The sequence below is a fragment of the Caloenas nicobarica genome, chromosome Z, assembly GCF_036013445.1.
Source record: "Caloenas nicobarica isolate bCalNic1 chromosome Z, bCalNic1.hap1, whole genome shotgun sequence".
In the NCBI taxonomy this organism is placed as follows: domain Eukaryota; kingdom Metazoa; phylum Chordata; class Aves; order Columbiformes; family Columbidae; genus Caloenas; species Caloenas nicobarica.
Window position 1 is genome coordinate 48,408,487 of NC_088284.1, and position 72,089 is coordinate 48,480,575.

The following is a 72,089-nucleotide window of genomic DNA, read 5'->3' on the forward strand; positions in this document are numbered from 1 at the left end:
TGCCTCTGGTGTTAGTTTTATCTGCCATGTATTTGAAGAAGCTCGTTCTGTTGTCCTTGACCCCTCTCGCCAGGTTTAACTCTAAGGAGGCCTTAGCTTTCCTAGTTGCCTCCCAACATCCTCTGACAACAGCCTTATATTCTTCCCAAGTGGCCAGCCCCTCCTTCCATGATTCGTAAACTCTCCTCTTCCACTTGAGCTTACCCAGCAGTTCCCTGTTTAACCACACAGGTCTCCTGGCTCCCTTCCTTGACTTCTTACGTGTCGGGATGCACTGATCTTGAGCTTGGTAGAAGCAGTCCTTGAAAGCTAACCAACTATCTTGGGCCCCTTTACCTTCAGGCAGCCAGGGTAATTGTCTCGGACTTTCGGACTTTCTGACTTTCTGACTTTCCAGTTCAGAAAAGAAAAGGTTGTGATGTTATTTATTTTTTATCATACTTCTACATTTTTGCATTCTGTATCCATAGACAACTTCCTCCCTCATTGCAGTTCTCCCTCACGAACCCCAAAGCAGGAAATAAGGCACCAAGCGGTGTGTATCACTGGGAAGCCTTGACGAAGGCATCACAGAATCACAGAATGGTTGGGATTAGAAGGGACCTCTGGAGATTGTCTATTCCAACCCACCTGCTAAAGCAGGTTCACCTAGAGTAGATTGCACAGGAATGTGTCCGGGTGGGTCTTGAATGTCCCCAGAGAAGGAGCTGGGAAAGTGGCAGCACAGCAACCTGCTCCAGACAGGAGACAAGCTCTTTTTTCCTCAATGTCACTTACGTCCATCACACTCAGATGTCTCACAATTGTCCTGCCAAATCTGAATTTTTTGAAGAGCAGTCACTACAGAGACACTGTCAGCCATGTAGGTACTACAGACTAGACTAGACTAGTCCCCAGCACAAGGCTGAAGGCCGGTTTTTGGACAAGACAGCTAAAATAAAAGACCTCTCACTGGGAGAGTTTTCGTTTTGGTTTGGTTTGGTTTTGGGTTTTTGTTGTTGTTGTTTGTTCTTTGTTTTTTGTTTGTTTTGTTTTGTTTCAAGGAAAAAATGTACATTCTTTTCCCAGTTTCGCTGTGTCTCCTCTTTTGGAGTGTATTTTATCCAAAAAAACAGCCATTGGGTATAAATTGGCATGACCCCACAGGCTATGCTCATTGCCATCAGGCAGAGTTCTGGCACTGGAAGAGAATTGCCATTTGGCTGAACAATTCACTCAGATTGTAGATGGTATATTGACAATGAGGGTCAATAAACAGCAAAGGAGTTTACTAGGAATCAAATGCTATATCCATGAAAGATATCAAGTAATCTCACCTCCCTGTAATGTACATTGGGTCAGACGTAAGTATACCCTGCACTAAGTCAGCAAGGGTTTGTTGTGTTAAAGGTTTTGCAGGCTTCTGCCCTACTAAAATTAAAATGGGCACTGCTATTAATGTTAAAGGACATAGTGTTAAATTGTTGATACAAAAAAGGTAAACATGTTTGGAAGAAAGCCTCTGAAGTGACTCATGAAAACTGTGTAACCTTTACTGGAAAACTATCAAATTAGACCACTGATTTGTTTGCAATATAATTGGTAGATATTTATCAAGGAGAGGATTAGCCAAGCAGAAATCTGATCCTGGACACAACAAAGGACAGAGTCTGATGACCCCTGCTATTCACTGTAAGGCTAGTTTTGTTAATCTTGCTCTAATTTGGAAAATGACACTGTCCAAATAGTCCTACATCTATGATCAGTGCTTTGACTTTTCTAAAGTCAACAGACAAGTTATTAAAGAAATCTAAAATGTCAAAAAAATAATCCCTTTTCTTATTATTCTGAACTAGAAGTCTAAAGTTTAGTGTTCAAAGTGATCTGAAGCAACATACTCCAAAGCAAATAAAAGCGATATGCAAAAGGAAATAAAAGGCTCCATATCTATGGAGATAAGAACTTTCTTGACAAAACAATCGTTCATCATAATCCATTGACAGCACTTTATGTACTGAGGAAATATAGCAAATTTTTGCATTTCCTTGCAACATATTTTAGTGCTGCAAGCATTAGCTCTGGGAATGAATCTGCCTTTCAGAAGCACAGATTAATATGCAGCATTCCTTACACCATCTCAAGGTGCACGACACCGTGCCAAAGTGCATTTATATGAGGTCATTACCACTTCTTGTCTGCAGTTTAACTGCCGAGCTGTGACAAAATGAAAGAAAATATTGAACTCTCGTAATATCAGGGATACAAATTCAAGTCACAATAGTTAAGTTACTCCAGAAGCCCTAGTCACAACAGTACAGACATACTGAACATAATGAGACTGCATGGATTTCACTTTGGAGAATGCTTCATCTCACCACATAACCTCTGCTAGTTACATAAAGTGAATGGATTGCCCAGAATTACTTCAGAGCAAGAACAATTACATGTATCAATAGGCCTCTTCCTATATAATAATTCTGCCATCCATGAATCAAAGGCCTTACGGCCTTAAATGAAAACCCATTAAAATTAATAAGGAAAAAAGAAAAAAACAAAGAGACATGAAAAATTCTTCATGAATTCGAATGAGCTTTGAATTACTACATCACTTCATCGATTTGGGTTTGGTCTGTAACACCTGGACATACATTTTGCAGAGACAAAGGCAAAGGGAATACAGTATGAAGCACCCTAAAGCCCAGCTCATGCTTCAGGGCTGGGCAAAGAGATGGCAGCCCGTCACCAACCGCCTGCAGCGCCCAGCCACAGGCAGAAGCAGACACCCAGCTCTGGTGTCCTTGCTTTTCTTACAAAGCTGAAGTGAAAGGAGGTGGTGGGGAAATTTGTAAGGAAATAACATGTTCTGTCTAAGCAGCGCCTCGAGGAGCGAAGGCAGCTTGGAGGCAGAACCAATTGCCACTGTACTCATGGTTCTTTTATATCTGAATTCCACTTTTCTCCAGGCTCTATGCTGCAGCTCAGTCACTGTGCTGCTTATCATGCTCTGCCTTGTTGTTCTTGGACAGAGCTAGTGAGATCAGCCTGCAGCTTTGTATTGAAACAAACAGGAAATCTAACGCCTAAATTCAGTCCTCTTTTCTCCTTTGTTTCTCCAGTGCGGGTAAGCTGATTTTGCATACATGTCAGTTGTTTAAGTTAAAGATACACTCAATGAGCAAATGCCCATAAGCAGAAAGTAGTGTTTATTTCTTAAAAGTACACTAGGAAGAATAAATTACTATAGACTGGGAGAGGTCAGACCAATGTATATGAATTATAGAAAAACTCTAAGGAAGTACAAAGTTTACTCCTGCAAAGTCTTGGTGACAGTAGAAACCACAGGTCTGACAGTGAACTCAGAAAATGTGTTAATTTCCTGTTTCTAATTCATATAACCCCTTCCTACCCTCAGGAAATCTGGAGATAACTTGGCTTAGAAGTACTGACTGGTAATGCACTTAGACTGCTTATCTGCCCAAACCCCTGCACTTAACATGAAGGATCATCTCAGCTGAAACGTCTCTCCATGACATCATGGAGACAAACAAAATTCATTTGCAACCTTAAAATAAACCATATGAATAACTAATCTTTTTCAGTTTTCTGTTGATTAAAAAATTGTGGAAAATGTAGAAAGTTAAATAAAGCACTTTATACATTCCAAAATGTAAATTTGTTTCATCTTTTATCTGGAATATATTAAATTATTTTTAATGCAGTCAAGGGATTTTTTTTAGAGAAACTCCATTGTTTTGACTTAAACACTTAATCTAGTTGGCAAAAACAATTCAGAAAGAATTCTTGGAAACCTTTCGTATTGTCACATCCATCTCTTGTCAGCATAGTCACAACTGAGACACTTGCATCAATTATATATACAATACCACAATGCATCCATACACCTTCTTGCTTTTACTCACGTGCCTGCCTGCACAGATGCTGAAGTCCCCCATCAGTAAATATATGGCAAAAAAAACCTTCATTGACAGACAAGACTTCAAAATGAAAATTATAAGACATTATTACTACCACCACCCCTCCCTCAAATTTGAAGATAAAACTGATTTTGAGAAGTGCATAAGCCTCCTGTGGTAGCCATGTAGTTCAAGTGGGAAAATAGTTGTTTGTGGGATGTAGTAGTATATCTATTTCTTTGTGGAGAACAGCTAACAAAGTGCTTCATCAGAAGTGGTTCAGGATGCTATTGAAATCTCCAGCAGAGTAGCCAGAAACTGTGTTTCAGGTGGCTTGTCTCATGGAAGTTATCTTCCTTATCACTCTTGGTATTATCACAAAATGCAATATTTAATGACACAAAGCAGATTATCAATTTATGCCAATGGCATCTACCTTAGGATACGACTGCTCAGTTGGAAGAGAGAGGAGGAACTGGTTTGCTGCAGTGTAAGATCTGTCAGCAAAACCTAGCTGTCACACAAGAAACATCAGTGCAGCCACAGCAGATCCTTACCCAGTCAAGAGAAAATAAAATCACCAAAACAGACTAGAAAATTTGACAGTGTTAAGTAACGGGCAGGAAAAGGCTCTTAGAGAAAGATACGTCTTTGGTTTTGAGTAGATGAGGTAAAGGAGATGGTACCTGAATTAATTAAAAAAAAAAAATTCTCCTCCACAGTTACTTCACAGAATCACAGAATCACAGAATGTCAGGGATTGGAAGGGACCTCAAAAGATCATCTAGTCCAATCCCCCCGCCAGAGCAGGAACACGTAGATGAGGCTACACAGGAATGTGTCCAGGCGGGTTTTGAATGTCTTCAGAGAAGGAGACCCCACAACCTCCCTGGGCAGCCTGTTCCAGTGCTCTGTCACCCTCACTGAGAAGTTTCTTCTCATATTTAAGTGGAACCTCTTGTGTTCCAGTTTGTACCCATTGCCCCTTGTCCTATCATTGGTTGTCACCAAGAAGAGCCTGGCTCCATCCTCCTGACACTCACCCTTTACATATTTATAAACATTAATGAGGTCACCCATCAGTCCCCTTTTTCCAAGCTAAAGAGACCCAGCTCCCTCAGCCTTTCCTCATAAGGGAGATGCTCCACTCCCTTAATCATCGTTGTGGCTCTTAACTCCTTTTGAGTTATATCTGATGGTTAGTTACAGATGGCAAGTAAGTCCTCTAGAAATAATACATAGACTTGTACATAAAGTCAGAAAATAGCTTTGCTATATGAACTCTTTCTTCATCATGTGTTTAATCTCCATTTCAAATTTCAACATACTCCATTTTTTTCCAGCAGTCTGTCCACTGTCCAGCAGCAATGGTCTGAAAATATGAACAAGATATGGCTCGCAGAGGGAAGTAGTTCCATCTCTTTGTAAAACATAGAATTAGTTTGTTGGGGTTTTTTTCTGAATTTTCTTTTTCATTTACTTTGCATGCAAACATCAAGTGGCATAGCAGAACATCTGGCAACACAAACTGAAATCAATAAATAAATGTATCAAATTGGCAAATTATTCTCTTTGAGAACATGAAAGCTGTAGAGATAATTAAATTATAATCCATTTTAATGCACATAAAATTTGTTGATTAAATTCAAGAACAGGAACAGACAATTAGAAGATATCGACCCAAAGTTTAACCTCTAATACAAAATAACAGCCCACACTATAATCTCTACACTGTATATAACGATATAGCAATAATGGTTTTGAAGTCTGGAGTCAAATAGCTTTATTTATGTAGAAACATGTAAGCACAATGAAGCAGCATTTACCTATACAGAGTAAAACCAGTTTGGAGATGCAGAGGTACAACAGCAACATCAAATTGTACAGCCCTCCAGGAAAAGTCAAGCACATTTTTTGAAGACTGCTGAACCAGTGAAGAACTGGGATGACTTTTAGCACTCTGTATGAAATTCCACTTTGTGCAATTTATTTTGAGACATAAAATAAAAAATAATGCTTTTTAAGGTGCTAAATATAAAAGGCTTATTCCAGATGGAATATCAGAAGCAACAGAGTAATAGGTTGCATAAGTGTTCAAGACGTAACATAAGAACAAAAAACATTCACCCTGGCAGCTTGCTATTGACTTTCAGTAAATTGATTTTATATACTTTGACCAGAAAGCAAATGGGTCCACACACAGACTCACACCAAAGTAATTTTGTCTGCCATAATTCATAGTTTTTCTCATTTCAGCCTATTTTTGTTGCTCAGGCCATCATTAGCTTCAGGCAGTCTGTTAAGCTAAAATGAAAACAATTGGCAGCTCTTAAAATAGAATGAGGGTATCTTTACACAGACTTGCTAGTTTTTCTACTATAGTTAAAGATCATACAGCTAATGAAATTGGATTAAGTGTGTGCATCCTACACTGACTTCTCTCTTGCTCTTTTGCTTTCTTTCTAGTGAAGGAGCACATCATCTCCTGCTTGGTTTGGATATGTGTCTGGAAGTAAGAAAACTGATTTCCATGGTGAAAAATAATTATATTTACAGTGTTATTTCCATAATTCTGTTGGCCTGAACACAGGGTGGATTTTTCAAATAACTAAATTCAGGGAGAAAAATCCAGCTTTGCCCACATCCTGGATGCTGGCAGATAGACCACACAGACCCATGAACTGCAGCAATACCTTCAAGTAAGCCCTTCCAGCTGCTGGATTTTAACTTCACAACAAAGCTGTTGTCCATTATGTATCATATTTAAGACTACAGGGCTGAAACCATAAGTGCAGTGACACTCAATTATGGTATCTGGTGGTGAAGAAGGAAATGTGTGGAAGTGTCACTCAGTGCTGCTCTTTTTTCCACCACAGTAACTCAAGGCAGCAAAGATCCCCTGTCAACATTTTGGGAAGCAATGGGAAGCTCACTGATATTAGCCGCAGCCGAGGCCTAATTCAGAAAAACTATAGGCAACTACCGCATGAGGCAAGAGTGAGAACACCCCAATACACTCCTTTGGGGTGTGTCAGGTGAACTCAGAAAACACTTCATCCAGGTGCTTGCCTCGAGGCTTGTGCCAGCCCCAGGACTATGCTGAGAAGGACTCAATACGGCAGCAAGTTGGCCAGCAGAGCCAGCTCATAAGAACAAGTGTTCAGAAAAAACACTTTTAAATAAAATCTTTAGTAGCTATTTTCTTGTGAAAAACTTGTCTAATTTAAAGGGAAAGCTTTGGGTGATAATCATAGAAGGGTGTGAAACTGGGAAAATCTGAGCAGAACAAAAGAGAGAGCTGTAGAAACACGGTGGTGCTTGCCAGAGAGCCCAGCCCAGGGAGGTGTTGAGCACAGTAGCTCCTACCGACTTCAATATTTTATTCTGGAATGTAAAAATTACATTAGGATTTGTATTGGATAGAAGAATTTAAACCCTCACTAACTATTGCTGTAATTTGATAACTCCTTTCCATCAATATTTCATTTCTGTAGGATTCTAAATACTAGAGGGAAAAGTCTGCCATATATCATAACAAAGAAATAAAAGAAATGAGAGTGTGCTAGCTGAACACCACATGTTTAACACATTTATTTTTCCAATACTATATATAATTTCAAGCTACACAACAAAAGCCACTGAATAATAAAACAAATTATAATAGACTGTTGGGTAGCAGAGGGACCAGAGCATAAAATAACTGGATCAGCAAAGTAGGGTATGAAATTCCAAAACACATTTACCTTCCTTCTTGAGTGGGTAGACATAAAATCTGCTTGTGATATTTAACATTGCTATTACCAAAGAGGATTCAACCATTTGAGCGTTCCTTTCCTGTTCCTCTACAATAAAAGAATAAAGCTCTGGGAAAAAAAATAAAAAGGAAAATAAAAACCTACTTTTCAGTCTGCTCTTGGGATTTGTCTTACCCTTTTAACTGTTCCCTTCACCTCTGCAGATCTCATCTTGGTCCTCAGGATATACAGTCCGCACAAAGTACTGCCAGTAAAGACCTGTTCTTGCCTGCAGTCACATTTACGTTCACTGAGGTCATGTCACCCACTCAGCAAAGAACTGAATCACCTGCCTAAATTTACCCCTGTGAGTAAAAGAGTATCTCTGTTTTGGGATACTAACATACTTTGGCATACAACATCTGAATTAGAGTACTACCTAAACACAGCCTAAAGGATTTGTGCAGAACAAACTCCAAGAGCCACTTAAAAACCAATATTCATTCAAAAAATGAAAACTAGGTGCAATTTCCATATTGGTGGACCTCTTAAGTCAGGAATAAACAAAGGGCAGTGGAAGGAGACACTCCATTCAGCTGTTTCTGTGTGTGCTGGCAGGAAAAATTGTTTGAATATTTTACAATGAAAGATTGGATACAAAATTCAATTGTATCAGTGACTCTTCAGGCAAAATAGCAAATGAAGCACATCTTGCTTCATGCTAGATATGCAATAAAATGAAGAATATAGTACCCTATCTCTCAAAATACAGCATTTTAAGGAACTCATTTATCAGTGTTTTGGGGAAAGGTTTTAAAGCTCATTCTGTTCAGCATTCTGCTTACCCATCATGTTTTTTGCATTACTGTTCTCTCCATCTCTACTGAGATACGTTTTCATGGGGGAAAAGAAAAAACCAACAAGTACTATTAACAGCTCATCATCTCCTCAGGACTATGTCAACAACCTCTGAGAAAGAATGACAAGAGGAGGCCCATTAGTCAGGCTAAGAAATGTTTTCTAAATCATTTTTTCTGTTTCTTCACTCAAGTCTGTTGTAACATCCCAACTCTGCTCCACTTACCTACGCTTTGCTCAACAGTCATTTTATGCACATCCAGCTAAAGAAATTTCTCAGAAAACTGAGAGCAAACATGCTTACTGCACCTTACATACATAGTTTAAATGGTAAAAATTTCAAAATCACAGACTGTACTCTAGGATGAAGGGATAAGGTGGTATTAAAAGGTCAGTATTGACTTTCTTTCTTGTGCTATTCACAGGCACATAGAAATGTTTTAAAAACCGGGCTTTGCCAGAGCGTGTAGTATAATTGGAAAAGTGGGATTTTGCCAAAACTCTGCTGAACACAAGGCAGTGTATTCTGGGAGAGAATTCTCAAAATAAAAAAAAATAGGAACACCAAGAACTTTGATTCCTCTCATGCCCTGGTTTCCCCATCATACCCTGAACATTATCCACTTCAGAAGTATAGTGAACAGTAAATATATAAATACATACAAATACATAAATAAAAAATAGAAGCTTAGGACAATTGTGATTTGGGGTCAAATTCAGCAAAATCTTTCACTAAGGAAAGAAAAAGTATCTGGAACCTTTCCAGTATTTGACTACATTTAAAAAAATTCAAAACAATATCTCAGAAATTAAACTACATTTTGTTATTCTTACAGACTACAAGAAAATGAACCTTTGCTTTAGTTCAGTTGATACATTAAATAAATGAATCCTCTTCACCTTAATTTATTTTCTTGGTATTTTAGATATTCAGTTTGAGAGTACCTAAAAGGTCTTCCTTTTTCCAGTGTTCCTATGTGGAACCTGAATCCCCCACCACGTATACTGCTGGCACAGCACTATGTGACATCTGTTTCAGCAGGGAGCACAAACATCCTGCCAAAGTCAAGGAGATGTGCTACCTTGCAGGATCCTCTGACGGATTACACGGCCTTACCTGGCACCAGGGCAGCACTGTGGCATATCACAGAATCATAGAACAGTTTGGATTGGAAGGGACCTTCAAAGGTCATCTAGTCCAACCACCCTCTAATGAGCAGGGACATCTTCAACTAGATGTGGTTGCTCAGAGCCCCTTTCAGCCTGGCCTTGAATGTCTCCAAGGATGGGGCATCTACCACCTCTCTGGGTTGTGTGACTCAAAGTACACACACATACAGCACATATATACCAGTGAAGTGCCTGGGTATACTCATCATGTAACTCCATAGGTTAATGTCCCCTGTATTAAGAAAAATCTTGTACAAAAAGCTGGCAGTGGGTTTTATGGAAGCCTCAGAGTCAGTGGAATTCTCTTTAACTCATACAAGCCACTCGAAAATCCCATGAAATGCCTCTCTGTTTTTAAACCTGGTCACTATTGCCCTTTGGTAGCAAATACCCCAACGTGTTAATGGTGTATTGCTCAGAAGCACCTGGAGCAATAAAACCAGCTGGTTAAACACAAGAGCTGTAGTAAAATGTCATTGTGGAAAGCCTCATACAGAGATAAATAGTGACATTAAGGCTCTCAGAGGCAAGAATGTCAAGTTAAGAGATGAAAGGGAGGTGGGGGGAAAGAAAAGAAGTTGGGCGAAGGTGTAGCCATATCTCCAATACGTTCTTCTATAAAACTCAGAATCAACAAGAATTTTACTCTCATTTAAACTTGATAGAAAGGAAACATCCTCAGTATATTATTTTGGATGGGGTACCAGACTTCAGTTACTATTTTATCTTATCAGACAAGAAACATGACAACTCCTTAATTGGCTCCCATAGAAAAGTTTGATGTCAGAAAGCAGAGAAGGTATCTTGCATAAGAGGAACAAAAGAGCTGGAAAAAAGTCCAGAGGAACAATATTTGCTCTGCGCAAATAATCTTTGACTTCACTAACAAAAATGAAACGTGTAGGAAAAAAGTATGGCAAAGCCACAAAATTATTTCCCAACAGTGTTTTTGAACACTTACTTATGTTTTCAAAGATTCTTTACCATACTGATACAAATTGGACACAGTGATGGATTGACAGACAAGGAGTAAGTGTAGTTTTGTGGTCAGAACAGGTGACTTGAGCCTCTTTTCTGTCTGGCTCTGACAGTGACTTTTCATGTGCTACTGGTTAGATACATCATTTAGCCCCCTCAGTGGTTCATGATCTTTATCAATGAACAGATGTTTTTCGATGAAAAGTATCAGAGCTCAGTATCACTATTATCAGCTTTCAGCTTTAGCAGCTTTGAAAGCCAGAGATGCTGGACAGTAAGCTCAATGTATGACTCAAACAGCAGGTCCTCAATATGCTGTGCAAGAGGCTTAGATATTTGTCAGAAGCACTTTAATGGTAAGACACTGATAGAGATGCACAGCACACTCCCTTGGTACAGCCAAATGCTCCTTCAGGCATTTGCCAAGTCAGGATAAAATTAATTACGATATTTTAAAATTAAAACAACATGCAATGCAGAGTTTTATCTTAGTCTGTTAAGCCACATAACAGCAGAATGGCACATTTTCTCTTCATTGAGACTTTTGAGGTATTAGTCATAGATTAATACTTAAAACTAATTAGTCTCATTTTCACAACTGATTTAAATATGAAATATTCTCATATCCATAGCTATCAGTTGCAGCAGCACTAATGGCAGATATTTACTGTTTTTTAAACAAAACAAATTATCTGCTAGCCCTGTGTTCCTAAGTCCAGCAAAATACTCAATGAGAGAAGACAAAGAAAACCTAAGAACTTTGGATAAGTCTCTGCTTCCCTGGGAAACAAACGATTGGGCCCACTTGAAGTACAATCAGATGTGTGTTAGCTACAGCTGCAACAGAGCAAAGTAAAAAGGATTGCAGTCAATGTCAATTAAATCACAAGTCAACTGATTAAAGGCTAAACAAATTATTAGAAATACAGTGCAGCACACTTGAAAGGAAAAGCCCCTGCTCTACCAGTGTAACCCTCAGCTCCTGAAATTCCTCACACATGCAGATTGCCTGCTGTTTATAACTGGTGCTTTACATGTGTAGGGTTAAATGAATGGTAGAGTCAGCTTTCCTTTGTGTGGCTGTAAGACTCCTTCACTGAAGTATCCCAAATTTTGCTTTTATATGTAAAAGAATAGAATAAAGCAAAGGTTGTCAAGGAATTTTCTTTTCCCTAGGTTTCCCAATGCAGAGACTCAGACATGGATTTACAAGGCAGAAAAAAGAGCTGGGTAGGAAAGAGAAAAAATTGAAAGGTCTGGAAACATCTGAGGGTTGATCTTGCTCCCAGTGCAGCCACTGAAAAGCTCCTCCTTGTCTCTCTTCAAAATTGGGTCAAACCCAAATACTGACCATAAAAGCACCTTATTATTTGAGGTGTTTTCACAGTAGATGGCATCTGCTTCAGCACCCAAACCACCTCTCAATCACGGCTAGGACCTCTGATTTCCAGTCCCCGAGGATGTCCACCACATCAGAGCATGAGTAGCTTTGAGTTTTCCCCCTGTGATGGCAAAGCATGTGGTCAGCCATGATGTTTCCTACAGGAGCAAAGGAAGCACATCACCCAAGTCCTGCTTGTTGTCAATCCCAGAGGTTCAGAGTGCCCTCTGATAGGGACTAAATCTGCCCTGATAAAATGGGAAGGTACTCAAGAGAATAACTTTCATCTAAGATAATGCAGACCCCAGAACATTTGTGCCTTACTGACACATTCTGGATATTGTTTAAAAGTGTCTTCTTCTTCTTCTGTTATAAATGTGATAGTCCCTAAATACATCCTTAAATTTGAAGGTTATCAGGCCCTGGGCACACATTTACTACAAAGTGCTTGCTAATGCACTTTACTTTGAGTCCCTGAATAGCAACTAACACATCTCTGCCTCAGATTTCCCTGTGCTCATTATTCCTATTGTTCCTTTGAGCAGATTCTTCAAAGTTTCTAAACAGCAGCCCTATCATACCAGAGAGGCTGAAAATAATGGTTACACAGCCCCAAGCAGCATGAAAACAGCTCCCATGCCACCTCAGTCCCTCAACTGAGCAAAAAGGACTTCCAGGCCTGTAAATACAGAGAGGCTGTGACACAGCACAAATATTACGACTACTAGCACTGTAAACAATGAAATTAGGATTATCTGAGCAAAATGGTATGCAACAGAATAAATACAGAGCCAGCCACAAGCAATAATTCCACCATCCTTTTCTAATGTGGCATTGCTACATATTTTCCCTGTATATTCTCATGGAGTCTCACTGTACGTTATTTTTTGTGCCCTATCTCAATGCATTGGCAATGATGTCTATGCTAAGTATAGGTATGCTATTGTCTTTAAAGAAAAGAAGAGGTGATGTGGCTTTTTATTTAAAAGGATCTGACTGGTATATTAACCAAACAGTTTGAAAACCTACAGATATTCTCATCTTTTCAGTGAAAACTCATTACGGCATGACTAGTTATACATTTGGAATTTCAGCTTAGCATTGCAGATCTTAAAGCAGTGTTTAAATAGCAATTCTCAGAAAGCAATGTGGTTCCAAGTAAAAATAGCTCAAGTGGTACTTTTTTCTCTACATCCATACTTCAATATTTCTAGTTCTAAACTGTAATCTCCTTAAAATTCAAATTATGTTCTCCTTGATTTTGCAAAATTCCATCTAATAAGAAATGTTTAACATTTATGCTGCATTTCATCAGTTGAATTCTCTTCTTAGATGCTGAACAATACTATAAGACCAAAAAATCCACTGGACCACAAATCACTTATTTTACTTTGTCAGTTCGCGTATGTTTAGGGTTATGTTTAATATTCCATTAGATACAGTATGTCTATATTCTGCCTTATATTTCTTTTACTGTTCGCTCTCCCACTTGCTACAGTTTATTACCTTGTTTACTTGCAAGAATACCTTAAAAAAAGTAATATATATATTTTTTAATCTTGTTTTCCAGTGCATCAGAAGGGCATGAAAAAAACGGGAAGAAGCCTGAGGCAGAAGCTCAGTGTCAAAAAGTAATCCAGAAGACTCTGGTGTATATGAAATATGAGTCCCATACAATTAAACAGCTGACTTCTCCCAAAAGCAAGGAAATGTCCAGCTTACAAGAGAGTCTTAATTCTATATGTTCCTTCTGAAATGAAAGAGATACTCGGTGGTAGAGGTCTTTCTTGAAGGACAGAGATTTGCCACACATTTATTCATAAAGGATTTCACTCATATGAAGGACCTTCTTACCCAGGTTTCCTATATATGTATCTAAATATGGACGTTGCTGAAGGCATCAAAGGACCCGGCTTTATTGTGTTGGCTCAGACAGCCAGGAAACATCAGAACCAACGTGGAAACTGCTTCTGTCCCACCCACCCCCTCACACTCCCCACTTTGAACAATACAGGAGAAACAGAGAAAATATGAAGTCAGAAAAGAGTGAGAAGAGGATCTTTACATTTCTGACTGGTGGCATCAATTATTTTCCTCGAAATGTCAAGACTACAAGGGATGAACAAGCCCAAAGGAAAACTGTGAAGCAGAGCTGTGGAAGGAGGCAAAGAAAATAAGACACCTCTTCATTTCCAGGCCTTCCTTATGCTTGGAAGGCCAAAACAGACCAGCTACTGAGTTAGCAAACCTGAGTGAGGAAGCAACAGAGAAAGCCCCGGGGCTCTGAACACTACACACTCAGGTGTGATCTCTGGCAGAGGAAAAGAGGCAGAACAAGGAAATGCAAAATGAGAATCCAGTTTTGTGTATTTTCCCCTACTGGCAACCACCCCAAGAAGTTAACGGTAGACATTGAGAAGCTGTACCACAGTTGTATGCTACATGGAAAACAGGAGATCCCACAGCACATGGCAGACCTGTTGTGGTGCCACATCTCATGGTCCTCTTCTGCTTTCTTTGTGTCTGCCTGGCATGCAGGTCCAGCTGTTAAAACAGACACCATCTCATCTTAAAAACCTTTCATTTCACTTTGAAGGTAGCTCGTAGAAAGGCCATATTTCTAGTTATTTTCCCAGGTTGGAGTGACTATCTGCCTTATCAGGCAATGAACTGAGACTTTGGTTCACGAGATCCCTCAGTGGTATTTGAGATAAATTCCAACAGACTCTGCATCATCTCCTGCACTCCTACTGCTGCAGAGCAAGGTGCTGAATGGCAACAAGATCAGAAACATCATGGACGGACATGAAGCAACGCTAAGAGGAAGGAACTATATATGTAATCCATATCATACAGATCCTATAAGGCTCCTGCTCTTAAATACTGAGGAGGTTAAAAACACCCATGTTCTCATCTCAGTTTATTTTAATCGTTCTGGAGTTAATGTTTCAGTTCTACAGCTTACTATGCCTGTCATTTCAAACTGCTCATGAAAACACCTGCATGGGTTTCCCAAGCTCAGTGAACTGTCCAAAGGAGTCCCTCCAGCTGCCTCAGCCCCCTCCTGCCACACATGCTGCTGCAAAGGCAGTGTTTAAATAGACATGCCACAGTCTTGCTGCAGCCAAGAAAAGGGCATGTAAAACTACTGCAATCACATGGGAGGAAGCCTCTCTTGCTAACAACATGGTGTCATGGAGCTCTTAGGTGACATCTCTTGACAACGAAGCACTTGGCAGAACACAGGCATGCACAGCTTGCCCTTGGCAAGATTAGGACCAATTGCTTTTTTCATTTTTAAATGCATACCCAAAGCTAGGCATCATTTGAGGATGCCATTCTGAGACTTCCCTTCATAAGACCAAATATCCTGTTTCCGCATTACCGCTTTTCTAAAATAGGAGCTCTGTCCCAAACTTTTGGCAGGTATTTCCTAGAATTCAGTCCCAGGTGAGTTACTCAGAGATATACATTAAAGTAACAGAGCACTGCAGTTCTCTTAACCCCTAGATTAGGCCTATTCTCCTTTGACATCATTGTCCTAAGAACAAAAGGGTGTGCAGAAAAACACGTCTAAGGGAAACTAAATTTTTTACTAATGTGAAGAATTTGCCATTTTAAATATGAATAAAACTTATTCTGACTTTATTCTCAGATCTGCAACAGTCTACCAATGAATATTTATTATGCTACTATTCTGTTATATGATAATGGCTCTGCTGGCAACACACCTCATTTGACGACTGCTGTACATCGCTTTGAGGCAAGAAATTCCGTGTGAAGACCTTTCAAAGCTTCTTCTAAAAAGAATTTAAAATCAGGTATGCTGTTGAAATTTCACAGGAATTAGGAGCCAAAAATTAAATTTAGTAAACAAATAAAATAAATTATTCCAAGAAAGAAGATAGATCAAAATTACCATGGTTTTTATCTACTGTTTTACATATGCGCGGCAGCCTACCGGGACCCATTTTGTGAGACACTCACTTTCTCTCCATCTCTCATCTAATTTTCTTCTGATGTGAATTTTTTCTCTGCCTGGGGAGTGTGCAGAACTCTGCTAAAGGCTCTGTAGCATCTGCCTAGGCTCTTAATAATGTCCTTGTGCTGAAATTTTGAGACTGATTCTGTAAGTTTAGACCAAAAGCTGGAGGTCAGTTCTTGCCATTTTTAATTTTTTCCTTCCCTGAAAGATAAAGACACATGCCTCTGATTTTATCACCACTGATAAATCATTCCCTAGCCCTTTCTTTACCTTTATTATTTTACCCATTCTTAAATGAGCCAAAATGTCTTTTTTTTCTTTTTTTCTTTTTTTTTGTAGCAGGCATGTACAAACACACAAACACCCACACATCCCCTACAACTAAGACATCTCTTTTTGAATCTTAGTTTCAGATATTTTAAGCTACACTTCTCAGACTTTCCTTTTAATATTTAATTTGCCTGGAAATCATTAATGTACTAAACCAAGACATTTTACTAATTAAAGTCATAAGTGATTTAAATTTCTGCTGTAAAAATGTCTAGACAAAAGTCATGGATGATAAATCAGGCAGAAAAAACTGTTTCTTCTCTTTTAAAATGACATTGTAAACGTCCCTCATGCTTCATCTAGTACTACTTTCCACTTACCATGAAATAGCCACCCAAAAGTACACATTTAGAATTATTTAGCTATGATTATTCAATACACCTGAAGTCACCAGGAAGTGCTCATCTGGGAAATATTCTTACACAGGACATCCATCAGAGACCCTTACTGAACAGAAAAAACTATTCTGTGGTAATTCTGCTCGTGGACATGGTCAGACGACCTAACCATGCTGAAATTACCAAACTCACCTTCTGCACCACCAAACACCTGCCTGCGGGCTGCTATGGGTTGGGATGTTCCAGGGAGGGCTGACAGGGGCTAAAGAAAGGAGGGTAAGAATAGCTGGAGAGGGAAAAGAAACAGCACAAACACCTGGAATGAGAGGATTTGGGAATGCCATAACACCTATGAGAACTGGCAGAAACCTAAAGGTATGGAAAGAGGCATATGGAAGCAGGCAGGATGCTACACACAAGCACTTGAACATACGGTCAAAGAGAAATGGCAGCCTCTGCTTACATGTTCTTTGTGTGATCGAATTGTAATCGGGACGCGATTCTGGTCAGGATTCAAGTCCTTGCTACTATTTATATATTTGGTACAAATTTACATGTAATATAGCTATATATTAAATATACATTTCTGTTTTCAAACACTATACTGGTGGATGAAAACCGCGGTTTGTGTAGTGTCCAGACTACTGAAAGGCTAGAACTCAGGCAAAAGACTCCTGTTTGAAAACAGTCATATGCAAATGCAGGCAATTTTCCAGTGTTTTGATGAGTTCAAGAACACAGTAAGCTGCACAGGCTGTGCATCTGGCACCACAGAGAATTCTTTGAGGCATATGTGTGCCCATCCGTCAAAGGTTACCAAGACACTTACAGCCCCACAAAGCAGAACCAGAGGCTGCAGACAGAGGTGATTCAGTGGGTGAAAAATTGGTTCGGCAGGGCTAATCATCAAAGAAGCAACAAATACACTAAGTAAGCATGCTCTTTATTTTACTCCCCACCAAGAAAAAGCCCTACGGTGTGCAAGATGTAGCATTCAAAAAGATGGAAAGACAACTGACATGGCAAAGGACATTGTTGGGCAGTTTGAGTTAAGCTCTCCAGAGGCAAACTACAAAGTCGTCTGCCTATAAAGTCTGCCTGACATCCCTGCACCACTTGTTCACAGTCAACACTGTACTTGCTTTTTAGGTTGCTGAAATGCATTCTAGGGGGAGAGAGAAAGTGTGTGAGTTGCCCAAAAGCTCACCTTTATGAACCCAATGTTTGGGCTTTGTGGGAAATTACTGACACCAGAGTGGTACTGCTCACATCACTAGTGATGCCAAGGGCAAGTATCACAGAGGATGGATTTCATGGCAATAGATGAGGCATTCACACTCACAAGAGCAAGAGAAAAAATGTACCAGTACACATAGGAACAGTTATTTTTCAGTGATCTTTCAAAAAACCCAGTTGTTTTGACAGTGAAAATCTCAGGGACTTTTTCCTCGTTTTTGATGGAAGCAGGCATTTGAGAAGTTCATTGCAGCCTGACTAGTTCCTCTTCCATTTGTTAAACACTTTCTTGAACACTTTTCGCAGCCAACTTGCCAGGTGTCAATAAGATTAAAAAAAATATTTAAGAGTAACCAAGATCAAAAATATTTTGTATGTCACGGAAGTGCAAGCAAAGAAAAGTAGAAAGAGTGCTGGATCTTCCACCCACCTCATGCAAATGTGAAATTAAATTAATCACTGAGGATTTGACAAAGGAATCCAAATCAAGTTTAACAAGTTCTGCAAAGCTCAGTTTAACTGTCAGCCTTTCACGTCTGACTGATGTGTTGTTAACCCTATATAGTAATTATTTAACAGGCTTTCTAAAGAATAGGGCTTTTCTTCAAAATTTTAAATACTGTTTAAATCTCTCTTAAAATAATGGCTTTCTTTGCAAAGACAGATATTTTTCAATTTCCTCATTGTGATGCAAGCAGAAGTGACATAGATTTATTGCACTGAACTTATTGGCACCTTTCTCTTTGCCTGAGGACCACCAAAGAGTTCATCAAGAAATAACATGGCATAACATTGGCAGGAAAAGTTATAGCTTGACTAATATGTAATATACTAAGAACTCAACAGGGCTTTTGCAGAATCCATTCAATATCTTTGCAAAAACATAAATAAAGCTTTGGAGAGGACTGCTTTCCTGGTATGTTTTATTTTCAACACTTTCTGTCATTCAGGAAGACTACCTGAACAAGAAAATAAGATCTGAGTGAGGACTTCAAAAAATTTACCTTAAAATGTGGTTAATGTTAATCAAGTATCTTGTATTACACAATCCTGTATAAAAGACTGTTTTATGAGAAGGGAAGCAGAAGTTGCTCATGAAAAAAAAAAAAAGACAGGTAAGCATTGAAGATTCTCTTTGATAAATATGACTACATAAAGCTTAGATATTTCTTATGCAAAAGCCATGTGGAAAACAGAGCTGCAAAAAACTGCCTTGCCTTCAAAACTGAATTCACGGTCACCTTTACAAGCACCAAGACTTAACAACCATATGTCTTGTTTTGCATCTTATACTGCATTTTATATTTGCACAATGGCTTATTTTATGCCCACAGTGAATACTTCCATTTATTTTAGTTCTGATTTCCAAAAATGCGTCTGGTTCACATCACTGACCCTGTTTTAGCCTTCTCCTTTTCCCGCCCCAGTCATTGCACAGCTTCCTAAGTAGTAGCTTTCACCTTCTGTGGCTATGGCATTTGCCCAGACTGGACAGATGCTTCTGTTCACTGCTTCACCTATGTGAGATGCTGCCCTGTGCATAGGGAAGTAGGTAATTCCTCAAAACTTGGCATGTGGCCACACTAGCCCCCATGCTGTAATCTTCAGACTCATTGTGGTTAGTAATATGATCAACAGACACAAGAAATAACAGTCTGAGTACACAGCCATATGGTGTCCTGCTATTAACCTTTTGCAATGACGAAACTGACCTTTTACTCCCACTGTATTTGCAAACTCTTAATTAGGTTTGTACCTATTTTTAAAACTTCTCTTTACTCTCCTAAAGAGCTCTGACAAGGGTTTTGAGATGTCAAACAAGTTTTTGAAAGACATATCGTCATTGCACAGGGGTCATAAGCTTTGAAGAGTGACACCACTTCGAGTCACATGTCAGAAATGTAAAATGAAGCTAATAGAATGCTTTATTTATGTACTCAGTTATTTAAAGTGAGGTCTGAAGAGGTAACAAACAACTGACTAAATGTTTTATAATTGCTAAGCTATAAAGGAAACCCTAAAATTAAATTATGCAGGACATTAAGCATCAATTCATTGAATGCTACCTGCACAATCTGCTGAAAGAGACTAAATCCTTCTGAGACTGCTACCCACTGGTGGGTCCTTTCCTTTCAAACTTCGCCTCATATTGATCATTGCCTGCCATCTTCAGCTTCTCTCCTCTGTCCTGTAATAGTGTCACCAGCTTCTTGTCCTTTTCATGAGGTTGTGAGGCTTGTAGCTTCTCTCTGGCAGTGTCAACCTTGAACAAACAGCCTGGCTACCTGACACAAAGAGCAGAGAGGAAGCAGACTCAGCACTGACCAGAGCACCAAGTTGCACAATGATTCATAGCTTGAGGAAAAAGTTAATGAAAAACAATTTAATCAAAAATAATTCAAATTTTTCAGTAACTCAGTTAATTTCAATTCAGATTATCTTTTGCTTCATTCAGGAACTCAATAAGAGACTAAGTGGGAATTCTCTAAAAATTAATAGATTTTAGGTCTCACTTTTTCTGTGAAATTTGAATTTTTTTTGTTGCCATAAGGACACCAGGATGACTGAGATACAAATTGAAGATACAGACGCATAAACTGAAATTATTGCAGAATGTTATGGCTAAAATACAACCCCCTCAGCTCTGTGCCCACATATGGGCAGGTATATGGCATTAAACATAGAATGGAAATACTAGTACAGATGAGAAAAAATAAAGTTTATTACATGTCCAGAAAGCCCAACTTGTTACAAGGTCTTTGCCAGGGACTAATGTTCCTAGAGGCAATCTCAATTTGCTTCCAGTACAGAAGCATCCTCGGCCACCCTTGGGCGGGAAGAAATCCAGACAATGCTTCTGCCTCAAGGAGTTGGCAATATGAGGCCCGAGCCTCTCCTTGGAGCTGTGGATCTGGTGTCTGAGCTCCTGCCAAGCTTCCATAGAGCTCCTACAAGAGGATTCTTTTGTACGTAGAGTACAGCTGAAGTTAACACTGGTATTTGATGTAGTCTCTGTCCACTGCACTGTAATGTCAGGCAATAATCAGATGAATTAGACGTTGAGAAATGAGGTTAAGTCATGGATAATTTGAGAGATGAAAGAGAAAGACAGTAACAAGATCTGCTCTTTGAAATAATTAAACTTATTTTCTTTTTATTACATAATTTTCTTTGGGGTTTTCTGCCTCGCTTATGTGTTCAGGATAAGTAGGCTTTTAGAGAAGGAAAAATAATTCATTCTAAAATAAACTTACTTTGAAGTTTGGTACATAGTACTGCTATCTCATTTTTCATTGCTGTGTGTACAACAGGGTTTCGAAAGATTGTTTTAAATAACTTTATATTAATGGACACTAAATAGATAGATAGATAGACAGACAGATAGGTTAAAGGGCCAGTGGAAACAGGAGAGTCCTGTGAAAGAGAACAATTCTACCTGCGCTTCCGTGAGGGATTTTAGTATTAACTAACTGAAAGATGTAACTGTTCAGGGAGGTATCTTTCCTTAGTACTTTAGTATTCCTTGGAAATTGAATGAGTGTTTATAGTATCAGACCAATGTCAGAAAATTTGCTTTATTTATTCCTGTTTCCATTAAGAAAGGCTTGTTATACAAGCAAACAAGAACTCACTTTAAAGCAAAAGTAGCTCAACGGAGTCAGTCCTGTATCATTAAAGCATCGATAACAACACTACTGAAATGATGTGTGTTTTAAAAGCATGAAAGAGGGAAGTACTTCATTTATTATAATTTATGGGAAACAAGATATAAAGGCATACATTGGCAGGCAAACAAACAATAAAACAAAGCAAAATAAATCTTGTGTTAGAGCCAAGGAAAAGCTGCTAGAGTAGGATGAAAAGCAAAATTGAAACAAAATTTCCAAGCAGATTATTGACTGGTTTAAATTTATGTCCTTAAAGGAGGCATTAAAAGTGAGTGTGTTCAATACACAAATATCACTTCTTGTGTAAGCCCCCCATTTAATTTAGCATATAGACTCTTTTTACCAAAAATGTTTGAAGCCCAGTACCCATTGTTTCCACTGAATTCTTGCTTAGTTACCACCCAGACAGAAGAACCACCACTATGAGTAGATGTCTTCTTTGATGTGGAGTTGAAAAAGCTTGTAGTGCTAACTGTTTAGAAGTCAGTAGAGCCTGTGCTGATGGCACAATATTCTTACGATGGTGCCTTATGATGGTGAAACATAGATAAAAAGATTTAATGTATGCTTGGTAAAAATAAAAGCAGTTAGAGAATCCAGGAAAACACTTTGGTAAAAATCCATTCCCCTTCACCTTACAGGCAGGAGCCATGCTCATTTTTCAACATCTACATGGATCCATTTCATCAAAGGACAAAAATCAATGATTTCCTCCACAATATCTATTTCCCACTTCATATATTTAAAGGTGGCTTTATTTTCTGATAATAAGGTGGAGTAGTTGAAAGCATTGTATAAATTATCTATCTATCTGGCATGTTTTACTGTGGCTGCCGGCCAAACTAAAACATATCTGTATCACCGCAGAATTCAAAGGACATAGAGGACTAGGGAAATCTAAATTCCTCTGCCGAACAGAGAGATATCTGTTGACTTTCAAAGTCCTTGGTCTACAAGATAAATGTTAAACTAAATTCAACCTTTTCATGTCTTACAATTTACCTTCAGCTATATGTTTTTCTTCTTGTGTAAGATAAGAGAATGCTTTCATCACCCAGTGATGGGCTATTCATTTTAATGAAAAAGTTTTCATTCTGTTTTATCTATTTTCTTCTAGAATACTTTTTTGGTATGAACCTCGCTTTACTCTTTTCTCTAAATTAGAATGGTATTCATTCACTGCTGTTGTGCTGAAGGCTACACAATGAGTAAGTATTAGAAAAATCATACATAGGATATGTATGTCAGAGACATTAGACTTCACTCATAAATTTCTCTTTGGAATTGAAATTTGAAAGTGTTGAACTGCAACAGTGAAAAAAGTGTAATTATTACATTCAGAGGTATCTCAAATTAGGCTTTTTAAATGGCAATAATGAATATTCTCCGTTAGAATGAATGTGGGTGAACAAATAGTTAAACTATAACACATACAAACCAGGATATTAAAGAGACAGTTATGCAAGGAGAAGAAGTAATAATGCAAGTTAGTTCTGTATAAAAGTATCCCTCAAATAATGAATTCTATGCAGAAGTATCACTCTCTGCACCTAAAAGCAGATGTGCAACTATGGAGGGAATGCTGAGTTCAGGAAAGTTGTCTTTGTGGGTTTTGAGTTTCACTTTTTGTCAGATTTCAAGTCTTGCCAACCAGTCATTTTAAGAAAGTGACAAACACTGACTGTCGATGACTTGTCCAGCCTTCTGTTTCAAGAGCTGACCAACACTTCTCTTGCTCTGACCATATACTCCCTCATAAAGAAAAAAAAAACCCACTACATCCATAGTTAGCAAGAGAGGCTCAAGCTTTGTATTGCCAACTCCTTGAGGCAGAGACATTGTCCCAATTTGTTCCCACCCAAAGTGCCAGAGGTTGCTTCTTTATTGGAAGAACCTGTTTTTTTCTGGATCTCATGGAACAGATCATCTCGAATACCATCATGCAGCACCTACAAGACAAACAAGCCATCAGGCCCAGTCAGCATGGGTATATGAAAGGCAGGTCCTGCTTGACCAGCCTGATCTCCTTCGACGACAAGGTGGCCTACTTAATGGATGAAGGAAAGGCTGTGGATGTTGTGTACTTAAGACTTCAGTAAAGCCTTTGACACCATTTCCCACAGCATTCTCCTGGAGAAGCTGGCACGTCATGGCCTGGATGGGTGTACTCTTCGCATGTCTGGATGGCTGGGCCCAAAGAGTTGTGAATGGAGTCAAATCCAGTTGGCGGCTGGTCACGAGTGGCGTTCCCCAGGACTCAGTATTGGGGCCAGTTCTGTTTAATCTCTTTATCAATGATCTGGATGAGGGGATTGAGTGCACTCTTAGTAAGTTTGCAGATGACACCAAGTTCGGTGGGAGTGCTGATCTGCGTGAGGGTAGGAAGGCTCTACAGAGGGATCTGGACTGGCTGGATTACTGGGCTGAGGCCAACTGTATGAGGTTCAACAAGGCCAAGTGCCGGGTCCTGCACTTGGGTCACAACAACCCCATGCAACACTACAGGCTTGGGGAAGAGTGGCTGGAAAGCTGCCTGGCAGAAAAGGATCTGGGGGTATTGATCGACAGCTGGCTGAAAATGAGTCAGCAGTGTGCCCAGGTGGCCAAAAAGGCCAGCAGCATTCTGGTGTGCATCAAGAATAGTGGGGCCAGCAGGACTAGGGAAGTGATCACTCCCTTGTACTCAGCACTGGTGAGGCCTCACCTTGAATCCTGTGTTCAATTTTGGACCCCTCGCTCTAAGAAAGACATTGAGGTGCTGGAGAGAGTTGAGAGAAGGGTGATGAGGCTGGTGAGGGGTCTGGAGCACAAGTCTGATGGGGAGCAGTTGAGGGAGCTAGGGCTGTTTAGCCTCGAGAAAAGGAGGCTGAGGGGAGACCTTCTGACTATCTGAAGGGAGGTTGTAGCATGGAGGGTGTTGGTCTCAGGGACATGGGTTAGTGCTAAAGTTAGGTTATGGTTGGACTTGATCTTAAGGGTCTCTTCCAACCAAAATGATTCTATGACTCTCTGCTGCCTATTGCTCTTAAACTGCACTTAAATTGCACTTAAACTGCCTGGCCACCAGGAGAAATTTCTGTTGCTCCCCAAGAACTGGATTGCCTCCATTGGGATCCCACACTCTCCATAGCATCAACCCAACTGCCAGTGGGTTGGGATGAGGATGGGTTCTGGATGTCCCGGTTACCAACCTGTACCAGGGCCTCACAAGGACTGAGGATGGACATAGGCAAAAATTTCCAGTTACAAGAGCAGAACCAAAGAAGATAGGTAGACATTACAGAAATTTCACATTGTCAAAGATTTCTAGGACCTGCTTGGTCTTTCGCTTCACTGTGTTACATCGTAATAAACACTTCACCACAAACCAGATATTTAAGCTTCTATCAAAACCAGTCCAAACCACTGACCAAGCACTGATGCTGCACAAAAGCAAACTTACCACCTGTGATTGCAGAATGGACAACTAACTGACCTTCTTATTAGACCTACAAGAAAAACAAAACCTGATCTGTCTACAGTGGGTCTCCCACTGTATTTAAACCTATACTTAACATGATGAAGAACAGTAACTTTTGCCTCTACCAGTGGAGCAATTCTTCCACCAGTAAAGACTTTTTGAAAATACATCTTTTGTGGACTCAAATATTAGTGAAAAATGCAGAGAAAGGCTAAGGACTGTGTTCCACAAGTTGTTATACAAGCAGGAAACTCACCATCAGTAGTGTAGAAAATCCTATTCTAAATTAATCTACAAGAAAACCTAAGTATTTTGACACATCCAAGTGTGTGACACAATGCAAAGAATTTCCTTCTGGCCATGTTGTTTCAGCATGTTCAGCCCTTTCCTCCATCATCTGTACTAGTTTTAACTGACAGTCTGTTTAGCAGAGTGTACCGGGTCTGGTTGGGCTGGAGTTAATTTTCTTCATAGCAGTCTGCATTGTGCTTGGATTTAGATTTGTAACCAAACCAGCGTTGATAAAACAATAATATTTTGGCTATTGGTGGACAGTGCTTGCACAGCATCAAGGCCTTCTCTGTTTCTCACTCTGCTCCCATTGTCAGTAAGTCAGGAGTGGAAGAGAGCCTGCAAGGAGACACAGTCAGGACAGCTGGCCCAAACTGACCGAAGAGATACTCTGTAGGATGGAACGTTGTTTTCAGCAATAAAGCTGGGGGGTAGTTTTTCCAAGGCCACAGTTCCTCGGAGACTGTTTGGGCATCAGTCTGCTGTGATTGTCTTTGCATCAACTTTATTTTTTTTACCCTTCACTTACTAAACTCTCTTTATCTTGACCCATGAGTTTTCTCACTTTTGCCTTCCTGATTCTAAACCAGCTATTATTTGCCTATAGACAACCAAAATTCTCACCCTTTAAACTCTGAAAACAAGAACAGACCAGACTTTGCTGAAGGTTGTACTCCAACTATATGTTATCAATATCAAACCATTTCTCATACTGCACAGGCTCTTCTCACCAGTAAACTGACTGCCGACTTGAAAGGGGTGTTGGACTAGCTGACCTTTAAATGCCCCTTCCAACCCAAACTAGTCTATGATTCTATGTTTCCATGATTCTATGAAATCCTAGTGTTGACCTGTTCACCCTTCTCCTGCCCGGTGCTCTGTAAGGCTTTTCCCATGATGGGCTCTTTGTGTCTTCCAAGCACAGATCCATCCCTCAGCACAAAACAGTTCCTCTGGGCTGAGAAATGAGTTAAAGGATGACATTTTAAGACTAGTCGGTCAGGTCACATGGAAAACCTTAATTGTTTTTCTAATGCTTTAACACAAACTAAGCCTCTGAAAAAAGGCTCTGTATTTAGCTGCATTTCTGTATGACTGCATCATGCTTTTAGTTGCTCAGAGAAGTCTGGACAACATTAGGACAAATCAGGTTCTTAAACAATCATAATCTCACCAGCAAAAAATATTTATAAATTGTTTCTCAGCTCCCCTGTTGTGGGAGTCAATACATTTTTCTCCTACATGTTGGTTTTTTTCCCTTAAGTATTTTTTCTATTTTTTTCTATTTTTTTTCTCTTAAACATTTTTTATGTTAAAGCACAACTTAAAAATTCTACTACACCCTTCCTGCTCAGTAATCTAACTTCAAGTTATAATAAGATTTGAGAAATTTTAAAATTCCTGTATGCATCATAATTACTGATGGAGGCCATAGCTAGAAACAGATAAAAGATTAGTTATATCTTGAGTTATAGTGGCTGCAGCTTCCGGTTATCTAAAAAAATGAAACATTTGTTCATTTTATAAAAGTGTCATGTCAGCTTGAATACCAAAAGCCTCCAAAAATCTTGCTGAGATCTTTGCATGGCAGTGAGGAAACATGATATATATTAACTTGAAAAAAAATTTACAGAAGCAAAAGTATTACACAGGGAAGTGAAGTTTCTTTCAAGCTGAACTTGGCAGCAGTGCCCTGAAATTGCAGAAGGCCCACACTCCATTAACTCTTTTGCAAAGGGTCCCAAATAGTCACCTTCAGAATGTAAAGATCTCTTGCCTCTTAAAAGGCTGCCAAACTTTTTAAGATAAGAAAGGGTTAGTATGTTTTACTCTGCTAATTTCTTCTTTCCTCAAATAAGTAGCAATGTTAGAAGGCTTATACTTCTGATCCCAGGGAGCAGGGAAGTGTGGGAGGACAGAGGCATCCATGCAATAAAAGTTTTATATTTCTATAGGTGATGGACAGATGCTCAAGTGAGTAATGACAATACATCTGTAATGTGTGCATGGCTGACTTGCAGAGAATGAGAATCCTGACTTTATTGGTTGCCAGGAAAAGCGATCTGCTTCTACATGTATGGTTCTCTTTCTTACCATTTTTAAATGAAGAATATATATTTTGTCTCATAGACATCCACCAAAAAAGGAGAAAAAAACCCAGACATAATCATGTCTCAGGCTAACATAACAGTCCTATTTGCCACAGCCATTAGAGCTATTTCACAGAGTTATATTTAACTCATTTCTCAAGCTTTGCCACCTGGGGCTTTTATTCGGCTTGCTGAGTTGCTTTCTGTGCTGTGCGGAGTGTCCTGACAGCAAGATGAATGAGTATAAGCCCTACTGCTTTTGGAAATCAGCTCATTTTGCAGAATACGTTTTCAGCTCTGTGGAAGAGGACTGACTACTGGGCAGGTCTCCCTGTGCCCACGCTGGTCCTGTTTTTCAAGTATGAAACAACAAATTTAATGCACCCTCAGAGCAAAGGAAACCAGTAGTCTTCTGGGTTTCATTAGGAAAAGCATCACCAGCAGGTCAAGGGAATGACCCTTCCCTCTACTCAGCACTGGTGAGGCTACATCTGGAGTGCTGTGTCCAGTTCTGGGCAAGAGGGGGATGAACATACTGAAGCAAGCCCAGTGCAGGGCCGCTCAGATGGTTACAGGACTAGAGCATCACTTGTACAGCCTGGAGAGGAGAAGGCTCCCAGGGATCTTATCAATGTGCATCAATAGCTGATAGGAGGGAAGGAAGATGAAGATGACTGAATATGAGAGACACAGACACTTCTCACTGGTGCTCACTGAGAAAACAATCTGAACACAAGAAAACACTTTTTTACTGTGAGGGAGACTGAGTAGTGGCACAGGTTGCCCAGAGAGGCTCCATCCTTGAAGTGATTCAAAAGCCAGCTGGACACAGTCCTGATCAACTTGCCGTAGTTGACCCTTCATTGAGCCAGAAGATTAGACTACAGGATATTAAGAGGTCCATTCCAACCTCGATTCTTTGAAATCCTCTAGTATGCACCCAACACCTTGCTTCTGCATCACATCTGAACAATACGGAGCTGCCTGCTACAGTGTTCCCATATATAGGGCTGAAAGGGCTGTAGGTTCCTACAATGGTTTCCAGACCCCTAATTAAGTAAGAAGAACTGATGAAGTGGGGACAGTGCAAGATTCTCCTCCCTCTCCTGCACCACAGAAAGAGCTGCCAATCCAGCTGAGGTTCACTTACTGCTCACTGCCAATTACCAGGAATAGGCTGAGCTGAGCTCTAACAGCCTTTGTCACCAGCACAAGAGACAGCGGTGGGAGTGCTCCTCGAAGAGGGGCAGCATTTTCCTGGGGCAATCCAAAGAAGCACCAAATAAAATCAGGTGTTATACTTAAAAGCTGAAATCTAGTTCCAAACTGTTACTGTACCTTCAATATTCAGGATCATGGCATGCAAAAAACCTGTCTTTTGTATTACAATGTAAAATGCCTAAAAATTGTTCAAAAGCAAATGCTTTTTCTCAAAAAAAAAACCCCAGAGTCTTTCACATTTTAACAGATAAAATCTTCAGTCTGGGGGTGAGGGGGAAAAACTTTAAACTATCCCTTATGCCAGCCTTTTTTTAATGTACTTAATCCTGAGCAATTTCAGATGGGTAGTCAATAGAGAAGTGTATAACACTTAGAGCATTTATATTGCTGCTACTTACCTGAGATATCCAGAAGCAAAAATCATTGTTCAAGTACAAACAACAGAGATCCATGACTTTGGAGGGCACTTGTGTCTAGAAACCAATACATACAGGAAGTTCTATTAAAAAGAAATTGTAACCCAGTATGTAGCAATTTTTAATTCATATAAAAGATGAGCATACTATTACAAGTAAGTAATACAAGAACATTACTGTTTTTCAGGAAGAACCATTGGAGAAAAACAGCAGGGGAATGCAATAGAGCACTTCTCAGGTAGAATTTGAAACACCTGGGCCAGCATTAAGTTTCCCAAACCAATGAATCCTGGAAACCTACCGACATCTGTGCAGCTATATTGGCACAGCTTTGTCCACTGTTCTTTGCAACACTGTAGGAGATGACTCAAAAAACTGAATACTGCAGTTTCAGAAATTTGGGGTTTTTTCATTACATGCCAAGTCAGTATTTTCATCAAAATACCAAAACCAAGCACAGGACCATCAGGTATTCTGGAACCTTGTTCCTAGAATAATTGTTGAAGCCTCTTACACCTCAGAATGGAAATCTGGATGAGTGATCTGTCAGCAAAGCTTCCAAGTCACATCCTTCCTCCCCCATGTGCCCAAACCCACACCAGCTTTGTTCAGAGCTTTCTACAACTTCACTGTGTCAGTAAGTGCTGGAGCTAAGGCACCCTTTGTGTCGATGATGGATTGCTCAGTTATTAAGGTGATTTATGTTTTGTCCATTAGAGAATTCACCCAGAACTCAGTTCAGGACTAGGCAGACAGCATAAGAATAATTGCCTAAAAAGAAAAAATAAAAAGTGTGCATTTTATCTACAAGGAGGTGTCTTACAGAGGGGACACCTATCAGGATGTGTATCAGTTAGATATTGTTTTATCAGATCTGCAAGCAATTCTACCAAGAAAGAGTTGTAAAAACTAAAAACTGACAAACTCCTTTGTTAGAAACAGCAAGGTGTCTCCCACATATTTTGCTCCTTGAAGAACACCACTTCTTCCACCGTATTCATCATACTGTATTTCTGTTTCTCTGTGCTGCAAAGCCAGGACCATAAAGGTGACATTTCTGTGGAAAAAAAAGAAAATGCTAGTCTAGACTCTGTCCTTTGCCCCGCAGAAACTCACAACTCCTTCAAAGAGAACAGAGAGGCTTCTCCCCGGGTCACCTTCCCATGTAGGCTCTGAGCACCTTGCATAAACAAAGCAGTCAAGTTACCATTGTACTTCACATGTATGAGACCCCAAATAGGCCATGGTGTGGAAGGACACTGAGCTCCAAGAGTGGTAATACAACATGATCTGCACACCATGACTCTCAGCGCTGGTGTATTATTCTCTTCCCTTGGCAGGACAGTCATGCTGCTGAGTGAACTGTCACACTGGCAATGCTGCCTTCCAGCTCACAACCAGATACATAATCTTCTGCTCCTTAGTTACCCTGGGCTTTCCATAGCAAGGGCAGCAGCTCCTTTGGAGGGCTCCCCTGCTCCCCAACATCTCTCCCACGCACACTGCCACAGTGTCAATCTACTTGTGAGGATGTCACCTGGCTGATGGTTCAAAAGCCTTGCAGCCCCTTCCACTCCCTCTCCAAGCCCCTCCTGGGCACAGTGGACATGTAGATGGAGAAGGAGCAGAGGTGGACTCCCTGTTTCTCTTTCAGCTGAATGATCTGGTCCAAGAATTCACATTACTTGAGTTTGTGTTATCAGGCTCATCCGAAAAATAAAGTAAGATAACACAGCAGCCAAACAAAATCTCCAGTCTCTTCAAGAAGAGTTATTTACAGAATCACAGAATGGTTGGGGTTGGAAGGGACCTCTGGAGATCACCTAGTCCAACTCCCCTGCTCAAGCAGGTTCACCTAGAACAGGTGGCACAGGATCATGTCCAGGCAGGTCTTGAATATCTCCAGAGAAGGAGACTCCACAACCTCTCTGGGCAGCCGGTTCCAGTGCTCTGGCACCCTCACTGTGAAGAAGTTTCTCCTCATATTCAGATGGAACTTCCTGTGTTTCAGATTTTGCCCGCTGCCTCTCGTCGTGTTGTTAGGCACGACTGCAGAGTCTGGCCCTATCCTCTTGGCATCTGCCCTTAAGATATTTATAAGAATTGATAAGATGCCCTCTCAGTCTTCTCTCCTCCAGGCTGAACAGATTCAGCTCTCTCAGTCTCTCCTCATAAGTCACCTAATCATCTTTGTAGCCCACCGCTGGACTCTCTCCAGTAGTTCCTTGTCTTTCTTGAACTGGGGAGCCCAGAACTGGACACAATACTCCAGATGTGGCCTCACCAGGGCAGAGCAGAGGAGAAGGATCAACTCCCTCAGCCTGCTGGTCACACTCTTCCCAGTGCACCCCAGGATACCATTGGCCTTCCTTGGCCACAAGGCCACAGTGCTGGCTCATGGTTGACTTGTTGTACACCAGCACTCCCAGGTCCTTCTCTGCAGAGCTGCTTTCCAGGTCAAACCTCAACCTGTACTGGTGCCTGGGTGTAGTCCCCTACATTTGCCTTTGTTAAACTTCATTAGGTTCCTCTCCTCCCAACTCTCTAGCCTGCCCTCGCTGATTGGCAGCACAGCTTTCTGGTGCATCAGCCACTCCTCCCAGTTTTCTGTCATCAGAAAACTTGGTGATGGTGCACTTAGTCCCTTCATCCAGGTCACTGATGAAGAGGTCAAAAAAAACTGGACCCAGTGCTGAACCCTCGGGAATACCGTGAGCTCAACCTCAACCTGCTAATTATTGACTTTCCAAGTACAGGTTGAGAAACAATACAGGTGTTTTCTCAGGCTGGCAGCCTGTCACAAGTGGGGTCCCCCAGGGATCAATACTGGTCTCCAGGCCTCCAACCAGACTGTGCTGCTGATCACAACCCTCTGAGCTCTGCCATCCAGCCAGTTCTCGATCCATCTCACTGTCCACTCATCTATTGTAAAAGTGCGTTAAATTTCCTTGATCTTAATTTTTCCTTTTTAGAAAAAAACCACTAAAAATAGACTCTGATTACAATGGGAGACCTATAAAGGGAAAGTTTAATAGTTTGTATAGCTCTGTCAGCCCAGAGATTAAATGAATTATAAAAGTGTCAGAATGTGGCACCTACTGCTTTTTCACTGCTCTGACAGGAGGAGAAGACCATCATCATCTGTCTGATGCTCTAAGCGGGGGGCTCCTAACAGCATCAGAAGCCATCACTACCGAAATGTCACTGGCCTTTGGCTAACAGCTTCAAAGACAACTGAAACAGAGCACATGGGATCCCTTCTTATTATTTTAGGTAGACAAATGGTAAGTAATCTTTTTAGTTTAACACAGCAAGGAAGCTAGGACCTCAGTTTTCATCCCTGAAATAAGTGCTTCATCAGTTACTACAGTAATGCCAGATTTTTAAATGGAACAGGGAATTGATGTGCAGGTGACTGAGGATTATGGCTGTGAAGTGTATTTTATCAACCTGTACAGAAGAATGTTTGGCACAGAAAATGTACTTTGCTATACTCAGTGTTAGTTTGCATTGTTTACTTATCAAAAACACAATAAAAATTAAAAAAATCTCCGCCAGGAAGCACAGCATTTCTATTTCTCCCACAGGAAATAAACTTCATGAGACAAACACCAGTAGCTTTTAGAAGAAAAATGCAGCCATAAGGCTGTAGTTTGAACTCACGTATTCAGAAGACTGCAGCTGCCAGCACAGGAAAGTGTTCTCAAAGCCTTGGGTAAGAGCAGATCTGTCAGAATAAAACCCTGGAAGGATGAATTACAACTTACTGAACATAACTGCAGGATTTATAGATATGCTGGCACATGTAAGTAAAGCTGCCTGTGGGAAACAGCTGCAGCCGGGGATTACAAAAGCCCACCGTTTTCCAGGGAAGGATACAAACTGGTCCCACCATTATCTCCAGCAAAATTCCGCATTTAAGGCCTGACACCACAGCTCCCCTTTTCTACTACCAGCTGCTTTCAATAAACAGCATGGGCCATTAGCTAAAGCCTGAGACCAGAGCTCTGCGCACACCTCTGCCATGGGCCTGTTCTCCATCCTTAGGCAAGGCATTTGACATCACCATGCTATTTAGTCTGTAGAACCATTGGCATTGCAGTTGTGACAATGTATTTTTATTTTGTCCTGCCAGACAGGATATGATCTCAGCTGAGAATTCCTGACACCACAGTAAAATAAATGACTTAATAATTCAGAACAGAAACATAAATCAAACTCTCCCTTCTTTTCTCAGAAAATCAAATAAAGAATGCTTTATATCACCTCAAATTCCAACATAATCTAACAAAACCACCCAGTCAACTGGACTATTTCCCAGCTCCAGCCTTTCTGAGAGACTACCCAACAGCAAAACCTCTCTCCAACCAATAACTGAAAGAAAATAACACTGAGTTTTTGTTCTCCTCGCTATTCCTGCCTTCGTATTGCTGAGAGATCTTAGGCTTCCAGCTCCTGCCTTCCACCAAATAAAAGCACCTCGCGTAAACTATGGTCTATTTTACTTCGTGACTATATTTTATATATACTTGGGGCAGAGAAGGGGAAGGAACAAACCACAACCTGCTAATTATTGACTTTTTTCAAAAGTACAGGTTGAGAAACAATAGAGGTGTTTTCTCAGACTGCAGCCTGTCACAAGTGGGGTCCCCCAGGATCAATACTGGGCTGCATGCTGTTCAATGTCTTCATGAGTGACTTGGGTGATGGGATTGAAAGCAGCCTCATCAAGTTTGCTGATGACACCATGAGTGGTGTGGTGGACACATCAGAAGGGAGAGCCATCTGACAGAGAGACCGGGGCAGGCTGGAAGAGTGGGCTTAGCAAAAGCAGTATGAAGTTTAACAAAGACACAGGCAAATCCTGGACCTGGGTCAGGATAAGCAAAGAGCCCAGTACAGACCAGGATCCCTGTGGCTGGGGAGCCACAGCAGCCACTACCCAGGGCCTTGGGGGTCCTGGTGGGCACCAAGCTCAACAGGAGTCAGCAGAGCATTGCTGCTGCAATAATGAAGGAAGATCGAATCCTGGGCTGCATCTTCAGGGGCATTACTAGCAGATCACCCTAATCACTAGACATGCCCATCCCAATGTGCTCAGTGCTTGTCAGGCTGCACCTGAAGTATTGTTCAATTCAAGAAAGATGTGCACAAACTGGAGAGGGTCCAAAGGAGGGCCACAAAGATGACTAAAGGGCTGGAGAACCTGCCATGTTAGGAAAGATTTGAAGGAGTTAGCTCTCTTCTCCCTGGAGAAGGCTCAGGGAGGAGTTCATTACAGTTTTCCAGTACTTAAAGGCATCCAGAACAAGCACTGCGGCTCTCTCTTCGCAGTGAGCCACATGGAGAAGACAAGGAGCAACAGCTGCAAGTAGCACCAGAAGAGGTTTCATCTCAACATAAGAAAAATTTTTTGCAGTGAGAAAAATCATTCATTCCAGTGAACAACCTCCCCAGGAACATGGTGGAGTCCCCATCACTGGAGGTTTTCATGATGCAATTGGGCAGGGTTCTGTGTAATCTCATCTAGGCTCCCTTTCCCACAAAAGGTTGGATCTGAGGATCTTTTGAGGTCCCTTTCAATCTCAGCTATTCTATGATTCAATGAAATTAATCAGGATCATAACTAAATTTTTATTTCAATTCATTTTTGTGAATGAGCCCAAGGATGCAATGTGGTACTTTGCGTGAGTTCCAAGGTTTTAGTTTACACCATATAGTCCTAGCTGAGGTGCTGAAATAAGAGATACTTTTGGTAACTGAACTAACTATATAGATCTGAAACTGTAAAAATCAGGATAGAAAAAAATATTAATGCAAATAAATACCGAAGGGTGAAAGGTATGGCTAGGAAGTAATAAACTTAATTATGTTTAGACAAAATTTATGGAAAATAACCCTACGGCGGTGTCTTGAAATTTGGGGGTACACACCAGAAACCTATGATCATATAGATCGCAGAGATCTGTATGATCATATAGATCACATAGACAGTGTGATCGAGTGCACCCTCAGCAAGTTCACACATGACACCAAGCAGAGTGGTGCAGTTGACACGCCTGAGGGATGGGATGCCACCCAGAGGGACTTGGACAAGCTCAAGAAGTGGGCCCATGTGAACCTCAAGAGAAAGAGAAGGAGAAAGAGAGAGAGAAAGAAAGAAAGAAATAGAAAGAGAGAGAAAGGAAGAGTGGCCAGTCAGGCTCTCTGCTCCATACTGCATCTCTGAAACAACACAAAATTCAGTGTGAATGCTCTAGTCTGCTGTAGGTCATCATCAAGCTAACTCCATATTTTCCCAGCAGGCATGGTACCCTTCTCCTCCAGTGTTAAACATAGAAAGATTTAGCACTGCCCAGTGAGTTTCCAGCATGGCTGTCAAACAATTTTAAAAGCCACTGCCAATAAAGGGCCAGAAATACCTCAAGGAAAAGTGCATGACAGGTCTTTGGGATCCTTTCTGGCAATACAGAAGAAGTACTAAGTGACTTACACAGAATGGGTATTGATGGAAGCAAAAGTTGAAACTGATCCAAGAAAAAGCAAGGGTATATCTCGAGACATCAAGAAGTCCACATCCTAAATACCGGTTTCAGGCACCTACATTAATCTTCTGAGTTTTAATGATATAATAAAAATCAAAGCTCAGTTCCTAGCTGAAAACTTCAAATTTATGTTTTCTGCAAAATCATGGCAAATCTATATTTATTTCACAAAAAAGACATTTAATCCTCTTGTCTAACCAAGTGTATGCCATTCTTTCTTAAGGGTGTTGGTGGCATCATCGTTTGCAGATAAGTGGATTAAAAGGCATTGGAGATGAACACTGAGTTACCAAGGGAATGAGATTGTCTACACCATCTTTTCCTTCTCTGTTATCTATGATGCTTCGGATTCTTTAAAATGCTTCGAAAATAAAAAATCTGCACACTTGTTCAATAGCTAAGTTTTCAGGGATAATGCATCTATGTTGTTGATGGTAGGAAAGGGAACACAGAAACAGCTCCTGGAGATAATATACTAAGCGGAAAGTGCAGTTACAAATTAAATGTGCTCAGAAGGAAATCTTCAAACATTTTACACATAATAGAAAAATTTCTTGAAAAATAACGCTGTGAAGATTAGGAAGGCATCAGGCATATTATAATTATAGAAATTTGAAAACTAGCTATCATACAGGTCATGCACAAATAGCTGAATAAAGGATATTGTTATTTTAGGAAGTGGCTATTAGGAAAAAACAGAGACAGTAGGAAGCAAGCAATAACAACAACATACTAAAAAAAGAAATAATCTAATGTCAAAGTGGTAGTCATATACAGCTGCATTTTAAAGATATTTTCATATAAAATGAGAATGCCGAGAAAAAGCATGGAGACGGAAAATTACACGGGCTTATGTATTAAAAATAAAGAAATGCAGTAATTCAGAGAGGAAAGAAGATAGACAAAATTACTTCTAAGTTCCCTATTATTAAGCACACACAGATAGAACTGTATACCAGTGTGGACTGTATGATGGGGAATGGTATGAAAGATATGACGAGGTGATTTTTGGGATCAGTGACTTCAGAGAAAGTCTCAATAATGTTTCTCAGGAATTAAATCTAACCTTGTAAATCTATTCTGTCAACTCTTTCATAGCTATGCTATTTCCAATGAATATATAAATGTATCAAATAAAATATGAGGACCTGATGAGAATAGAGAATGTATCCAAACAGGAAAAGGTAGACAAAACAGCCCAATGCAGCAGCTGAGTATCATTGTAGAGGGCAGACGTGGCCTCTGGGCTGAAAACTTCATATCAGAGGGGTCAAGGGAGCAGCCTTTTCTTCATAGGCAGGCTGAAAGCAGTATTTATTAGACTCCCTTTTCCATTTGATTTCAATTCATTATGTTTGTTGAACTCATTGCTTTTGGTAACAATATGTTAGTCTCCTAAAAGCCATTGAAATTAGTTCAAGATAAAATAATCACAATTAAATCAGTGATAGGAAAGCAGTTGCATATGCTTTTGACTTACTATTTTTAAATAAAAAGTGAATCCTCAGAGGTATGAATCTGCAAGCTGTAGATGCAGACATATTAAACTCTTCCCAACCCTCAACCATGCAGCTCCACCTTTCTTGCTCACAATGCCTTGGTTTTAGATTGTTGAGTGGATGCAAGCATACTGCAAAACATACAGATGTATGAAAAGCAAGATGCAGCAGCGACAAGTTTAGCAAAAACTCCAGCAGCTCCTGTTAACTCAGAGGGGAAAAAACTTACAACTACTGAGAACAAAGCTTTTGCTTGGCATTTAATCTCTGATAATACAGAAAGCCCAGACAGAAAATCCAACCATAGGCTGGAATTTGGTCAAGGCACTTTAAGGTACAGAACAAAGAGGACCAGTACAGGACTTAGCCTGGTGCTTTCATACCAGATTCTGAATATAGTTGCACCCACTATCGGGCAATATTCTCATTATGCTTGGTGCTGCAGCGAAGTGCTCTGATTATTTCCCTGACATTGCTCAAACCCACCTAAACTATGCCACTGATTTATTTTTTAGCCTTGTAACAGCAAAAATCCAGGGTAAGGAGAAAAAAGGTATGACAATTCTGATCAAAAAATCCTGAATTATATTTTGGTCATTTTCAAATGCATGAAAAGTATCTCAGACTACTGCAGGAGAGGCTCAGAGTCTTTTATTGCTGTGGAAGAGTCTCTACTGTACAGCACATCAGGTGGGACTCTGAGAGGTAGAGATTCAAGTTTTTGAATTGTCTGATGAGCTCCCAAAGAACATGCCCTTTTTCACTGAAATTGAATGAAAACAATTCAAGCAAGCAAAGATAAGTATTCACAACTAGAAAAAAACAACAAAAGTACTGAAAAGATGCTTTTGACAAGTGTAGGAAGAGGAGTGCATGATGCTGTATCATTGGCAGCAACTGCTGCTTCAGGAATATGGGAAGCTCTGTGCTGGAAAACGAGGTTCAGAAAGCCACCAGCTTTCATATGAATACCTTGGAAACACACCCTTGCACAGGAAATCTGGCCAGAAACTGCAAAGAAAGGTGGAGTTACTGAGAACCTCAGCAAGTAAGACATTAAAGGTGCATGGGTTTCATTGTGCCTCACAATTTAGCAGTCCAGGACAGGTTGTTGCTGCGGCTAATGATGGCAGAACCAAACTCCATGTGTAAGTGACTCCACCCAGAACGAGTTAGTTTTCAGTTACAGAAAACCAGCTTTAGAAATATAGAATTATGAAGAATCTGGGGTTAACACATCTGACCTTGAAACTGGTATCTCACCAATTAGGACAACAAAAGCTTGTGAAACTCAGTGTTTGTTCAGACTGGGTCAATTCAAATCAGCCCTGGGTGTACTCCAGCCTTCTCGGTCCACCATGGAAGGACTCTTTGCTCAGTGAAGAAAAAAAAATCTGGATTGATCTAAATTGAAGTTTACTTATTATTAGTTCGGTTTTTACAGCTTCTATTTTTCCAAGGAAGTAAAAAAAATATTGCCCACATCTACTTGTCATTGCAAGGCTGCCCGGTGCTAACCTCAACTTGTTAGAAGAAAAAGAGTCACTCAAAATTTGTGACCATTGTTCACTTTGCTGTAGTAACAAATGTTAAGGTGGCTTCGAGGTGCCTTGTGTACACACCAGGATCCTGTTTAAAAAATCCAGAACTATTGAAACACAGCTCCAAAGGTGACTCTCTGTTGATGTATAAGAGTACAGAGTAAGAGAGACAACTGCCAGAAAAATCAGAAAAATCACATACTTCTTCCACCAACAGACCTGTTAGTCTATGATGACCACCATTCAATGCAGCAGAGTGAAGGCAGAAGCAGAGTTGGCTGGGGGCAAGAGAAGGCAGGATGCAGAAGTCTTGGTAGCCCAAATCCCTCTGAATCCATCTGGCTGCCAGGCTATTGTGCATCGTGACCAGAATCCCAAATGTCTCTATAGTCTGCGTGTGGTTCCACCCCATAAAGCCTGTTCATATAGTCAGCATTTGTGGGAGGTGTCACACTGCCCAAGCACATGCCATGTAGCTGACATTCATACAGCAGTAAATCTCTCCAGGACTTTGGGACGGAGAGATTTACATTGTCTATGGCTTGTGGTCTTTTTGTATTTAGACAAAACAAAAGCAAAACCATAGGCCCAGCCTCCAGGAAGGCGCTGGGAATGTTTTGGCCAGACTGCCTAGCACTCCAGTCTGGCAAAGCAGGATTTTTGGTGAGTCACAGTGCTGAGAGCTGTAACTGAAAAAGTAATCTGAAAGACATTGTCACTAATAATGAAAAGTAAATACCATCAAACGAAGTTTTCTATGGTGACTAGCCTGGTCACAGAACTTCAACGATACCCGTAATATTTTAAGGTAAAATACAACTGAACAACAGGAAACACTTTTGCATTGCAGCCAACCACCAGGTCACAAGCAGGCATAGAAGTGCAGCCTTAAGGATACAGACGACACAAAGGGCACTGACTGGTTCACTAGCAACACTGAGCCACTTGTGTAAAATCAAAAACCTCCTTTCTTCCAAAGCTGGAGTATCTCTCCTCCAAGTACCATTTCTGACAGAACCAATGGGAAGAAGGTAAAACCAAGTAGTGAGCATACACAAGTAAACCATTACTTACAAAATATACTAATATTGATGTACTAAAATAAGGTGAATAAAAAAAAAATTGTTGCCACAAGCATCCTTTGCGAGAGTATTTGGAACTCAGAAGTGATATCTCCCAGTAACATGCAGTTACTGCTTATTACTCTGTCCTCTTATGTGAAAAATCTCGTGGTTTGGCAGACCGTGATTTGGGGTCCATTTTCTACTATTGTTCCTAACCCTACAGGTTTGATTTTTATTTGAATTTGCAAACTTTATTGTGGACTTTTTCAGTCTGATGAACTGCTTATTGCTGATTTGTGCTTTTGAGAGAACTGACTAAATCAGACCTACAGCCGAACATAAGGAATGTAAGTGTTCAGCTTTCTCAGTCCAAAAGGACTTGAAGAAAACTTCAAGTTTGTCTTTCGTACTTCTAAAGCTTACTCTTTTTATTTGATTTTCTGTGTTTTCACACAGTAGTTGGGTCATGGATAATCTTCTTACACATTTTTGGCATTTCCTACTGGTAGATCTACATAAAGAATCATAATTTAGTTTTTAAGACAATGCTCTAACATAAAAACCCTAGCTCATAATATTATCAGTCTGCCCTTCTGATTTGCTTACAAGGTGCTTAGTGCTTTATGTTCTGCATTTAATAATCACTCTGTGATGCCCAATGTATGTTGTATCGCACACACACAGTGCTCTGGAATTAGCAGTCAGCGCAACAGGATTATAATTGCGTGTAATTGCACCAACAAGGCAAATAGCAAAGCAATTGCAAGTATTGCACTCTAAGCCTTGACCTGCCATCACTGCAATTCTCGTTACTGTTTTCCTTTTTCCCTTCACTGCTAAGACTGTTGGTATTGCAATTTGAGGTTTCAATGGCTCTCCAAGGCCCACCTTCCATACTCTACCCTCAAGGACTCTAAAGACATTAGCTAATGTAGAAGCAAAAGAAGATTCATCTTCAAACCAAAACATAGAAGCTAAAAAGTCTGAATCTACTTTTGACTTTCTCTGCACTCTACATTAAGCCCTCACATTTGTTTCTGTTCCCTGCCCTATAAAGCTTTAAAAGATGTCTAAAAGTCCTACTGGAGTTGTGCGAATTAACATTTTTTAAACTAATGTCTCCCTTTGTTCTTTTTCACAAATGGTTTTCAATCAGAGCATAAATTTATTTATTATTCACAATGATTCACAAATTCCTTCAGTGACTAATTCTTAATGACCTGATCAATTTCAAATACTGAAATAATACTACTGCAATCAAATATGCTGTCTGAAACCTTTTCCAGGTTGGTCAATTCCATAAGTCAATCAATTAGAAAAAAACAAATAATCTCAATATTTATAGAATTTGTCAGTAGAGAGCAAGGTCAGAATGCTGAATTTTGGTGGCAGTACTAAGCAGTTAGTCTATCATTACAATTCACCTCAGATGTGGCTCTGCTCTGTCAGGGAGCCAGGCAGCTTCTACCCTATCCCAAGGTGTAAGCTTTTTTTGTGAAGCTTCCAGTTGGAGATTATAAATCCATGACACTTGATCTTGAAACAAAATAGTCAAAACTGAAAACCACAGAGATTCTAAGCAGCATGTTTAACAAAAAAAACCCATCCTCAGTAACTAACAGATTTATTCAGCATAGCATTGGAAAAGTCCAGATGCTTGAGTCCTAACTCTTGCTACAGACCAAGCAGACACCACTCCACCAGGCATTAGCAGCCTGATGAATCCTTCAAAGCATGCTGCTTTCTAAGACGATGCTGAGATGGGGTCTCTACAAGTCAGATGGAGGACAAAATTAGAACTCATAGTGAACTTGGTAGACTGAAAACATGGTCTAGAAAAAGATAAAAAGAGGATGCAATTCAATCAGACTTGTGTGCAACTCTGTACTTTGTGGGGAATAACCAGTTTCAGAAACAGGAAATACCAGATGGCAAAGACCTGACAAGGTAATAGGTCTTCAAAAAAGATCTCGGGGACTAAGAGCAGACTACAATTACAGATAATTGAGCAGTGGCATGCTACTAGAAAAAAAATCAAATGTTAAACAAATATAAAAATGCCAAAAACATTATCAGACACAAGAATTTTTCCATTCTACTCAGTACTAAAACCAGAGTTAAATTAGCTGAAGTATAATGCCCAGTTTTAGGCACCACACTTCAAAAACACATGTGTATGAAATTCAAGACAGTCTAGAGTAGAAAAACAGGAATGATGAAGCATCTGTATAATATGATCTATGAAGAGAGACTGAAATAATTGAGTTTGTTTAGTCTAAAGAAGAAAGGGCTACCTGAGCCATGGGTGCAGAGAGGTGAGGAGTGAAAAGTCTTTAAATATGTAAGAGGCTGATTCAAATGAGAAAGAAATAATATACACACTTGTCTATTGTGGGTATAACAAAAACACAGGTTTTTGGTGCAAAAAGAGAGGATGAACTAGACTTCATGAAAAAAACTTTCTAGTGCTAAAGACAGAGAAGTACTGCAAAAGATATCAAAAGGACACAGGATTTCTAACTAAAATCCTAAAGCTTTTTAAAGAACAAATTAGATGAATACCTGCCTGGAGTAGACAAATATTTCTAATCCTTTAATGGTTCCTTTTCTGTCACTACAATCTTCTGTGCTACACAGCTTATCTACTGTCACCCCACAAATTGCCTTGACTACAGTTCCGTGCCTATATTTGATTTCATTTATTGGCAAGTATTTAGTTACTTATTAAGACCTTAGGTAGATTACATTAAGAAATTTACTAAAAAAAATGTAATAAAATAAGTGTAATATGTATTTCTGAAGAAAACAGGAATGTGAGCTAATTAAGTAAATGTTTAAGAGATCTATATATACTCCCCTTTGTCCATATGGTTATTAAAAATTGCATGCTGTGTTATCAGCCTGTGATGAGATTTATAATCTTTTACATTTCTCAGGGTCATTTGGTATGTGAATATATAAAGCATATCCTCTTACTTGGAGATATCAGCCTCCTCAAAAGTTCATTTCTCAGTAAGTCTTTCATCACAATTTAATTCCCTTTCCACTGCCCTCCTCCCAAAAGAAATGCACCTTTCCACAGAAAAAGCAAATTTTCAGCATTTTTAATCAATAAGTCTTTCCTGAGACAGATTATTATTGACTCCTGCATCAAGAATATTTGCAGCAGTGTCCTTCATATCTACTGTCATGTCATGACAAAGGCCAAGGAAAAGAGAAGGCATTACTGACTTGCAAAATTTTCATGACAGTGAGCCACCAAATACAAATCATTTAGATGTTCTTTAACAGGGACACACTGGGCGGAAAATAATGAAAAGAAATCTCAATTGTCCAATAAATAATTTATAGCATATCAACTAAGTCACCTTGACAAGAACTGAGGAGGTCAGAGACCTATTCCTGGTTCTGCCAACAACATAACCATCCCTGTCAAAACACTTCACAACACTGTTTCTCTTCTTATTATTTATGCAGATTATACAAATCCCTTGGAATATTTTTTCTACATGTACATATAATGACAGTTGAGTTGGGCTTTGATTTCAGCAAGGCACTCATGTAATGGCAATAAATAATTAATTATTAAAGTATATAGAGATTCCTGTGAAACTATATAGGCAGTGACCTCCAGCGAATTCCATATGAGCAGCTCTGACTTAAATCAAAAAAAGCATGAAAATGTCAACACTGCTAATCTTCATGACATGCAGAAATAGTTATTGATTACTATTAGCAAGAGCCTACAGGGTTATATCTTCTCAATTAAATATTGATAATTCTTCACACATGCAAACACAGTTGTTACTATTTTTCAGAAGATGGTCATGGATCAATACTTACTTTGCAGATATTTGTTATGATAATCCATGTTTACTGTCATAGTAATTTAGGAACAGGTATAGATCAGCCATAACTAAATGCACTTTCTAATAACAGCCAGTGTTATCTGGTACTTGATGTATTTCATCGCTTGCTACTTTTGGAAAATATAAAAGAAAAAAAAAAAGAGTCTAACTGATGGCAACTTTTGGTTGTGATTCACCCCTTGATAGGGAGGAACAATGCAAGTAGTCATTCGGAAAGACAGAACATCTGTTTATGGGTCTGACAAACTCTGACTAAACCTTCCACTGAAACTGTGAGCTTGCACAAACTCCTGTAAAACAAGGAACACCTTGTTAAAGCTTAAACTCTGGTGCCACTAGCAATCACATGGAATTGTCTGAACAAAACATAGCCTGTAACACAGAACAACATGCAATTATTGATGGCCATATTTTCACTCTTGGGCTTTCTTAATTCTGAGGTGGGTCACAATCCAGTGATTCTGTAGTTTCTGTGGCTAAGAAACCAAGCAGATTAGAGTACCCATTGCATAACTTCCCTTTGGACTTTCCCACTTTAATCTGGACTGTTGGCTTCAAGGCACAAAGAATCATGTTTGCTATTCTTTGAATAACAGTTTTGACTGTCCTAAGTAGAGTCATTAGAAATTAGATCATCATTCTCCAGCTGCAGCCTAAGGGCAGATATTGCACTGTGGCCATTCTTAAGGTCTCTTACCCTTAGGCAGCCAAACAAGTTCAGAACTGATAAAATGAGAAGCACTAGCTAGCTTCCCGCTACAGCCACTGCCTCGAGAAGACCATACCAACCCAAAAGAGTTACAAGTGACATGGTGAAAATTCTGTTTAGAGGTTAATATGGAAAAAGAAAATTATACTAAAAAAAAGGACAATCACAATGATATATTCTCTGTACTTGTAAAAATATTTTTATGTCTTTTTTGCAAAATTATTTATTTTCAGTGCTCACTTTTGCCATCTTTACATCCAGGCTGAGGAGGAAAATACATATAGATCCCTGGAGCTGGGTCGATGAGACTGAAATTCATAAGAGCTTTTGAGGACCTACAAGGCTGTAGGAAGTAAGGGTTCCCTTCTGAGTAGCACCTCATTCAATTCACAGCATGTTTTCCATTCTAACAAACCGCACGTGTTTTGTGAATACTTCTTACCTCATTTCTTAAATTCCTTCATCTACCTTTTTTTTTTTTCTATTTCTGTGTCTAAGTTACAGCTTCTGTGAATACATGTTAGTAAGGACAGAGGTTAGCCTCACCAACTCTAGGCATCTTCCATTTTTCAGAGTTACTATTAATATACTTAAGGCAACCAGGTGTCATTTGTTAACAGGTCAGAAGATTTCCAACTGAATAAATACTCCTTATAGGTATTAGACCCTAAAGACATCAATTCCTCTTGATTCTTATGTGCTTTGATGATATTATATAATAGATATTTTGACCATCTAGAAATTACATGGGTTTTATTGTATTCTCAAGGCACAGAAAAATTACTGGCATTTTCTATCTGGGTACCAATGTTAATTGTTATGTTTATTATAGCTAATATGATTGTCATTCTATTTATTGCCATTAGCATTATTTCTACTAGTACTGTTATTTGGATGTAATTGTCAGATAAATATTAATAGCCCAAAAAGTGCCTGTGAAGGAAGGAAAACAGGGAACAGAATTTTGCTCTTGACTGTACAGAATTTGGAGTCAGACCTTGGAAAAAGCTTTTGGGTTCACACTTGGACAACATAATCTCCTCACAGCATTCCACTGCCCAAACACTCACCCTCAGTTTTCATAAAGAATGCTCCCCGTTATGTGCCACTCCGACAGCAAGGAAGAGGCAAAGAGTTTCCCTCACTCATCTAAACAGTCACGGAAATGTTCACGGCTCCCTGAGAAAACAACTAAGTGACCTTTCTGCTTGAAAGTTCACTGCCGTGCTGGGTACCCACAACTCTGAAAACACAGCTGGAAAGGTTGTGATTAAACAAAATGCAGAGAGGGAACCGAGAGCTAGCTGGAGATATTGAGAACCTCCTACTGGGTGATGGAGATATCCACAATCTGAGACATTCCATCCTTCAGCAACCAAGGACTGCAGAGGAGGCCAGCACAGAGAAATGTTACATGTTGCATAAAGCACACGTGTTTCATCTCAATCCTGATGCATAATTGCCAGTGTCTTGAGATCTGTAATGTGGGCTTACTGGGTATACCCTGGCTAAAGGAGGACAACACGCTTGTTAATAGAGGGGTTTAAGCTAGGACACCAATGGTTTTACAGTTCATGGGCTATTTCCATTACCTCTGTGTATGCTGAAATTCTGTCTAACAACTAATAGTTCCGGTCCCCTTTTTTGTTTCAGAAAAGCATGCTGTATATAACTGTACAGCATATGCAGAAGGTAAAATATTTATAAATTTTAAGAAAATATACATTGTAGCCCAATTCTGCTTTTATCAAAGATGCACTTACTCCACCTCACAAACGAACATCAAAAGGCACTTGGCAGAAGTAAATATATCACGATGATATCTTTGAACTTAAACTGTGAGCCAATGACTGAATATTAAGTAGCAGCTTTCTCTATATCATTAAGTTCCCCATTTAGAATATGTTTTCTTCTTTGAATAAGAAGACAATCCTAGTATTAAAACTCACTAATGAATCATGCTTCAGCTGTAGCTTTTCACAGCAGCTGCATCCACATCACCAGAAGCACCTGGGTGTACATTCCTTCAGACCATTTCAACAACCTAGATGTCCTCACCTCACTTTTAAATAACTCAAGAAGCTCTCTCTGCATTTCTATTTTTGGCCTTGCTCTACAACAAAATGAAATCTGAATTTTCTGTGGTAAATGCAGGAAATTTAATACTTCTTTTGCAAGCATCAAGATTTCTGCATTACGAGTATAAAGTACAGAGGACTGAAGACCACATGAGAAGACATACTGGAAAATCTTGAGAATCTGCAATGTCTTGTTTTCATTAGCCTTACTAGACAACCTGAGCCACCACAGAGATATTTTAAGGGATATAAAAAGATGAAGCAGGCCTTAGATGTACCACTGATTTATATCTTGGCTGGTATTCAGGCCTGAGTTTAAGACCAAATGAAAATCAGATTTGGGGTTGGCTTCAGCAGAACCAAATGTTACAATGGCACTTTGAAGTTAAACTTCTGGTTCAGCACTGTGAAAATCTGAGCTCTGCTCTGAGCTCAGCTCAATTCCCATCTAAGCTTCAGCAAGCCCCCGAGCTGCCACCACCCTGGTACACTGCCTGCTCTGAGCCACACTCGGCCTCCTTTGTTCAGTGCAAATTCCTTAAACCCGGGATTCCCACTGTGTGTTTTCTTCCGCAAGGGGACCCTGATGCTGACTGGAGCCTTATAAATCTAAAAAACGCACACTATCCTACATAGTGAAACCTTACAGACGTTCTCTCCTTGCAAGATATTAGCTTACTGACTTAAGTGGAAAAACAGGGCTCTCCGAGCTCAGGCAGAAGTCAACATAAAGTGTACAAGTGATTACACAACGAGAAATTTGACTCTTTTTATTCAAATAAAATTATGAAGGGGGCTTAACTTTGAAGTTCCCAGTTTAGAATATTTGTATTTTAAAATGAAATCTTTCGGCACTATTGCTAGCTAAGACAAGGAACAGCATTTCTGTTTTACATGTGTCACTTGAACTGTGTGTTACTAATGTGAAAAGAAAAATCAAAAATGAAAACCACAACACCTAAGGCTTATCAATTTATAGTGTTAAGTGTAGGCCTGGGAAGAGGAGAGGCTGTATCTCACCTGAGTATGTTTTTTAAAAGTGGCCATACTCAAGTGATTATAGCAACACATCAGACTATAGTCTGATTAAAATATCCTTATCTGCTGGTAGTCTGTGTCAGAGATTTAGAACAGCAACCATTTCCTCTACAGCTGATCAAGCTATATTAACTGGCTATGAAGAATGAAAATATTAATTCAAGGTAATATTTCTGAATTCTTCAGATTTGAACTAAACAAAATTATAAAGTAAGAGGAGGAAGCTGGTAGTAAAAGCCACACCTTGCAGCTAGCACTAAGTCAGACTTTGTCGCTTCACTAAGTAGGTCAATAAAAACCTTCTGATACACCCAAAAGAAAAAAAATACTCTCGGAAAGCTGGAAGAGTAACAAAGAGAAAAATAATTACAATACAGCAGGGAAGAAATCCTCAACTTTTGCACCCAAGAGAGCATTTTCAAATATTTATCATCTGTAAACCTCTTCATTGCGTAACTGTATACTACTATCTCCACTATACAACTGGAGGAACAGTCTAAGAAAGGTTAATCAACTCATCCAAGGTTGAGAAGACATAGAAATAGACCTTACGACACCTGATTCTGTATCAACACACCTATACATTTGATTCTTTATAACCTTAGCTGTAAAATCGCCTGAGACCTTTGACACAGAAAACACCATTAAGTTCTTGAGGAACATTTCAAAACGGACTTTGCTCTGCTCCTATATAGCTTGAGAATGCCACAGTAAGAACATTAAGCACTATCATTTGGTCCCAAGAAGTTAGATTTGTGACAATAATGACAAAAATTTACATGTTCAGTCTGCAGCTTAGCTGAAAAAATTATCTCAAGTACCCAGTTGTTAAATTACCTCATTTGTTTTGCCCAGCTTTACTCTCAGGGCTGCTCATTCTTTAACTTTTCCCTACCAGCTAGCCTGGAGCAGCACAGAGCTCACCTCCCATGGGGAATTACTGCCTCTGTGGTGCATTTGTGGGGTTGTTACTGGGGGGTCACTGGTAAAAACTTGAAAAAAGTACCTCATAGGAAAAAAAAATAACCCTAGTTTTCAACACTGCAAAAGCATGCGGTGCTGAATGAGGCATTTCTAAGAAATCAAACTCAGAATATCTGGCACCCTGAATAGCAGCTCAACAGAAGCTCTCACACCATCGAGCACCTTTCACCAGTGGCCTCAATCCTGACTAAAACCTCTGCACGGTACCACAACATTGGTGAAAAAGGGTACATTACTCAGTGAGGGGATATGGATTACCTACAGGAAACTTTGTAAAAAGATGAAGCATTTGAAAAGTCTAGCAAGAGCTGGAATTAGATGAAATCTGTGGCATACTGATCTTTTGGGGTGATGGGGGATGAACAGTAAAGGTTCCTGATATCAGGGATCTGTATGCTGATGACTGAACAAAATTAACATTGGAGTAGTTTAACTGTGAACAACAGAAAAATCTCAAGTGCTAGAAAAATCCCAACACCACTCTTTGGGGAGCTGCTGTCTAAAAGTCGCTTAGGCTTAGGTTCGACTGACTTTATTGCCCAAAGAAAAGCCGCCCAAGCCTTGACATAGCCAACACAGCCTCTGTGACCATAACTGCAATTGCACAGTTACATCGTGACAATAAATCACTGCATTGGTTTAGCCACTGGTTAACTTAGTACCCAGTTGCAGCCACGTTTCAAGTTGCAGCCACATTTCAAATCTCAGCCTAAGCGTTACATTTATGAGTAGTTTCTGGTTATTACATAAAACAAAATACATTTAAGTTCTTTAGCTTACAAAACTTGAAGAATTAGATATTTTGCTTTTGGCTAAATAATGCCATATGCTGTGAATCTGAATATAGAAATTTCTGGATACATTTGTCAAATCTCTTGCAGCTAAAGTGCCATACTCTGGCATTTTTCACGTATCTTTTTTTCATGGTTCCTATAAGACCACTCCCCCTGACACTGTGAAACATCTATGTGCTGTATTTATACTTAATTCACTTATTCACATCTGTAAATGTAATTTCAAATAGTGAAGAACTGAAGAGAAAGAAGAATACTTGAAAACCTGTTTTTTAAACTCAATTAAATGAATCAGTTGACCTGTATAACTAATGAACACCTAAATACTATTTTGCTTGTGTAGGCAAACAAATTAAAAAGGCAATACAAGAAAAAATGAGGAGAAATAAAAACTTATGACTGCACATTGAACATCTTCCATCCAAACGAAAACAAGGGGTAAAATTACCTTAGGGTGCTTTCCACAGTTCGGCTGGCCCTAATATTTAATTAGTTAGTTTACATTTAAGTAACAATTACTCTTATAAACTAATCTATCCGTGTATCTCTAAGTATTAAGAATGCCATTTCCCATAGCCACACAAAGTTGGAACAGGATTTTTAGCAGGCAAATATCAAGATGCATTAGAAAGTCAGTGACTTATCAAATAATCTCCCTTCCCTAACTGCCCTACACACACTGATTCATTTTAGTTGGTTTTGCTGTTCTTTTTTTCTCTTATGTACACAGTGACTATATGTCCTGGTTTTGTTAAAAACAAGACCAGTCCTCTTTTAGTGAATTTTTCTTTCAACTAAGTTCCTCTCAGTATCTTCTAAGTAACTGCACTTTTCTGAATTTAGCTACATATTTTTTGAGATGCTGTTCGCTCCAGACTGATAAGATGAGCAATGGAATGCAGAAGAAGCCCATGTTTAGACTTATTACTATGGTAACCAAGGTTAACTGATAAAGGGACATATTTGCAAGGAGGGACGGACAGAACAGGTGACTAAAACTGACCAACTGAGTATTCCACCCCATATGTGTCATACATCCTATAAAAGAGGGAGACCACGAGAGTCTTGCTCTCTTCGACCATGGCCAGCATCTGAAGAGGACCCTGCCACCCATGCCTGTGATCCAAGGCCTGAGACCCTGCATCTCTGAATCCAGTTCCGATTTGCTGTGAAGTCCTGCCCCGCAGCTGCTGGAGCCACACCAGCTCCCAGCTCTGTCACCACTGCAGGCAGCCAACTCCACGCTGGGGCCGGACAAAGCTACGCTGCTAACCTGGGATACTCAAGATTGGTTTTGTATATTTTGTATCATTTTGTCTATTTATTAGTAGCATTAGTAAAGCCTTTAAAACCTTTCCAACTTGCAAAGTCTCTCTTTCCTCCTTATCACTTTTTCCTATCTAAGGGGAGGGTGAGTGAGAGGGTAACAGAGAGCATCTGCCACGGTTTATTGTCGCCTTGCAATTAAACCATGACAAATTTATTGGTGGTCTGTATGGGGAAACAAAGAGAAACTGTACGGGGAAAGATAAGAGAAACGGTGACACTATACTAAGATATAATCCAGCCTTTTACATTCCAAAGCTTTTAGAGAGGAAAAATTTAGAGAGGCAAGAGAAAAAGAAGCTTGAGACTTGTTGAGATCACACTAAGACTCTCTCAAAATGCCTTTTTTTTTTTTCAGTTATTGAGAATGGTATGAAAAGAAATTTACAAATCTACCCCCAGGTCAATTTGCTGATCTGTGATATAACGAATCCTTCGTTCTCTTTATGTCGTTTAGTCATATAAATTAATACTTATTATATCTGCCTACAGGCAGATCTGGCCTTCAGGTCATTTTCTGCTCAGATAAGACAAACCCCTTACTTGAAATAAAACATTTTCACCACTTGCTTATCATAAAATAGTGAGGAAAAATAAAGATTAATTATAACAGTGAAGGAACGCCTGATCTGTGTGCACTGGCATGCAGGATGTGCTTGACCCTGACCGTGCCTTCTGCTCTGGACATCACAAGTAGGATTCATTATCCCTCTGGCTCTCTGAAGAACCTGTGCATGATAAAGCCTATGTCATATCCTTCATCCATGTTTTGAAAGTCTGATTGAGAATTCTGGGACTTGAAGGGAAAGGAGCTGTGTATAGGGTGTGGGTGAGGGAAATTAGATTTCTTTACTTTATACTAGCAATATTTTCAATGTTTTACAGCCTCTCCCTGGAATTCAGAACTGTCAGACTGAGAAACACCAAACTGTAGGATTATTACCTTTCATGTCCTGTAGCTGCACTCAGTTTTACAATGTTTGTATACAAATAATGAAGCTTTCAGAGGCACCATCAAGAAGGAGCCTAGGACTCAAAGGTGTCTACTCTGACCTTCTAGTTTCCTCTCAGAGATCAGAGCCAAGAGGATTCTTGATGTCTTTTGCAACCACAGAAGAATACATCTAAAAGGACAATCCTTGCAAAATTACATGTGCCTTCTCAGAAAGTTTACATAGTCTCAGCTCCACTGGCTTGAGAAATGGCTCAAATATCCTTCAAGAGTCCACAGAAATATTAGTTACACAAGTACCTGGCCTGATTCTTCCATGTATGGGGCTGGAGTGAAGGAGAAGAGAATAATTTATTTGCTTGTCTGTTAAGAGGACAGGAATGGCTACAAGGAGAAAAGCAGGCTGGATAGTGATAGCTTTACATTCTGAAGAGAGGAACAGAAGCAGAACAAGCCTTTTGGCTTCTGACAAGCATCTGCTTGTTTACCAGGGTACAAGGATTTCAAGGAAAGGAGCACAAGCAAAATGAAGGGCCTGTGGGATGGAGGGCAAGTAAGAAAGAAAACGCACTACATTTGTCCATACTTCTGCAGAACTACCATTTTATTTTAAATCAAATACTTTTGAAATGCAAAAGGAGAATTCAGGAACAAGAAAGCATTTAAATTGAATTAAGCTGCCAAAACAGCATGAGATCCATTTAAAAAATTGCATGCGTGTGAAAGCACTGCAGCAAGAGTCTGACAACTTACCATGGTGAAAAGGAATGGGACTTTGTCTCCTGATCCCAAATACATGAGCTGTCACCTGTTGAGGTCAAGAGTCTCTGTCTTCATTTGTTACTTCTCTACCACTTCTATTGCTCTTGGTTTCTAACATGAGTTATGTAAATTGGTATGGAATTTACCTAGGCACAAATGATAACCGCAGAAACATTTACATCTTGGTAGGCTCATCCATGTGGTATGGAAACCTGATGTATTGAAAGTAAAGCTGTGTATAAAAGAAAATATTTAATAAAGTTCTCTGAGCTACATATCATAGAATCATAGAATCATTTTGGTTGGAAAAGACCTTTCAGATCATCAAGCCCAACTGTTAACCTAACACTGCCAAGTCCACCACTAAACCATGTCCCTAAGTGCTACATCTACATGTCTTTGAAACACCTCCAGGGACAGTGACTCAACTACTTCCCTGGGCAGCCTGTTCCAATGCTGGACAACCCCTTCAGTGAAGAATTTTTTCCTAATATCCAATCTAGAAGTCCCCTGGTGTGACTTGAGGTCATTTTCTCTTATCATATCACTCGCTGCTTGGGAGACCAACACCCTCCATGCTATAACCTCCTTTCAGGTAGTTGTAGACAGCGATAAGGTCTCCCCTCAGCCTCCTTTTCTCCAGGCTAAACAGCCCCAGTTCCCTCAGCTGCTCTTCATAATACTTGTGCTCAAGACCTTCACTAGCATCATTGCTCTTCTTTGAACTCGCTCCAGCATCTCAGTGTCTTTGGACTATTAATACTTTATGTGCCTCTATGAAAATGCAAACAAGAAATTTTTTAAAAATGGTCTAGAATGTTCAAGAAGGAATAAAAAGCTCTTAACACTGGCAAGGAATAAGCTGCCATAACATTTAACAAAAATCTAAGTTTTCCATCTGATTGCAATAGTCCTGCGTGAAAGAGCTTTACATGGCAAGACAATGCTAAACCACATAGATTATTATTACTGTTACTATTATTAATAATAACATGCCAAACAACTGCTAGATAGCAGCAGATAGCTCAGAGTACTGAATAACTACAGCATATTAGTTATAAAATCATTTATGTTCCATAGAATCTCAAAACACTTCATCGATTTAGAGATTATTTTATTGACTACAGGAGTGAAAACACCTCTAGGGAAACTAAATATACCCTTCACAACTAGCTACGAAAAAGACAGAAACATAAGTAGTTTCTCTCTGTGTTCTGTAAATATTAGCATGGTTAGTTCTGAACAGCTTTAGTTGCACTGCTGTAAATACAGTAAACTCCTCTTTATCATGAAATACATAATGAAGAAAAACACTTAATTAGTATATCTTCATAAGAAATTATTTACCTAACGAGAGGCAATTGCAGTGAATGCTACTTTATCACAACAGTATTAGCATATATTCCATGCCATGGTACATACTCAGTCATTACCAAGGATTTCTGTGGTGGTTAACCAGGTGTTAAAATAGCTGCAAAATTTTAACTTTCCATCAATTGACACACAAGTTGCCAAAGACACACTTTAAGCAAACAGAATGTGATTTTTGTTCTTGCATTTCTATTCAAGTATAGTATTTTATGTCAGCTGTCTCCCTAATTCTAAAATCAGAGATCTAAAAACTGAATGCTAGGAAGTATTTGTAATTTCTTCCATTTCGGCAAACACTTTAAATTCCTACAGGCAATTACAGCACTTACTCTCACAGCCATAGAAACTGCACATGTAAATAGAATGTGGGTCCCAAGTCTTCACAGATGATTATTCTCAAAATATCTTATAACCATAAAAGCCACTTAATTAGGACTCCAGGATATCTAATTAGATTTCCCATTTACCAAGACACAAATGTACCCCAAACCAGCTGTAAGTCTCGGGAGGAGTAGGGGGGAAAGATTGCAGGAATGTTGCCTTATCCTCCCTCGGCCTGCAGCTGCCCTGTGAAGAGCTGAGACCTGAGTGGTACCACTGATCACTTGCAGGACCATGACATGAGACAAGGTGTCAGGGCCACCAGCTTACTCAGTGAGGAGGCGGAAGCAAACCAGGCAACCAAGCTTCTGAAGCAACAAGGCGTTCACTGCCAGTGTGAGGTGAGATGTTTTCTGGTGAACCAGTTGTATTTTAGGCTAGAAAGACAGTCCACCCACAAAATGCATTTTTAATATATCTTCTGCATTTAATGCCAGAATTTTACCCCATTTCCAGTTGTGCTATGCTTTTACCAGCAGGAGAAGCACTTCTAAGAAAATCACATTGCAGGAACTGCCAAGATGAAACCAAATTCACCTTCTCTCTATACCACACGGTGAGCTCAAGAAAGCTTTTCAAAGGCCAGGTGGAGCTGCCAGTGCTCAAATGATCCTTATGTATTGTAGCACTGGGATCTGTATGTTTGTGTCTATGCTGTGCAGCCACTGCACTCTCAGTAGCCATTTGGTCCTCTCAAGGCCAAATCCTCATTCACATTGTCATGGCACTTGAGTTCACTGGGCATGCTGGGGCAACGGTGCTCCAACCAGGCTGCCATGACAGTTATTAAGGTCCATATAGAACACAGCAACCGTTCAGGTCACGTCCTTGGGCAGTATGGACAAATAGAAAACCTGGAAAATCCTTGGCAGATACAATCCAACTTTACCAAGCTACATGCTTTGACAGAGAGCATCTGAGATACCAGATGGCACTTTAACCCACAGGTCCCATGCAGGGCTGTTTCACAACTGGAACAGGCAGTGCATCCGTGAGCACGCAGAAACACATTTCAGAGCCATCCCTGCTGTCCCAGTATCACAAAATCCCTCTTTCAGTATTCAGAAGTAAGGATAATAGCTACATGGGAAGTCATGAGCTTATCTTCTCTGCACCTCAGACCACCCTATCCACTTGATGGTCAAATGCATGAAGTTTATATCTATGATACATTCTCCTCTCAGTCTCACCTGGTGTCCACCCAACTCCACCATCCAAAGTCCACTACCCAGTACTGACCAGGAGCCAGATGGTTACTCTTATGTGACATGGCTTCTCAGGGCCAAGGAATGGCTTGCATGGTATCCTCTGGATGAAAGCGGGCGGAGAGGGAGGAAGGAAGGTCCAGGCTTGACACTGCCCTAGTATGGAGAATCTCCCACTATTAATTTCACAACCACCACTTTACGCCAGGAACAGGGCCAGCTGAATCCTTGTCTAATCCAATTTGCTGCTGAAGCAAGAGTCACCCATCCTTGTCCAGGGACATCTCCAAAGTGCTCACATAGCAGCCAAGAGAGACTGCTATTAATACAACAGATTATGTCTGTAGGAAGGAGCCAATGGTTCCCTTTATCCTGAAAATAATTTGGATAATGTTCTCTCCTGGATCAGGATGTGCTGAGCACAGGCCTGTATTCAGCACAGGCCTATATCTGAGGAAAGACCACCACAGACCTATACCGAAGCATTTGGAAAGCCAGATCCCACATGACTTCAGCTCTGTGCATATGAAAGCTAAGGACAGACTCACAATGTTAAAAGCAGCACTGTGTCCATGGAGGTTGCTGTGTGTCACCCAGGAAAATGAGCTGCCTGGACAGACGGCCCTTAGACTACTGTGTTAGAGACCAAACTGTAGACTTCATGCTAAGATGGAAGGCAGTATTTTCTGCTCATTGTGGCTTTTATATGATGGCAGGACTCTTAAGGTATCCTCTCCTTTGCTCACAATGCCTGCAAATAGGAAAATAAATTTTATTTTTGTCCTGCAAACTAACAGTAGAATTTTTTCCTGGCATAGGTGAAGTATGTATCATTTTTACAGATGTTTTGCCTCTTGATAAGGTGCTCTGGAGAGCAATCTGAATTGCCACACCACTGATCCCCAAAGGGCTTTATCCTTACACTTCCAGTGCAGTGACCTAAGCCATCTTCCTGGGCGCTTCTGAGTTCAGCTGAGCCCCATCCAGCACTTGTTCCATGAGTGAGGCAGGGTAGGCTCCCAGATCTCTTCACTCTTTTGCTACAAGGTGCTGGTAGATTTGTAGCATAACCCAGTCTTCCCCACACAGACGGGCCAAAAGCAGACAATGTGGGGCAGAACAAGTATTAGACATGCATTTCAAAGGCCCAGGGGGATAGATATTCTCTGTTTATCTATTACGGTGCAGTGTACCATTGAGTGTGTCTGAAGTCACCTTCAGGATATGGATATAAACAAGGTGGTTTTCTACTGAGCTGGTCTTTTTGGGAGCAGCCTAACAGACCAGCATGAACGTAGATGTTAATGCTGCAAATAGCAAAACTTTCAGCATCCCTTAAGCACTACAGCCTGTTAGCAACTCCAGTACCCAACAGACCTTGTAGTTGCTTTATTTTCATGTGATTTAAATTACATGTGTTTAAGTAGATGGCTTTTAATAGTAGCTAATAACATTGAACAGATAAAAAGCATTACGTAAAAGCCCATCAAAGCCCAAAAGGGGGATAGTAAAGAGGGAGTAAACATGTACTAGAAGAACAATTACCATTGTTCTCTGTCTCTTGTGCAGTTTATATTACCCAGAGTAGTCACACAAAGTATGTAGAGCTTTAGCTTTTTCATATTGCGATGTTCGTGTCTCTGCAGATCTTCTGTCTGACCCTGCCCTCCCATCTCCAGTGACATCCTCCACAGAAATTACTTTAGGGATGCTTTCTAGTTTGACTACCCCTGAAAAGGATACCAGAAATCTAAGGCTGGAAAGAATTTTAGAAGTTTTAATATTTCTGGACTGGCAGCTTTCCAAGAGTGTCTGCTGCACACTTGCTGGAGGAGGAGAAAAGAAAAAGCAAAATGGAGAAAAAGAAAACAAGTGTGTTATACAATATTCATACCCCCATCCTACACTGCTGTCTGCAGTACTTCTGCTTGCTTCTCAACAGCAAGCTTGCAAAGCAAGGAAAATGCACATTAAGGAAATCTTGCCCAAATAATAACTTGGATCTGATTTCAAGTTTCAGCTCTCATAGGCATGGAAACTGACAAATACTGATACTACAAACTCAAAGGCATAAACAATCATTTGCAATCTGGAGACATTTGCAATCCACAGGATTGCAACAGGATAGAGGTCTTCAAAGAAAAAATTACATTTCTTTAATTCCAAATCTCTAATATCATTTGCTTTAGTCAGACATTGGTAGTATATCTGCAGTAATACATTTTCTACCAATGACTTTCCTGAAAAGAAAGTGACACAATCCACTTGAAGCAGGCAGAAACAAGGGAGGACATCCTGTCAAGTGAAGGAGTTGCTCTATTCCTTAGCTCCATGAGCTTAAGTACAAAACTGAACACAACACTGAGCTTCTTTGCCCTGAGCTTTTCCATTATTTGTGCAGGAATACTGATGCTTACATATGTCTTTCAGAATTGCTGTAGTCTTCTTAGCATTTGACACACACCATTAAATCTCCCGGTGGGAGGCAAGGTGCTAGTACAAAAATATTACAAATGTTTATTCATGGCATATCAGAAAACATTGATGCTACACATTGTAATATTCTAGAGTTCCACTTAAAACTGTTCTATCATGAACACAGGAAGATTCTCTGGTTTTTGGAACTAGTTAGTGAGGTTTCATCCTCATTTGGATTTAGGTTTCCAATAAACTTGAAAACATACAGAATTTTGCCTCATTTGAGTCTAGGACCTCATAAGGGAAATAGACAACAGAAATTAATTATCATATATCTGTGACTCTCCTCACATTCTAAGTTCAGCTTTTCAAAGCTCTAAGAAACTTCACATGATTGACATTATATTTAAACCAAATGTGGAAGAAATATTTCCTTTTTCTTGTATAACAGGTGAATAACAGAAGAAGATGCAGTCTTGAAGATGCAATGGACTTTCACTATGCAAAAATGTTGATTTCTGTTGTGACATTGCTCTGCAGAGCTAGAACTACAGATTTTGAAATGACAATTTTGTTCTGCCAAGCAATCAGAAATACAATATGGAGCAACATGCAGGCTTTTTAGAGGACACAAAGTACCCCTGTAGGAGCCAAAGTCTCTGCTTTTACAGTCACAGAAATGGAAAATGCTCCCATTGTTACCTGACGTTAGTGTAGAACTGCCACAAGGAATCCATCACTTCTCCTATAGGATATGCAATGCATATAGGAAAGCACCAGGTAGTCTGTAGATTTCAGTGGCTGACAAAACCATGATACAGTGTTGTCCTGGTTTTGTTAAAAACAAGACCAGTTCTTTCAGTGATTTTTCCCTTCAGCTAAGTTCTTCTAAGTACCTTCTAAGTACCTGCATATTTTTTGAGGCTATTCGCCCCAGGACTGATAAGATGAGCAATGGAATGCAGAAGAAGCCCATGTTTAGATTTATTACTATGGTAACCAAGGTTAACTGATAAAGGGACATATTTGCAAGGAAGGACGGACAGAACAGGTGACTGAAACTGACCAACTGAGTATTCCACCCCATACGTGTCCTACATCCTATAAAAGAGGGAGACCACAAGGGTCTCGCTCTCTTCGACCATGGCCAGCATCTGAAGAGGACTCTGCAACCCGTGCCTGTGATCCAAGGCCTGAGACCCTGCATCTCTGAATCCAGTTCCGATTTGCTGTGAAGTCCTGCCCAGGACTTCCAGGTGCCTGCCCCGCAGCTGCTGGAGCAACACCATCTCCCAGCTCTGTCATCACTGCAGGCAGCCAACTCCACGCTGGGGCCCGGACAAAGCTACGCTGCTAACCTGGGATACTCAAGATTGGTTTTGTATATTTTGTATAATTTTGTCTATTTATTAGTAGCATTAGTAAAGCCTTTAAAACCTTTCCAACTTGCAAAGTCTGTCTTCCTTCCTTCTTATCACTTTTTCCTATCTAAGGGGAGGGTGGGTGAGGGGGTAACAGGGAGCATCTGCCACAGTTTATTGTTGCCTTGCAATTAAACCTTGCCAAGTCTGTCACGGTTGAGACAGACAAACGACACAAGTCTGTTTCCATATTCATTCATATGACACACTCTAGACCTGAAACACAGCAATTTGAACCAGATTTGGGGTGGAATCTAACCTTTTGCAGAGCTAAGGTTCATCTCTGGTCAGAACAGATTAGGTGTTTTCAGCACCTCCATAGCCATGTTCATTGCTGAGCCCATAAATCCTCAGCTCACTGTGAAGGGGCCAGTAGCCTCCAGCAGAAGACAATTACAAAGAAGATCAACTGTTCAGTGCCTCAGCCAGTCAACATGGCTGCTACATATGCTTACAAACAACAAGAACTAAGATACCTTAGGAAATGTGTATGTTCATTATTTCTTTACGTGCACCAGTATATCTGATAGAAGCCCAAATGAAATAATACTATTTGTAACATTGCATTATTGGGGATTCTGGTGGACACAAAGCTGAACTTCAGTCAGCAATGTGCCCTTGTGGAAAAGAAAGCCAATGGTATCCTGGTCTGCATGAGGAGGAGTGCTGCCAGCAGGTTTGGGGCAGTAATCCTTCCCCTCTCCTCAGCATAGGTGAGGCTGCACCTGGAGTACTGTGCCTGGTTCTGGACTCTTCAGTGCAAGACAGAGACAGAGCTACTGGAGAGAGTCTTCAAACACTTCCTGTAATTCAAATACAGCAAGTAAAATTATGATCCCAAGTTGCTAAACTCTAGCTCTGGGTAGATAAGTATGAATATCTCAAAAATAGCATCTGTTGGAATACTGCAAGATGCCTAAATTATAGCAGTGCCAGTAAGAATCTGTGAAAGAAAATCAGGAAGCTGTAAAGTTTGAGAAATGGGAAAATGAGAATATGGAAATAAAACTCAAATGATTTTAAAAAAAGACAGATATTTATAAAGTAATGTCCACTCTCACTGTACATAATCTAATGTCTAATTTTATGCCTGAAAGGAGGCTGACACTGGAAAGAAAATCAGGCTCTGTGAAACAAGCACTTCAACTAGTTCTCTCGCATTCTGTACTCACATTTGATCAGGTAGATGCAGGACTGCAGCCCATAATCTAATTGCATCAAATACCGACTTTCATAGTCATTTTAGCACAGTGCATGGCATCTGTTCAGCATTAAATAACCAAAGTAATGAACTGCCTTACACCAGTATAAACAAAGGTTTTGATTCTTCTGTTCAGGTCAGTGCTGGAGGCAAAACAGTTCACTGCCTGACTCCACGACGACTAAGCATAGATCATGGCATAAACCAGGCCAGACAAATACAAAGCTATGTCTATTTTCTACCTACGTTACATAAGTTTTCAGAGGCACTGAAGTCCTCATCTTGCCGTATAGGAAAGAGGAAATCCAACGAAACCACAAACATTTGTGTGCGTGCCTCAAAGTCTGACACAGCACAAACAAATGTAACCATATTTGGTAGCAAACCAGAGTGAAATTCGGAAGCTGAGCACCCTGGGAGTGCATTCCCACAGAGTCCAGACAGTCTGCAGCTACTACAAGTACTATAGGCTAGAGACACTGGTATCTGCTATAGGCTAGAGACACTGCTATCTGCTAAGGGCTCTGTGACACGTATTTCAATAACAACAGTGTATAGTTGGGCTATTCTTGAAGTAGTTTTATACTGTGAACACAGGTCTAGGCCTGTTCCATGCTCTGTCCTGAAAGCCACCAGCACACATCCTAGAAGAAAAAGGAGCCCTAAAGGCAGCCGTGATACCCCAAGACAGGACAACTAAGGAAATTTCATAGGAAAAACTGTCCTAGGAATATTCTTAATGCAGACAAGTCATTGATGCAGGGAAGAAAGAAGTGAACTTTCACAAATCTGCGAAAACTAATTTAGTTCTTTATCTTCATTTTGTCTGTCACGGCACATGCAGAATGGACCAGTCATGATTAAAATTGCAAAAACACCACCCAGTTTTCACATAAACACTCTGCGGAAACTCAGCATATTTGGGCATGGGGGTTCTTCCCTTAACACCACAAGGCTTTCAGCTGGGAAATACTTAAAGCCCACATCTTCAAAAACACACCCCAAACAGTCACTGCAATTTCCAGGATGCCAATATAGGAAATTATTGTCCATGTCTTGCAGAACATCTGATTCTAGTAAGTGTAGCAGTTGTTTTCAGTAAAAGTTTTAATGGTGAAATCATTTCTCACCTAAAAGATTTCAGACCTGAGCATTTCATGAACTGTAGCACCCCAGATACAGTAAAATTTCTTAAAGTTTTCTATATAATATTAAGAGGCATTCACAGAGAGAAAGGCTAGGCAAACTCTGCTATTAAGTAGCTCAGTGTTTCTACGAGTAAATCAAACGTAGTGAAAGTGCTGATTTGTCCAGAGAAACAGACAACACAGAAATCATATGAAAGGGATGCTGCTGGGAACAATTTTGGTTCAAAATTGAGGTCCTATAATATTTTTAAAAATTTTCCTAATACATAAATCTCCTAGACATACTTCTAAGATATTTTTCCCTGCTGTTTTTCTAGGTACCTTTTGTCAACTTACAAACAATAGCAACACAAAAATGAAATTTCTACAGCATAGACAAACCCAGTACTGTTGTATTTCATTCACAGCAGAGGACTTAAAAAAAAAAAAAAAAGGAACATTTAAATGACCTGAACATACACAAGCATGTGGGACCCAAGAAGATGCACCTACAGGTGCTGAGGGAACTGGGTAATGCCCCTGTGAGACTCTCTCAATCATCTCTGAAAGATCACAGCAATTAGAGGGGCAAAGGGTGTTCCTAAGGGCTGAAAGAAAGCTAATGTCACTCCTATCTACAAGAAGAGGAAGGAGGGCCTGGGGAATTACATGCTGATCAGCCCCACCTTTATTCCTGGGAAGGTGATGGACAAAACTGTCCAAACAGATAAAGGACAAGAATGTTATTGGGAGTAGTCAGCACGGAATTATGAAGGGGAAATAATTCCTGAAGAACATGATGGCTTTCTGTGATGAGATGAGTGGCCTGGTGTATGACAGGAGAGCAGAAGTTGTTTTACCTTAACTTTAGCAGGGCTTTCCAGACTATCTCCCACCACACCCCTCTAGACAAACTGACAGTACTGACAAGATAAGAGGACAGTGAGGTGGATCGAAAACTGGCAGAACTGCCAGGCTCAACGCACTGTAATGAGTGTCACAAAATCCAGCTGAAAGCCAGTTGTCAGTAGTGTACCCCAGACACTGACACTGGGGCAAATGCTGTTTAAACTTACCATTAATGATGGGACCAAGTCCACTCTCAGCAAGTTTGGAGGTGATACAAAACTAGGAGGAAGAGTTAATATACCAGATGTGTGCTGCCATTCAGAGGGACTTTTATAAGCTGGAGAAGTGGGCAAACGCAAACCTCACGAAGGTCAACAAAAGGGAAATTCAAAGTCCTGCCTGTCAGCAGGAATAACCACAAGCACCAGTACACAGGGGGCTGGTCAGCTGGAAAGCAGCTCTGCAGAGAAGGATCTTGGGGTCCTAGTGAACAAGTTGAACATGAGTCAGTAAAGAACCTTATGGCAAAGAAAGGCAGCAGCTTCCTGGGCTGCACTAGGAAAAGCTTTCTCACCAGCTCAAGCACGTCATCCCTCCACTCTTCTCAGAACTGGTGAGATACACCTGTAGTGCTTGGTCCAGTTCTGGGTTTCCCAGCACAAGAGAGACATGGAAATATTCGAGTGAGTCCAGTGCAGGGCCGCAAAAGATTTGAGGGGACTGGAGCATCTTTCATAGAAGTTGAGGCTGAGGGAGCTGGGTGTTTGTAGCATGGAGAAGAGAAAGCCTAGGAAAATCTCATACATTTGTAAAAATACTTGACAGGAGGGTGTAAGCATGCTAAAACCAAACTCTTCTCAGCAGTGCCTGGTGACAGGACAAGAAGCAATGAGAACAATCTGAAATATAGAAAATTCCACATAAATGTAAGAAAAAGCTTTTTGTTTTTTATGGTAAGGGTAATCAAACACTGTCACGGGTTGCTCTGAGAGGGTGTGGAGTTTCTACCCTTGGAGATATTCAAATCTCAACTGGACATGGCCTGGGCAACCTGCCCCAGTTGACCCTTTCCTTGTGCTGGAGGGCTGTAGTAGATGATCTCCGGAGGTGCCTTCCAACCTCAATGATTCTGCATTTCTATTCTATGTTTCTTACACCTGTGCAGGATAGGACTCACAGCACTCCCAAAGCAGGTGTCACGAAAAGGGGTTGGGAGCTGAGGAGAAAGAAAGTGGCAGGATAGACACTGCATCACCAGTCTGAAAAGTCCTCACAAAAAGAAATGTCAGGCTGAAGGCTCAGGAGCAGCAAAGATTCTACTAGATCAGAACTCTTCCACATTTCTCTAAGCCAGCTTTAAAGTTACATGGTAAACAAAGACGAAAATACACAGTATTTTTATGCGGTTGAACAGTTCAAAGTTATTTTCACATGTGAATAAATATGGTCTTTTAAACTGCAAAAAGGATCCTGATTTTCTGCTTCCTTGACTGTTAAAGTCATTTTTATCATTCACAATACATATGAAAGTGGATCCAAAAGGCTGCCCAATCCAAGTAGTACTTTTTACACATACTTTTCTCTAAAAAATAAGCCCTTTCCATTTTAAAAGCAAGATCCCCTTTCAGGAATAATGCAACGATACAGAAGATGGCAATTAGTCCTAAGACTTAAACCAGTTCAGATGTATTGTTCTTCCAAGATTATTGTCAGCTTTTGCTTATTAATAATATGATTCTACTTGACACTTTCCTTTTAGTTTTATGCATAACTCAGTACAGGACTAAAAATATGGAAGGACTAAATTTAAAAGAGTATTTGGTAAGAACTGGTGCACAGCGTAGTATAGAGAGGATGCACTTCTGTATCTCTGAATTGTTCTGAAAGCAAAAAAGGAGAGCTCTGGGTCCTCCAGCTGAGATGAAATACTAAAATGCTCATAAAACCACTTCCCATCAATGATAGGTAAGATGCAGAGATGTTTCTAATGTCATGCAGACTTCAGCAGTAAAAGGCAGTTCACACAGATATGAAACAAGCAAAAAAACCCTTAAAGGTAGCAGAATTTTTGAGCAGGCAACAGCCAGATCTTACTTTTTTTTTTCCCTCTGTGTTTCTGTTTCTGAATGAGACCATGTTTTTGAGTGACTTTGCATTAATAAGTCATGCTCACTTCAAGTTATGCTGTAGGTATAATTTTCTTAAGTGCCATCATAGTTCAAGGGGTTCTCCACTGGCTTAACTTCACGCACAGAAATAATCCTCTTTTACATGTGCATAAAATTACTCAATATGTGAACGTTGACAGGACAGTGCGTAAATTAGTAGAAGGCTTCTTATAACAAACCTGACTTCGATTTCTCTCTGCCATTCTACCATGCATTTTGTTGCAGAACAAACTATTACATTTAGAAATCATGCTTATAGCATTTTTCTGGAACTATCTACATTTTATAAAACAAAAACGAGGCATAGTTTGGTAGTTTATTCTAATTATCTGAAACCTCAGCATTCCAGGTGGTTTAGAAAACAGCGAAGGATGAAACTTTTCTGTTGTTAGGATTAATTTGAAAATACATACACACACACAATTGTTTACTGGAGAAAGCTTATTGAGACAGAGCAGATACAGAAACATATTTTGGAAAAAAAAAGGTATTCAAGATACAACCCACATCTCAGTACAGCACACCTATTCAGAATAAAAGAGATCTTTACATGAACTCAGCTCAAGTAACAAAAGCAATATCCACCTCTACAGTACCTGTAACACATTTCTGTAACCCATCATGAAGTCATAATGCCTTTCTGGTATGAACTGAAAATCTCTACTTGATACACCAGGAGAATGTTCTGAGGACCCTACCTCCCACACCTGACATTTGGGCTACAGTTCAATCGCAAACATCCTCCCACTTCTCTTGTCTGTACATGAGCAAGGAATGATTTAACTTCCCCTCACATTCATTGTTTTCCTAAGTCTATCTCACATCAGCTACGACATTACACACACAGTCTTCTTATACCATATTCATAGTACAACAGATAATAAATAGAATTCAGAATATCTGTTCATGCAGTACCCAAGCCATGCCAGAGGCTTATACCTACTTACCTCCCCATAAGTGTCTAGGAGCTTCCCTAGACTTACAGATAACAACTGCAGATCCCCAAGTGCTATCTCAGTTTTTATCTGCAGTCCTGAAGGACTCCGTTACCCAGATATTCATGGATCAGATGGACACATACACATGACTCCTATCTACAGTGCTGTTGGAGGTAGGCATGGTTGGTTGTTTTTCTGTTCTTTTTTTTATTCCTTTGGAGGCTGCTGCTAATTGACTTGCATGATAGAAATTTCCATACAGGTCCCAAAGCTAGAGAATTATCCAGAATATATGGCCAGATTAGTCCTATTTGTGAATTCTGAAAACATTCTCATTCATATTTTTTCATCTTTTTACATGTAAAAACTTAGATTAAGAATACCTTTATTTATAAACCATAACAGTATTTTTTTTCATTTCTTTACCCAAACAAGTTCTATTCACATTCTAATCTATCACTTACCTCAGATGTAATCTGGAAGAGAAGAAATACTGAAATTTTGCAAGATGTGTTAACTAAAAATAAGTGCACTCAAGGTATGACATGTCGTGCCTAAAAGGCAAGAAAATGTAAAACCAGACTGGGTATGCTATACACCAAATTATTTTCTTGCCATTTGCTGTAGTATACACAACATCACCATCAGATGCAAGGAAATATAAATTGGAACAAATATTGCCTCTGGCCTGAGAGATCTCAATGTTCTACATAACCCTTTAAATCACAGACTGAAAGCATTAGAGGCTCAGGTCCATGCATTTTGTTGTTTCGATACTTCTACACAGATAACATCCTGTTCATTAAATGAAAAGCACTTGATAAAGATTAAGCACTAAGTATTGGAGCATCCTGATTAAGGCTTCTGTGATCTTTCCAAATGGTATTCTCAATACTTCTCCTGGATCTAGAATAATTTCCTTGGTCTGCTTCCTATAACAACATGGGGAGATTTCAGCTGAAAAATGTTGCTGTTGCTACAGTGAATTGATCTTTTTCACTGGACAGCAGAATTTGGGCTGGAGAGTCTTTTTTTCACCTAAATACCTATTCAGCAAGCAGATGAGGTAATCCTCATTTCTTCCATATCACTTCAAAAGGATGTCAGCACCTAAAGCAGTCGTGCTGCAAGTGTGTAATCAGTGCCTCAGCACCTTAAAGTAGGTTAAGAATCAGTGGAAGTAGCCAAGGGCAAGGTATGACGAACATCCCTAGAAAATGTTCACATCTATATCCCATATTCCCAAAGGTGCTGAAATGACATGCTCTGAAGAGAAAAAGAGACAACATGATAGCAGTGTCCTCTATCCATTTTAGATATCCAACTGGGAAATTTGTGCAGGGATGGGGCTCATGTGGACAAGCTGAGTGTTAAGGACACAATGCGAGAGTGCTGGATGCATGCTTGGTAGGTGAGCCGGGTCAGCATCAGCACGTGGCATCCCTGCTTTCCTGCACTGCCCCACTCCTGAGGCTGCAGACACACTGAACTGGTGGCACAGCGGCTCACACCTCAGCCTCCAAGCCACAGCCCTGTGCTCAGCAGACTCACAGCAAATGAGATTAAATCCAGTATCCCATAACATACTGTGTTGTGAGTGCAGCACTCCCAGACCTGATTGAGTGTCATTCATCCATCTGTCTTCTAGAGGGGTCAGAGGAGGGTAGTGAGATGTAGTGCCTGTTGCTAATCCACTCCTGGCTGCATGCCTTTATGCAGCACAACCAAAGGCACTTATCTGAAACTCTAACAATGGTTCAAATCGCTATGACTCCAGATAGTGCCAAGAACCACACACACAAATACCTATAAAGACATGAGAGCATCATCAGCATGTACATATCGACATCCTAAAAAGGTTTTGAAAAACAACACCTCCACGTGCACAAAGCTGCTTCACACACATTATTTAGGAAATATCAGAGGATGTCAGCCAGCTGGCTGAGAGTTAGATCATAAAATACATTAATACCAGACAGTCAGAACACACTGCAGTTAGAATAGAACTGGTTACATCTAAAAATGCTGAAAACTAGCAGGACTTGAGATGGGATGAAATAGATACAGAAGGGCAAAACAGAAAAAAAAGACTAAACCTAAAACGACGAGCATAGGTTTTTGTTCACCTTTATGTACTTAAATATAGTAAATCAATTACGGTTATACTCACTTTGAGGTTGAAGTAACATAATGTGGCCTTAATGCAACTGTGAGCCTCAAACCTTTATATCATCATGTTTAATCCCTCAAGAACTGAACACTGATTTTCTCACTCAGGAAAATGATTCTGAAGGTAATTTGGCTTTCCTAGTTTGACCACACACATGCATCAGGCAATGGTGTGTGTTAGAAATCCCTGACAGCTTTTCATTGCAAGGATGCCCCTGGTGATGTCTAATGCTGTTTTTTATTAAATGTCCATTTCTCAGCGTGATTTAGAGAGATATGAGGAAGTATTCACATCCCCATACGAACATCCTAATACACTCAGTCTATGAATGACAAAGAACACCATAGACTGGATTTTTGGCTACAGGGGAGGATGTTTTTGAGACTGAGCCCTTGTTCATTATCCGCCAACTGAATCCACCTTCTGTGAGCTAGATTACTGAACACTGCCCCTTAACAGTCATGTTACTTCAACATATGCTCAAAAGAAGGAATTTTATGTGCCCACATCAAAATCTTCTTTGATGCAGTTCTCTGTCAACTCTGCCTACATACAGGCGGCTGCTGCTGCACAACCATAGCATTTGGAGCTTCTAGTGTAAGATACCATCCAGCTAACATACCTGCATTATTATTTCATTATGCAGAACATCGTCAATGCTATATTAACTTTTGAAGATCATAAATGGGCTCCTTGACACTGGAGCCAAAAAAAAAAAAATCCTAGCCATTACTAAGTGCAGGTACACATCAGAAATTCATTAAAGAAGATGACAACAATTTGAAAGAGTCTGTTTCTATATTTGCAGAGCTGCAAAATACTCTTGGGCACAGGCAAATAAAACTATTACAAACTGCTTCACTGCACCTCTGTAAGAACTAACTACCTCTTTGCCTACTTCAGCCAGCCAGATTTTTGTCTTATCCAGCACAACCAGCCAACATATGCATATGCTGCACTTAACCTCATTCTCTGCCTCCTACCCATACAGCTAAATACAGAGGCCTTGGTTACAGCTGCTGCTGCTGCTGCTGCCGCCTCTACATTCATGAGGAGGATCAAGGTGGATGAGACCACAGTCCTTGGTTACAGCTGCTGCTGCTGCTGCCGCCTCTACATTCATGAGGAGGATCAAGGTGGATGAGACCACAGTCTTTCTCAGGAGCAAGAGTGGCCTTTTGCATCCTTCTCAGTAGCATCAGAAGCAGGAAATCCAGTTTCTGAGCTCTCAGCTGGTCATTTGTCCCAGATACTTGTTTTGAGACAGCTTTTGTTTTTGTTTGGTCTTCATTCTTGATTTGTAATCAGCCCAGAAAGGTCGAAGTGGGATGGAAGAGAGAGCAGAACAACCATGTGCCTGCAGCCTGTCAGGTGAGCAAGGGTACATTGAGTGCCCTGAGTACTGCTTGTGGAGAAGGTCAAAAGAAGGCAATGGCCTTCCCACCCATCCTCTGCCATTCAATGCCTTTGTATTTTCTCCAAACAGCTGCCCTTTTGTGCATGTATTAATGCTATTGACATTCAGCAAGTGTCTGGCACAGGAGACTTAAGTACAAAGTTACTCATGTGCGCAATGCCTGCAGCCCCAGCAGATTCAATGAAGGTATTCAGGCATTTAAGATATTAATGTGACTATTTGTTCGATGAAACCTAAACAGAGATTGGTTTGAAATTTGATGCAGCAGTGCCTCAGCATGTATCTGTCAGATTTAGAGAAAAATTAAAACAGCAGGACTCAGTTAAAAAGTGCCAAAACCTTCACATTCCCAAATTAATATATTTTAAATGCCTCTTTGCTCACAAAACATATGCTTAAAATGTGTATAGATTTCCATTATCTTTGTAAAGCCTTAAAACATATTTTCTCTTTATCAAGCAAAACTCACTTCTTACAATAGCAGTTTGTTTTGCTAGTGTGATGTAATCCCATAGCAGAAAGAATACCTTGTCAAGGCTAACATGCTCATGATCACCTCATTCATAAACTGAAAGGAACATTCTGCTGAAGATCAAGATTCAGACCAGCACAAGGCTACTCCAGCTGTACAGATAATTACATGCTGTGCAAAGTTTGCACACAGTAGCTGTCAGAGGAATTACACCAGCAGGAATGCACATGGGCAGACATTTCTGTTAGGGCTTTCATTACTTGAGCATTCTTTCTACAGAGTGAGTTCTTACTGCAACACTCCTGGCATAACTAAGGAAAAGTTGTTACCTCTTATCCTATTAAATTCTTCTCCAATCTGCTATTATAATGACATTATTATTTTATGCTCCTGTAATACATTTTTCAATTCCAAAACACTTTAGAAGATTAACACAAACTCTGCACGAGGAAAAATCACATGGGGCAAACCCAGAAATGAACACCACCAAAAGCCGGCAAAAATCAAGAAGGAAGAGTACAATTCTTCAAAGAAGTAAGAACAACTGACTTGCTGTTTTACAACTGTGTTGAGATTAATGCAAGTTTTGCAAACAATAAGAAGAAGTTCTAGCCACACAAAAGTCTGTGAACTCCACTGGGGTCAAAATTTTACCCAGCAGTGGTAAACTGGGTGTTTTCCTCATTGCATCAGGCCAATCGCATCCCCCAGTCTGCAGCACTGGTTAAGTAGTGATCCAAACTCATCACCTTCATCTCCTTTTGCAGCACTAAGCTATGCAAGTTTTCAAGCTCCGACATGCAACTATTTCAATTCCTCAGCACTGCCTACATTAGTCAATCTGAGATGGTGTCATCATTATATCAGGCACTACTTCACAATCTTGCAAATTGCTCCAGCCTGCTACAAGAGCCATCTGGAGGGTTCTTTGTAAACTGCACGCCTGTTCATGTGACAGCACATCAAGGAATAAACAAGCGATCATTCTTTGGTGGACTTCTTTTGAATCATTTGAATTGCACTTAGTCTTGTGATAAATAATAACACCAGAACAGTCTAACTACCTAACACTAGTCTTTGAATATTTTAAGCAATTAGTCTTTCTAATTGTAGTAATGAAAACTTTTCACAGGTACATCAGAGTTTCTGCTCTTCTGGGACAGAAGAAAGGCTTTTTACTATGGTATCTGAGTTTTTAAGTCACTATTTCTTTAGAGGTTCTGTAAAACTGCATTTTGTAACTGTAACCTTTTTATAGTTTACAACACAGATCATGCAGATTTCAGCACACTTCACTAATATTGATTGTTGCACGCAAGGGGAAGGACTAAAATTAGGATGCTTTCTGTAGCTCCAGTATTAGAGATCTACGAAGAGACCTGTATTAACTGAGATTTTAAAACCTCACTAACACCAGGCACTGGACCGAATTAAGATCTACCATAACACCTAGAAAGCACACTCTATTCTGGTTTACACTGTATAAAAACAGAGCTCTCTTTCTGAAAGCTTAGCTCCATGCCATGCAGGATCTTCTTGAATGTGGATGTTGCTCCATCCATGATCCAAATAAGCCAGCATCCCTTTTGCAAGAGTACTCTCACAACTGCCAGGTACAGAAGCACATCCTCCCTCCCTCTGCCATTTGGGACCCCTGCTACATCAGCCGCTGACTCTTCTTTGCCCTCTCTCAGAGGGCAAGGTTCTCCCTCCATCCTTTGCAGTCTTTCCTTCCTGTAGTTGCCTGCAAATTTTTCATTAGACTTGAAAATATGACACTTTCTGAACTTCGTAAAGTACCTTTTAGCAAAAAAAAAAAAAAACAGTTATGCTGAGTTTACAGGAAGCAGATGCTAATTTGCAGCTATTTTCAGCAGTAAACTACATTTCCTTTTATTCTTTCAGCATCTTGCATTGAAGATAGATCTGTGAGACAACACATGCTGGCCTGATCAGCTACTTCACTGCAAAACCATAAACACAATTTATTCTCACATATCATAATGATCACAGCTCACTGCTGTATCATTACAAGCGTTAAGTTTAAGAAGCATCAGTTCAAACCTGCTAGTAGCAGCTCTATCACCTGTCAAGTGGCCTTCAAGAGAGCCCCAGAGATATTTTTCATGACAAATCTTAGCAAAGAAAAAGCATTTTACAGTCATTTTGAATAAAGTCTTGAGCGGTATGTCCAGGAGGCCACTGACTTTCCAGACACAGAGAGAATATTATCGCCTTGAAAAATACACTGTTACCATCTGCGGCCATAACTTCCTCCCCTTCTTGAGCCAACGCTATTTTAGACACTCAAACCCCTACTTACTCTCAGCTGCATTTCCCTAGTTCACACTGCTTATGCCCTTTAACATCTGCTTTGGAAGTGTGTGAAGATAACTCATATGAAAGCACTCTTAGAGGAAAATTTAAAGGAAAAGGAGCCTAGATGGGAGGCAGTGAGGAAGTTCTTATGCTGTAAAGTCACCTCCAGCTCAGGAAGCTCCCTGACTTCAAAGTTACACATCTCACCCTGAAGACAGGGCGAGGGATATTTATAACTGGCATGCAGCTCCTGTTAAGTGCATGCTCGCAGGTCTTGGGAGTGGGCTTCTTTATGTTCAGTACAGAGGTTGATTCAGACTCTCCCTGATATGACCACAATTACAGGAATGGATGTCAGAGACTGTTTCCCAGCTCCAGGATAGATGCTGGGACACTTTGCAAGCAAATTAAGGGTAGGGTGT